The sequence below is a fragment of the Protopterus annectens genome, chromosome 11.part0, assembly GCF_019279795.1.
Source record: "Protopterus annectens isolate FY-2018-M chromosome 11.part0, PAN1.0, whole genome shotgun sequence".
NCBI classification, from domain to species: Eukaryota; Metazoa; Chordata; order Ceratodontiformes; family Protopteridae; genus Protopterus; species Protopterus annectens.
In genome coordinates this window covers 969884908-969956996 of record NC_056745.1, presented here as the reverse complement: position 1 = coordinate 969956996, position 72089 = coordinate 969884908, and positions in this window count along the sequence as shown.

The window sequence follows — 72089 nt, the reverse complement described above, 5'->3', positions numbered from 1 at the left end:
CAGAGATCTCCATTGACTTTTAAAAGTGCAATCATATGGTGTCGCCCATATGACATTCAAACTTTTAAAAGTTCGACAACATGATATAGACCCGGAATAACACAGGGGGACAGTGAATACACAAGTGCCTATATGTCTGACAAGATTACTTTTAACTGAAACTTTGCTGATATGTTCACCCACAACTAATGTGTAGTCAACAACTGTGTCATATAAGTCTATTAAGTTAAAAATTAGAGACATTAAACCCCCTCTCCCATGAAGTATTAGTCACATTTATATATTTTACTATACTAGCAAATCTAGAACTAATAACATAAACTTCTCTGGAAACTCCTCCTGGGACACAGTTGTCTTCCCAGACACATCAGCACTGACATCAAGCACATGTTGGTGTGCAGTTGCCAGTGAGCTGTCTGGATCTCTGACAGTAGACAGGAATTCTCCATTTGGTGTCAGTGGAGGCTCAGTAGAAGGCCCCCCCCGATAGTCAGCTGTTCACTGGCAACTGCAGCTGCTCTCCTCTGAGCTGATGAAATTATATCAGTGGTCTGATGACTCACCTGATCATAAGTCCTAGTACAACCCCATACTACACTGACATTGTTCACCAACTGGTTCCAAATCTGCATTCTGCCAGCCATACCCACACATTCTGTCTCCAGTAGAATGCTTCCTGAACATCTGAACACCTGCAATATCGCATCATTTCTGAGTCACTGAAAGGAGATTTACGTGGATTTGTATGCTTGGGTACCAAAATCCTATATAACACAAAACAGAGGAGGATACAACACATAAATATCACCTAACTAAAGACTTGCTTACATACACATTTATCAGCATTAAGCACCAGACACATACCTTTCAGTTATTAAAACTGAAGGTTATGTGGTTGTCCCACCTCACCCTCCCAGACAAACCAATGTCCGTCCAAACCAAGGAATATAACTTTAGTAATGTATTATGTTTCCCACTGAAATATCAGCATGCCTACATATTTTCAAGAGAAAAGCACTTGAAACACACTTTTGAGTACTTACGTATTATCGCAACCACGTTTCAAATATCTTATGGATTGCACATGCAGTGCTCAGACACCGCAATGAGCAGGTCGCAGATCCTGTAACTACCCAAATTGGTAGTAATGTCTTATATATAAGTACCGTTGTTTGTTTTCTAATACTTGGAGACATCATCAACAAATGGTAGTGTGGGAAAAGGAAAGCAGTGCAACTGGTCTGTAGGTCCTTACTGAAATTCAGTAAAATAATGGATAGCTGCATACCCCTCAACCTCTTAGCACAAAAATACCTGAACAAAGTATGACAGAATGGGGAAAAGTCCCTAAAATAGGGACAGATAATAAATATTGCCCTGAAACAATAGTACTCACATATAAGAACTCACTTCACTTTTACTGTCTTTATTACTAGCAATTTGGGTAGTTACGTTATCTGCGACCTGTTCATTGTAGTTTCTCAGCACTGCATATACATCCGTGGGATGTTTGTAACATGTTTGGGCCTCTTTAATTCAAAAACTTTATCTGTTATACATATACCCAGTGATTTGTTTTAACTAAAATGAGGAGAGTATAAATTCAGTACTTGATGAGTATTTCAGATCATCCGAGCTTGGTGGGACTGTCATAAAGATAGTCAAAGCCTCTTTTATGAAATCTACAACCCATCTGTAAAGTTTACAAATAATCAAGAACTCACGCGCTTCCAAACAGAAATGTTATGCCAAAGAAATCTTTTTGTAATAGGTTCCCAAAAAGTTAGAGCTCGTGTACAGATTTTGCTGCTCCTCCCTCAACCTTGATCCCTATCTGTTAATGTTATGAACAGAGCTGTTTGATAAACCTGGAGTTTACATCCTGTCTCATAAAAAGTTAAAATGTTAAGACCAGGATAATATCTTCTTTTATGAAGCTGCCCAAAATTAGTGTCAGGCAGCTATCTAGAATTAAGTGAAAGGCATAGTCATGATTTTCACGACTGGGTTGCCACGTGAAGGGCATATCAATATATCAAGAGTGGGTTGTTCCCAAAGTGGTTGTGATAATACATAAGTACCCACTTTTGTTTTGGCAACACACAAACGGTAGGTCCCTCCCCTACCCCCAAAACAACAAACAAATGAAGGTTTGTACAAACCAAGGAATTCCACATAATTAAATTGATATATATATATATATATATATATATATATATATATATATATATATATATATATATATATATATATATATATATATATATATATATATATATATATATATATATATATATATATATATATATATATATATATATATATATGCCGGCTACACATTTACAACAGAAAACTCAATTTATGATTGCCAATCACCTCTCATTGTACCTACTACTGCACTGGAGGTGTGTGTCTGGGCCATCACAGCAGCATAACACCTGCATTAGTGACATGTACATTTCATTTCTCTGCAGTAACATAGAAGATTGTAAAATAACAACTTTAAAAGTAACACTTGTGATGAACATTAATTACCTATCTGTAAAATGTAAATATCTGCCAAAATGCCTATGCCAACAGTGAACTATAAGAAGTGCATACAGATAAAATTTCCATTTTGTACTGTATATATACATTGGTTTGTAACGTTACAAAATCTAGAAAGTACTTGAAAAATACAAGCACACCTTAGCAAAATTAGAAGGCTTCTCTGCAGATAAACCAAAATGAATTGCATTATTCTGTGTTCTCTCAAAACACAAGTCTCTTCACCTTCAAGTTCCCTAGCTACATGATTGCTTTCTTATGATGTAGATTCAGGCATCTGAGCATAGTGAATATGCAAATGAGTTTGATCTCAGATTTGTTTAACAGAAATCTTTTAACTTCATGTAGCAGAGTAAACATATTGTAGGTTCTAGAACACTATTAGTTGCTAATGGATTGCAACTGTGAATGATTAGTGGCAGAGTAAAGAAAGAAACAACAGCAATTCAGACTACCTTCCCTGCAATGGGTGTGTCACTTGTGATATGCTTACAAAGTGCAGAAGTAACTTTAACAAGCTTTTAAATGGAACTAAACAGCAAACATTTATCATTTATGTCCACTAGTAGACAAACTTTCCTGTCTGTGCTGATAAATGTTTTTTTATAGTCATATACTTTTATCATAAAGTTAAATGAGAATGATAGAAAAAAGAATGGTTGTGTGATCATTTATTACCCTGAATATGTAAGCAAAACATGTACAACCAATTAAGCATGTACAAATGTATGTCCTGTTTATACTCTAGAAGAAATAGGAATTGCTTGTATGCAGATGATTTGCTTTCCTGCTTTAAAGCTGTCTGTGGCAAGGACAGATAATACACTCCCACCATGTCTTTTTAGTTTCATTAGCATGACAGTTCAAATTCATAGCTGTGTAAAACTGTAGCATGTTAATTTTTTTAAAAAATTAATTTTTAGTTGCACTAAGCTTAGAGCACACATGGTGAAACGTGCCAGTATTTAAAATTTAATCTCAGTTTGGATGATATGAACAGCATAAATTACAGCAGTGACTCATTTATGCATGTAGCACACCTTGTAAAGTCATTGAGGCACAAAAGACATAAGATAGTTAGGCAATGGTTCAAGTCCCGCATTATTTTTTTGGTCATAAATGATATTAAGAATTTTTTAAAAAGTAAATGTATTTTCACCTTTGACTGTCTCATTTGCACATGGCTTACCTGTGCCCAAATGGATCTACTTCACTTCATCTAAAACTCATTTGACTGACTTTCATTTGACCAAGACCAAACCACCTAAAGTTCAAATTGCCGACAACTCATTTGACTGACTCTCATTTCAGCGACAGCTTACAATGCTGAATTTCAACATACTAGATTTTACACCATAGACATGCACACTTACAGCATCAATGACTAACTCTATCCAGAACTTAAAAACTACTTACTTACCATCTTAACAAAATCCAGACGATATAAAACCAAACCAGGTGGGGGCCTATGCCCCCCGCACCCTATATATATATATATATATATATATATATATATATATATATATATATATATATACTAACTCCAGGATCGCACTACAATGGGGAAAAGGGAATATACCTTTTACTTGCCTTACAGTACTCTACACACTGCCAGTACTGCTGGGAATGCACAAACCATTCACCATATTACTTTAGATATTTCCCATTAAAATGTAAAGAAACATACCCACAATTAGAAACACTATAACACTATGTTCCACATGACAATCGGTATTCTGACAGCACTGTAAGTTACAGTAATTATTTTTATCACAAGCAAGTTACAGTTGCAGGGAAACTAACATCATGTCTATAACTTAAAAGTCGGTGAAATGAGAGTCAGTCAAATGAGATGTCTATAATTTGAATTTTAGGTGATTTGGTCTCGATCAAATGAAAGTCAATGAAATGAGTTTTAGATGAAGTGAAGTAGACCCGTGCAAACAAATCTTATGATCGCAGAGAAAAAGATACATTGTAACTTGCAAAAAAGATACATTGTTACTTCTTTCACCTTTCTTCATGCAAACATGCTAAGTGGCATTGTGTGGCTGTCAGCACTCATACACAAAACCTACAGTTCCATAACACCTGCAGACAAAAAGATATATTGTTACAAACCACAAACTTGGGAAGTTAAACAAAATAAAACAATGTTACAGTGCAGGTGAAAAGACCAAAAACGTCTCAAATCAATTATAACTTTCAATATTTAATAAGCACTTTTGTCCAAAGAATATTTTAACTTATTTATTTATTTTATTTATTTTACATTTGTTAACCGGGATGGTCCGACTGGATACATGTCCTTTTTCAGCAGAGGCCCGAGGAGAAAAGCTCCAACAGAGTTACATTGATAGTTAGGTACAGTAAATGAGCTGAAAGAACTTAACAAAAACATAGGCTATTTACATACAAGTACAAGACTGCCATTACTATTTCTGAGATTACTACAAATGTAACATTAATAACATATTAGCAAGGACGGTAGGCAGTATAATGACATAGAGTTAGACAGGATACATATTTCTTTATCACAGTATACAAAGTACTTATCATCTTAGCTAGTTGTTTATGTTTTAGTTAATGGCACAGAGCTAGTCTGGGTTTGAGCAAGGACATAGCCAGTGTGACTTGAAGTGGAGTTTTAGACTATTTTTGAATTGACTTAGAGAAGTTGCAAGCATGATGTTATTTGGGAGAGAGTTCCATATTTTACCAGTGGTGTTGGCAAATAGTGCGTCACCACCTAGGTTGAGAGATTTAGTTGTTTGGACAAGGAGTCTGTTTGCTGAGCGAAGGCAGCTTAGATTGGAGTAGAGAGTCATTAAGTTTTTTAGTGCTGGGGTATTCTCAGGTTGTTTAAGGATTTTGAAGGCCTCTATGAGTTGGGACTGGTGAAGAAGGTGTGGGAATTCTATCCATCCAAGCTTTTTCCGGTTAGTACAGTGGTGTGTTCTATAGGGTAGGCCTGTAACGAACCTGGCAATGTGATTATAGCAGGATGAGAGCTTGGCCAGATCAGATTTGTTAAGGTGAGTGAGGACAGGAGAGGCATATAGTAGGGTAGAGAGAAGGTGTGAATGGGCTGTGGCTGCCCTGGCATTCGGGGTAAGGAAGGCTTTAATTCTATATAGGGTCCCAAGTTTCTTGTTGACTGACTTAATGGCTTGGTTGATATGTATATCAAATCTGAGTTTATTGTCAATGTTTACTCCTAATAGCTTTGTATAGGTGTCTGGGGAGATGATGGTCCCATTATTGGATTTTATAGTGAAGTTTTCAGTCAGAGATCTATTGGTTGGGTAGAAGAGAAGTAACTTGGTTTTGTTTGGATTTAAGATCAGGAGATGGTTGGCAAACCAGTTTTCGACTTTGGTGAAGCTATGTTGGGTGGTAGTTAGTAGATTTGCAAGAGAGGCATTGGAACATATTATAGTCGAGTCATCTGCATATTGAATGCAGGTGGCTTCAGGGATGACTGTTTGGATGTCGTTTATGAAGACTGAAAAGAGGAGCGGTCCTAATATGGAACCTTGAGGAACTCCTATGGTATTTGGTAGTAGGCAGGAGAGCTTGTTTTGCCACATTACTGCTTGTTGTCTCCCAGTGAGGTAAGCTTGAAACCAGTCAAGGGCTGGAGTATCTAGATACAGGGGTTTTAAAGTATATAGAAGTAACTGATGGTTTACCATATCGAAGGCTTTCGATAGGTCCAGGAAGAGAGCGGAGGATATTGTTTTATTATTCCGGTTAAGATTAATGTTTTCAGTAAAAGAGAGGAGGGCAGTGGTTGTACTATGATGGGGTCTGAATCCATGTTGTGAGTCTGTGAGTAGTTTATTTTGGGTTAGATAGAGCATTAGTTGGTTGTGCATGCACTTTTCCATAATTTTGGCAAGTGGTGATAGTATGGCTATAGGTCTATAGTTGGATAGTTCTGTGGATGAACCTCCTTTGTGGAGTGAAATAACATAGGATATTTTCCAAATTGAGGGGATTGAGGCCTCGGTTATGGTTCTGTTAATTAGGATTGAGATAGGGTAGGCTACGACATCTGCAGCAATTTGCAGGTATTCAGCCGGCAGAAGATCGGCTGAAAGGGTGGTTAGCTTCAGTTTTTTCAAAAGGGATCTGATAAAGGATGTGGACACTGGCTGGAAGTTAAAAGAGAGTGGTGAGTCGGGTATAGTGTTTATAGAAGTGTGGGGAGGAGAAAGTTGGTTAGCTAATGACTGGATGGTTTCTGTGAAGAAAGTATTGAATGAATTGGCTATATCTTCTTGACTCTTGTCAGATAATGTTCCTGGGGTCGGAGTAGTGGATTTGCCTGGTTGGAGAAGTTTATTTATGCCTGCCCAGTACTTTTGAGGGTTATTCTGATGTTTATGTTGCAGATTGTAGAAGTAATTTTTCTTATCTAGTATGATGGCTTTTTTAGTCTCATTTCTAAGTTGTTGGAATTTGATACGATCTAGGGGTAGTTTGGTAGTGCGCCATTTATCTCACGCTTTGTCTCTAGTTGTTATTTTGGTTTTGGTGTCTGCTGTTAGCCAGGGTGCTAGTTGAGTTTTAATTCTTATTGAGCGTTTAGGGGCATGCGAGTCAAGTATAGTAAGGAATGAATTGTTAAATGATGACACTGCCTCATCAAGGGGAAGGAACTTTAGTTTTGTCCAGTTACATGATTTGAGTTGTATGTGAGCAGGTGATCACTAAGATCATTAGGGAGAGTTCCAGACATATAGTTCTGGGGATGACTGTTGGTGAGTATCCAGTCTAGTATACTCTCTTTTTGGTTACTGTTACCTGTACGTGTGGTAGATGATATTATCTGAGAGAATCCATGTAGGTTAACAGGGATGGGGTTGGACTGTGCTGTGCATTGGTTCCAGTCAATATTAACATCGCCCAGGACAATGGTTTCTTGAGGGTAGTTGTTGGCTATCCAATGTAGAATGACCTCTAGTTTTTCTACATTGTTCCCAGGGGGAATATAGGTGACAATTAGGTTAATGCCCTTATGATTATTTAGTAGAATTTTTAGAGCTAGTATTTCAGTGTTAGAGACCTGGGGTGGTTGTATAGGGTTAGTTATGATGTTAAGTGTGCTATTATATAAGACGGCTATTCCACCTCCTCTTTTCTTTACTCTATCTGCCCTAAGTATATTGTAACCAGGAGGCAGGATCTCATTGTCTTTGGTTGATGGCGGAGCCATGTTTCAGATAGACACATTATGTTGGGGAGGTATGTGGCTAGTACAGCATGCAGGCTATGTATCTTATTGTTTAGGCTTCTAATGTTTAAGTGGCATATTAGGAGGGAGTTGACCAGTCGGTGGGAGAGTGGTGGGCTGGTAGGATTTTGAGTTAAGGTTGGGCCTGGATTAGGATGGATGTCCCCATCTTTGGTTATGTTTTTTCTTAGGTACGCTAGTAGTCTAATAACTTTGAATAGTAGTTTTACTTCATATTTGGATTTTGGTGTTGATTGTAGTGGTTTTTTTAGAAGCAAGTGGTTGGAATTTATAATTTTTGGGGTAGTGTAGTAGTGGGCAAGTTCCGCAGTCAGTGGAGGTAGGGGGTCTTGGTTTGGCATTTTGGATAAGAGAAACCTACGAATGTGAGATTTTCATAGCTAGTAAGAAAGTATGGCAGAATTAAGAGTGGTAAGATAAGAGGAAGGAGTTTATAATTATTTATAGACATGTTATATGTCATCAGTGGGTGGGGTCAATGTGCTTCAGAGGAATAGTAGTGATTAAACAGTAAAGTGGTGGGGGGGAGGAAATTGGAGAGGAAGTTGTGTAGGTTGGAGAGGAAGTAGGGGTGTGGCCTAGTGGCTATAAATGTAGACACAGTGGGGGGGTGGGATAAGGGGCAGGGAGGGCGGAGCGAGCCGAGCGAGGGCTAGCGGAGCGGGCTAACCCAGTCCCAGTTTTGGTCCTATGAGTGGGGTAAATAGTCTGATAGTGTAAGTAAGCAGATTGGAGTACAGGCTTGAAATTCAACATAAACATATACAGTTGTAAAATGTCTAATACAATTCAACATAAATAGGCATTTACAGTTGTAAAACACTTACTGGAGAGACACTGAGCCTTCATGGGGCCTGTAGCAGAGTGGATTGTAGTTTTACAAATGGTGCCTGCCACAGGTAATATTTATTAACTCTGGGATTGTCTTAAGGTAATAAACAGGGAAGGGGAGGGGAGAACAAGGGTGTGAGCAGGCAGTTCTTTGTACTGCTGCTAATGAGCCAAAGCAAGACAAGTATGTGTTAAGAACAATCACAATTGACCAAGGACTGCTCTGAAACTGTAAGTCTTGTCTTAATTTCTCAGGTGGAAAACCAGGATAACCTTGTATCAGTAGGCTACCGTGGTATAGTTTAAATAAACAAACACACAGTATTGATCAGTTATTGATACTATTTGCTAACAGAAGGGAATAAGAGAAAGTGGAAGATGTGTGTGTGTGTGTGGTGGTGGTGGTGGGGCTGCTTACAGCCAAAGCACAGTGCTCTCCAGGGGAAAATGAAGATTGGCTCAAACAGTTAGACACATACTCAAAGTTAGCTGTAGCTGTTTGCAGACAGTTCAGACCCGGACTGCACTTTTCTTATAGGAATGTTAAAGGTGGTACCGGAGTTGAATACTTAAGAGTGGTGTTAGGTTCAAAGTTAGCTGTAGCTGTTTGCAGACAGTTCAGACCCGGACTGCACTTTTCTTATAGGAATGTTAAAGGTGGTACTGGAGTTGAATACTTAAGAGTGGTGTTAGGTTCAAAGTTAGCTGTAGCTGTTTGCAGACAGTTCAGACCCGGACTGCACTTTTCTTATAGGAATGTTAAAGGTGGTACGGAGTTGAATACTTAAGAGTGGTGTTAGGTTCAAAGTTAGCTGTAGCTGTTTGCAGACAGTTCAGACCCGGACTGCACTTTTCTTATAGGAATGTTAAAGGTGGTACCAGAGTTGAATACTTAAGAGTGGTGTTAGGTTCAAAGTTAGCTGTAGCTGTTTGCAGACAGTTCAGACCCGGACTGCACTTTTCTTATAGGAATGTTAAAGGTGGTACCGAGTTGAATACTTAAGAGTGGTGTTAGGTTCAAAGTTAGCTGTAGCTGTTTGCAGACAGTTCAGACCCGGACTGCACTTTTCTTATAGGAATGTTAAAGGTGGTACCGGAGTTGAATACTTAAGAGTGGTGTTAGGTTGGAGAGACACTGTTTTTATTTGAGAAATGATTGGTTGTTTTGGTGATTTCATTTAAAAGTGGTCATATGGAACTTTTAGGTGGGATATTTAAATTTATTCTCTCTAATTTTTGGTTTTGAAGTTCATGCTATTTATTTGGAAGAATGCACTTATTAAATATTGAAAATTAAAAAAAAATTGGTCTGAGGTGTTTTTTTGTCCTTTCACCTGCACCGTAATGCTGTTTTATTTTGTTTATTCAAAAGGTACTTTGTAACTTGCAAAAAAGTTTCATTGTTATGTATTCTGCCTTCCTGCATGCAAAACATGGTAAGTGATGTTGCAATGTGGTCAGCACTCTGGACAGTAATGAGTGTAAAAAATACACTCGCTCCCTAGCTTCCCCTGTAGCAACAGATGTAAGTCCAGGGCCATAGTACAGATGAACCAGGGCTTTTATCAAGCACACTTCAAATTTTATTAATGCTGTGCCAATTAATTTTACATAAAAATTAGCAATATAAAGATAATTATGCATAACAATAGCTATGTAGTGCAGTTAATTTATGAATTATATGTGTGACTGGGAATATCCTGACAATTATGTTTCTGTAAGTTTCTTTTCTGCCCTGGGATGGACTTCATACTTTACTGGAAGTCATCTTCATAACTCACATAACACAAGTATAGCTGAAAAACAGAATGTATTGTGTGGTCTGACCCAGAACTCAGAAATCCTTCCTGAAAGAAATACAAGTATATGCATTTCCAGTATACTGTAACGCATTACTCCTGCATCACACATGAGAATGCATAAACCAGGACTGAAGTACAGCACCACTCATTATTTAATGTGTCTAAATAATTAATGAGCATGTCTGACAAGCACGTCTTCTGTGGCAATGAGGAAAAATCACCTATGTGGAAGAATATGTATTCTCTATTTCACATAGGTTTGACATCCACATTGTACACATTAGTTTTATCAGTGTGCAAGGCCCTACAAAATATGTTTCAAGTCCTAAAATTTATAACCACAATTCATGTTTTAAAAGTAAAACGTCATTTAGCAGGTGTAGCAGCAGACAAGACATAAGTTAATGCCAACTGTTACGTTATCTTCCTATTTCATCAACTACCTTCCTCTCTGTTTGGTAGTGTTGCTTTCTGCTTAACATCATGCAAACGCAGTTGGAATGGTTGTATGGGTTTACACACTGGCTGTAAAATGCAATTTTACAAATTATCATGAAAACAAACTGTTGTTGGATGACCTGTGAAGACATGACAGGATCTGGCATGAATGGTGCCCATTTCAGGGCTTAAAGATGGGTTGTAGAGGAGTTGAATATTCACTGCACTCCTTGTAAAGCACTACAGCCGTAGGCTGCTGCTGGGGGACTATACTGGGTCTCAATATAAATCAGAGGCTTGGAACAGTCTAGCCAAGGCCATCTCCAGTATGACAGGCATTTCACGCACTCAGGAGAAATGCAGACATCATTGCAATTATGTGAAAAGGCACAAGCAGGACCAACTCAACCAGTGGCTGGATGAGTTTGTGAATGCTGACATTCCACAGTTGTGTAAGCATACAGATAAAGATACTTTAACTGATATAGAAAGCTGGAGATACCCAAGATTGGTCATAATGTTTCTCTTTTTTTCTCTCCTTACTTGTTTTTTAGCTGCTGAGGTTTCATCAAACAGGGAGGCCCATACTGAATGCTTAGAAAGACTCATAGAAGCAAGGACTATATATGCAGCACAAATTAGCAATATTTTATTAAAATTGTTAATCTTCCATCCATTACTAGCAAATTAATCATGCAGATCTTAATTAATGGCAAACATGCATGCTTTATTCTGTAGCTCAAGATAATTGTAGGAGTCACGTCTAATACTGTATTCAGATGTTGTGGATTCAAATCCCACAAGTAACAAATGCATAATAAAAAAAAATAATATTAATTTCAACAAAATAGGTATAAATGCTGTGTTGTTAACTTAATCTGTATTATTTTAAAAATGTGTTAAATATTTGCACATTGCAAGGATTATTTGGAACAATTCTCAGTCCTATTTTGGATTTTTAGAAAGTATAGTTATAAAAGTAAAAATATATTTTTACTGTGCAAATTTATTGTATGTCACATATAATGGTTCTAATTATATATATATTTTTTTCTCTTACCCCACCTCTTATCTATCTTTATTATTTTTATATGTGTGATCATACCATTTGATGCCATAATTTTCTGACAACCAACAACATAACTTTCAGTACAGGGAGGTAGGCCAACCACTTTGGCTCCACCCCTCAAACAGCCGGTACACCAACTCCCAGCATATTTGCGATGCAACCTGGCAGTACTGCCTCTGCAGCCCTTGCACTTACCTGGGGCCTCAACATTAGGTAACATTACCTTGGCAGCTGGTGCAGTGATACCATCTGGGAATGTTGATGGAGGTGAGGATTTTGTCGCCCATCAGGAACTGCCAGGCATGGTGCATGAGGTCTTAGATTGTAGCACTGTTGCACACCTCAACATATGCAGAAGTTGCTTGTGGGAATGCAGAGATGCAGAGAAAACCCAAACATCATGCAATCTAACAGGATGCTGAGGAAGGGGAGAGTGATGAGAATTCTGAGGTTGAGGACTAGATTCTCACTGTCCTCATGCTTGATTGGCATGTGCCTCTGATACCCCTACCTATCCACAATGATTGTGTCCCCCAAACTTTTATGTCCATCACCATCCCTGTCTCTGTCTATTTTGTGCTTTTTGTCTGCACCTGCTTCCTCACCTACTCTACTTACCTGAACTTTTATATTCCTACCTCCCTTTCCCAACATTCCTCTCTTTTTAAAACAAAATAAAAAAATGGGCACCTATCCCACAAAAAAGTACCATACACAGCTCTCCACTCTGCATGTGTCTTCTCAACACAATTGGTTCAGTCCTGTCCAAATTCATCCAATTTTCTCTCCATGTTCATATTACCCTATTGAAGAAATGGATAGCTATGGTTCTTTCCTAATTTCCCCATGCATATTCATATATTACTTCCCCTTTGTTCTTCTACCTGCTTACACCCCCATTTTACCACTTTCCTGTCTAATCCATTTTCACACCTTTAAGCTGGTCAAAAAATAGAATCTCACACCACACACATGGAATAAATGCCCTGTAATAAAATCCTTTACTTTTTCTGCTCTGCATTTGCATGTAGTATGGTATCCTGCACCAATGCTTAGTGACAGCGAATGGCTCTTCATGCACTATATCACTGGCTGCACTAGTCTGGTTACCTCCGTGCTGCTTAAACTCTCTGCACTAATGGAACAGAGAGATGAAGCAGAGTAAAGGCAGTACTTTTGACTGCTGAATGTACAAAATACAAATCCATATGTGTACCATTGATATAAATCTCTTGTTTGCTGTTTATTTTTATACATAACTTCATTGTAGTCATTGCTTCTCACATTTGCAGGAATTATCACATTTACTTATGTAATGCCATCCTGACACCATGTGTAAAAAAGTTAGATTGACCTACATTCAAACCCTGTGTCATCTATGCTGTAAACATGAGTTCATTGTTCTTAGACCTGCTGCCACAGAGAAAGTTAGGCACCAGATTTATTTTTTATACTCAGTGCTGCCCACACTGCTGACAGCCAAGCTTCACCACTTAGCGTGTTTGCACAAAGGAAGGTCAACCAATAGAAATATTACTATTCTACCATTTAAGCAGAGGCTCACATTTGCTTGTCACTTAACTCCCCACAAATGGGGAAGACAATAGCAACATGACATGACACACCATTTCCAATATAAACTACACTATGAACACCATAGTATATATCAGGTATTTCTACCATACTGAATATGCATAACTACATCTCAAGTTCAAGTTGTGTTCATTACATATGAATTCTGCATGGGCAAAAATACTTTGCTATCGTTTGCACAAATCAGTTACTTGGCGGTAAGCTATGTAAAGAGGTGTTTGTTATGTATTATTATGTTGATTGGATAGTTATTCTTCATCCGTTTAAAATCCATGTAAAAAGCATAGCCAAAGGGAAGTGACTCGTTAGTGACTGAACACATATTTACTCTGACTCATGTGTGCACTGCACCCATGCACTTGAAAATGGATATGTCAGTAATAGGTCAAATGTCAACTACACTATAAATATAAATAGCACAACTGCATCGGTACATTATTTAAAGCTTTATACTGGCAAAAGACATTGAGATTATTCTACACATGTTTTACTGTAGACATCGATTCACCACAATATGAACACACATACATCAACACATACATCCATGCTGATCACAAAATGTATGCGTGTGTGTGTGTGTGTGTGTGTGTGTGTGTGTGTGTGTGTGTGTGTGTGAGACTGTACATGACTGGAAGTGTGTAATGTACACAACATATTGAAAAAAAGGTACATTAATGTCTTAGTTCTGCAACATTCATTTCCAACATCTTATTGCACAAAGTTTAGGAAGCTGTCTTTTAAAGTATATCTGCACATTGGAATCAAAACAGAAACTCCAAAGTATGTACTTTGCATATCACTCTCATAACAGGATATGTTGCCTGCATCATAAAATGATGATGTCATCATCTATAAAGACCACTTTGACAAAATCTGACTTCAGTGATGGCGCAAATATTAACTGATGTGTTCTGCAGATGGGAACAAAATAGTTAGATAGGGGTTCAGTTAACACACCAGCCACATTGTGTGTGCATCTGTATGTGTAAGTGTGTGTATATTCAAGTAAAAATAAACCACATCGAATCAAAGGTACACACTATGCAGAAGCTTTAATTAAGCGCTGTTCGTCCTATTCACTAGTAGGACTTCTTCAGATAAAATCAGAGCACAATAACCTCCAGGTTAAGTATACTACAATAAATAAAAAGAATCACATGATTTACAAATAACAATTTATCAATTAAATACATCAATGTAAGTAGGTAAAGCTCTAGGCTTATATAAAACTCAACAACACAACCCTATTGCTTCTACCCTTTTGTATTTGTGTATTATTTAACATAATATACAGTGTAAATGTAAATAACAAGTACTTCATACAACACATAGGCATAGCTATAGGGTCCCGATGTGGGGCGAGCTATGCCAATCTTGTCATGGCTTTCTGGGAACGTGAATTTATATTCAATAAACCAGATATTAGTGGGCACATTTATTTTTACACCCACTTTCTGGATGACATTTTCATTATTTTTGATGGTTTCAGGAGGAAGACTGAAGACCTGGTGTCATATTTGAACAGCACCACAGAATTTCTGTCATTCACATATACTTTTGACACACACACACACACACACACACACACACACACACACACACACACACACACACACACACACACACACACACAGGGTGGCCTACTTGGATATAGACCTTAGCAAGGATTTGACCAATAAATGTTATTTGGTCAAAAGTTTCAGAAAAGAAACTTATTCAAACTCTTTCTTGCATTTCAGTAGCAGTCACCCTTGACACCAAAAGAAATCCGTAGTAAAAGGGCAACTTGTCAGGGCGGCCTGTATGGTTTCACAGGATGCCGACTTTTCAAGTGAATGTAACACCTTAAAGGAAATGTTCTTAAAGAGGGTTTACCCGAATTCTCTTATTGATTCTATACTAGAAGAAGTCCAGTATAAAAGAGAACAAGGTTTCTACAAACCAATCTTAGGTGCTACATGTAACAGGAATGACGAACCATGCCCTACAGTCAGCCATGATAAAAGTTACAAGGTTAGTTTGATTACCCTTTTTAGCAGTGATGCTAGTGAGATTTTATTTATCTTAAGGAAGAATTGGGAAATAATCAGGAGAGATCCTGATCTTGTTGGTAGATTCCAAAATTTCCCACATATCACATACATGAGGGGTGCAAACTTGAAAAACATTTTAGAAGTTAAAAAGGTGGTACCAAATTCAAGGAGTGGTATGTTAAAATGTTACATGTGTAACTACATCCAACATATGGACACAGGTAGTGACTTCACCATTAGGAGCATTACTTATAAAGCCAAACTTAAATTCAATTGTCAGTCTAAATCAGTTGTCTATACGTCACAGTGTCAAAAGTGCCATGCCTTCTACATCGGCAAAACTAACCGTAGACTGAGAGAATGTGTTTATGAACACTTATATCATATGAGAAATCATAACACAGACAACGCTTTAGCTAGACATATACTTTCAAACCCAGATCATAGCTTTAAGTTCAGAGTTATCGACTCAGTAGTACAAGACAGCCATGGGGGACCGGATTCACTACTGTTGGAGCACCTTGAACCATGCTGGCAACTCCGTACAGGAGCTTGTTTCTTTCCAGGCCTCAATGAGGTATATTCCCTATCTTGTATCCTTAAGTTAAAAAGTTTGAAGAGATGAATGCGATCATCCGTACTACTAGTTGAGTAGTTAGGGATATATGTGGTAAACAATACATAAATGCAAAAATGTATATATACTAATATTTAACATTTTTGATATTTATATCCATCAAAGCATGGATATTATGTTATTCCATTAACTGTTTGCAGAGATTTATGTATTGACACCATGAGTTAGTTACAGGTATATACAAATACATGCATATTTACTTATGTACATTTATTATGGTTCATTTTAATTTTGTTTTGGTAACTGTTAGGTAGTGGAGGATGGTTGTGTTGGATGACCAACAGATTGTGTAAACACAATATACAGTGTAAATGGTTTGTGTGCATGCATTTAAACATCCACATACATTTGATTTTATTTTGCACTGATGAATTTTAATTTGTATAGATGAATTATCAATAACATCACAAGAGTAAAATTAAATCAAGTATTTACTGGCACTAGAGTCACCCTGTGACCGTAGTCACAGGGTAGAAGTGATAGGGTTGTGTTGTTGAGTTTTATATAAGCTTAGTGCTTTGCTTGCTTACTTTGATTTGTTTAATTGATTAATTGCTATTTGTGAATCATGTGATTATTTTTAATTATTGTAGTATACTTAACCTGGAGGGTATTGTGGTCTGATTTTAACTGAAGAAGTCCTACCAGTGAGTAGGATGAAAAGTGCTTAATTAAACCTTCTACATAGTGTGTACCTTTGATTCAATGTGGTTTATTTTTACTTGGTCTTGCCATTTCTCCAGTTTTATGTGTGTGTACATTGTCAAAAGAGTATGAGTTTATATCCAACTGTCAGCAACCTCAAGGATTGCAAACATTTTTACAGTCATGAATGCCTACAGAGCCATTTCATACCAACCTCCCAACATTCTTCCAAACATACACTGATGATGTAATTTTCTATAAAATGTTCTTCAACAGTGTAAAAGTCAGCCTTGAGCTCTGGGTCTTGCATTAAGTACTGTAATCACACAGCAGTCAACTTCTGTGTGTGTAAGTGTGTGTGCGTAGTCAGAAGAGCATGATTCTGTACACTACTGTCAGCAATCAAGTCACATGAAGAACAAAAATGTTTACACTTGTACATGCCAGCACAACCGTTTCATACAGGCCTCCAAACATCTTCCCCCAAAACATACGCAGATGATGTCTTCTCCTATAAAGTATTCTGCAACAGTTTAAAAGGCAGAGTTATACTGTGGAACTTGCATGAATTGCTGTATTATATAGACAGCAGTAAGTGAGGGTTCTAATCTCACTGTAGTCAACTGATGTGTGTGTGTGTTCAATTAGTTCACATTCTGGAGACCATTGTAGAACAGCATGTGTGACAGTTCTACTAACATCTTCTTCTCAGCAGACACTGATAGTGTCATTTGCTATAATGCATTGTCTGACAGTATAAAAGTCAAACTTGTGCTGTGGTACTGTGTGAAGTACTGTGTTCTGTAGATAGCCAGATAGGGTTCTAGTCTCACTGCAGTTAACTGGGGTGTGTATGTTCAGTTAGCTCACATTCTAGAGGCCATTGAAGAACAGCATGTGAGACACTCCTACTTCAAGCTTCTTCTCACCACATACTAATGAAGCCATCTGCTAGAAACTGTTGCCTGACACTATGAAAGTTAGACTTGTGCTGTGGTGCTTGCATTAAGTACTGTGTTCTGTCAACAGCTAGGTAGGGATGTTAATCTCACTGCAGTCAACTTTAGTGTGTCTTCATCTTTGCAGGCAATTTTACACCAAGGTGTGACTGCACATCTATGTCAGACACTCCTCTAAACAACTACAATGATGCATCCGTTTCTATAAAGTGCACAGTCACACTGATAAAGTCATATAAATCCATCCAGCTTCTATACCTGCAGAGCTTTTTTGTTTAAATCTGACCTCAGTCAACTGCTGTGCATGTGCTTGGTGGTGTATTATGATCATTGCACGATCTTTGAAATCTCTTTTCATTTGACTCCAACTACTATGAACCTTTAACATAACTCTAAAAATCCAACATCCCCTTTTTCACTCTGTCTGAATAACATCCCTTATGCAGAAGTCTGGAGACTGTCCTCCTCATCTCAAAGATGCCTACGCATATCATGAAGCAAAGTTCTTCCATGATCCTCTGTAACCTAGATCCAGACCACTGGATGTGTGATTGCTAATTCTTTCATGAGGTGGTGCAAAAGTCACATATAGACAGAGTCAGTATGTAATACAATCAAACACATACACACATATGCAAATACCCTTACTTCCATCATATAGATATCAAAATTGGTATTTAAATAAGATTATAAAGCCAGAATTTTCTGTGATGTTGGTGGTTAGCCAAGTAATGACCTATGACCTTATGAAGATTGCACATGTTAATATTGCTGTCATCTTCATGTGCTATGTTGAGGTATGGATATACGATAACCCTACAACAGTGTATTTCAATCTGTGACTTGAGGTAATGTACTGATGGCCAATGCTGCCATTTGATTACATATTCCTTACATAATAGCTATAGTAATATGCCTCCTGAGAACTGTTGAGATAGGATTATGCTATGTATATTGTTTCCTTACTAAGGTATGTGTTTTTTTACTGGAGTATACTAACATTCTACCCAGTTGTCATCCAACCATCACAGTAACACTTGCAGTATGGCACAGGTGTGCATGTGTATAACTACCATTATTAAATGGTCTGTGAGATACATCAATATAATGTCATATTGATTACACGGGTACAGATGTCTTGTTTCATCCACATATTATAATGCTGTTATATGCACAAAAATATAAGTAGTTCTGATTCAGTTGCAATCCTAGTTTAATTGTATGCAAAATTGTGTTCATGAGGATTATTGAGGAGGTCCCAGCATGATTATGTGAGTGTTAGCATTTGTGTCAGTAACTGTTCTGCATGAACCACATCTAACTCATTTGTAATGTGCTCACATATGGGTATCAGGGCACTTGCACAGCTATACAGTGAAAAACATATATGCACATGATGTGCAATTGATGTAATTATGTGACCTAAGTAGAGTTGTATGACTGTGTGAAGACATCCACTGTGTGCAATGTGATATATACCCAAAGTTGTATTTGGAGGTGTTGTCATAAATCATTTTTTAAATAAGTAAAAAATGAGATGAGGAATACACAACTAAAAATGGAGCTGTTTTTGGATTACATTGTTCATATTCCTCCACAGGAAAAAGGCAATCTACTATCTGACAGATTTGGATCAAACTTCACACCCCTGTCCACAAAGGAAATCACACAAAGTATACATACAAACATTACTCAGCTTATTTCCTCAAGACAGCAGCTTATCTGTGTGACATTTAAGGCTAAAAACATCACATCAATGGGTCTTGGCAACATCCCAGGTTGCCTTTTCAATACCTTGCAACTTGACCTAGCAGACACAGTTGGATCCCTACTTAACCACAACCTCCAGATAGCCTATGTTCAAGGGTATACAGCAACAGTCATCCATCTGAACAATGGGGGACCATCATCTGACCCAGGGAATTATAGAGCCATAAGCCTGGCTTACCTTATCTGTAAAGCAATCATAGGAATCATCATGGACCTTATCAATAGTGTTCGTAGATTCTAATGACTTCTCATCTTCTCTTTGTCGATGACTTAAAACTGTATGGGTCATCGGATGAGGAATTGAAAGCACAGCTGCAGGTTTTCAAAACTTTTTCAGATGATATTAGAATGTCATTTGGTCTTGATAAATGTGCAAAAAGCAACCTTTAAAGCAGGAAAACTGCAGCACCAAGAAAAGATCTGTTTGGGACAAGAATGTGATATAAAAGAACTTGAGCAAGAGGATGTGTATAAATACTTGTGAAATGATGAAGAATCAGCAATAAAAGATGAACAAATGTGAACAAAACTCAGTAAGGAATACTTTAGAACCCATAAATTAATCCTGAGAACAGCATTGACATCTAGGAACAAGATCCAAGCTATAATTCAATTTGCTCTTCCTGTCCTAATGTACAGTTTTGGAGTGATTGACTGGCCCCAAAAAGTGTTGGATAGGTTAGATATTAAAACAAGAATGATGCTTCATGCTCACCAAATGATTTATAAAAATCAGTGTGTACCAAGATTATGTATATATTCCCCATTATTCCCCAATTACAATATATTATATATTCCTCATTCTGAAGGAGGGATGGGCCTCCTTGAAATTGATTACATGTATAGATCTGCAATCTTGGGACTCCACACATAACTACTGACCTCACAAGATCCAAACATAGTGAAAGTTTTGAAACGTGAGGAGAATAAATCTAAGATGACTTCTCTGCTTAATTTAGCAGAAGCAATCGACATCAGGCAGGAATAGAAATCAAACCAGAAGTAGATAAAAACCAGGCAGCAACTGAATGTGCCAAAAAACAAAAAAGAATGTAAGGTGAAAAACCAGATGAGAAGGCAAGAAATGTGGAAAAAAACATAAATATTGTTTCAAGCATAGAAAACTTCTGGAAGAGCCACATGTTGGTCAGGAACGAATGCAGGAATGGTTAAGAAGAGGCGAATTCAAACCAAGAAATGAAAGGCTAATATTGGCAGCCCAAGATAGTAGGCTACGTGCGCACTGGTTTACAAAGTCCATTGAACATGTGGGAGAAACAAAGAAATGTAGATTTTGTAAAACTGAATTGGAAACAGTCATACACTTTTTGCTGGTTGCGACACAATAATGTATGAATGACTGTATACTGAAAGGCATAATAATGTGGTGAGACTATTGCAATGGGGATTGTGCAAACATTACGGTATCAAAGTGGCTGGAAAACACTGGAAACATGAGCCACAAAGCATCATAGAAAATGACGAAGTTTATATCACATGGGTTACCCATTACCCACTGTTCAAAAGACAGATGCTAGAAAAGACGAAGGTAGCGTTCATCATTAAAATCGACACACCCAGTGACTATAGTATCTTGCATACAGAGAGACACAAAGTCATAAAATACCAGTATCTGCAGGCAGAAATGAGAGCAATGTGGAAGATACCCAGACAGTTCCAATAGTAGTAGAGCAACGGTCTAATAAAAAAGAATTTACAATCATATTTAGATATGTTACCAATCAATGTAACCCCATACAAATTGATGAAGGAGTCAATACTGGGCACACTGCAGGTGCTGCGAAGAGCACTTTTGATTGACATCAAAGATTGAAGCAATACTAATTTCATGAACTTTAATCATACTTTGACTTAGGAATGGGGTCCATTCCCATCATGGTATTAGAAACTCAAAAGATTTGGAGAAATTAGAAAAGGGACCTTATCAAAAAGGACACAAGTAATCTCCTGACTGTGTACATAACCCATTTTTTATTTGTTAAGGATCATACCTCTCAATTGTCTCGATTTTTGCAGAATGTCCAGATTTTTGCCTCATATTTTTGGGCTGTTCCTCATAAAATTGACAGTTTTTTAACAAATCACCAAAGATTGAAGTCAATAAATAACAAAAAAAATTCAAGTCTAAGATTTCATATCTTTCAGAAAATGTATGCTAAGGCAAACCTTGTTATTCTAGAAACTTTCTAAGTTTAAAAGACCACTATTTAAAATCTGTCCCAATTTTTTGGGCTTTTGTCCCCCCCCCCATTATTTTAAGCCTTTTCCAGATTTATTGTTATAAGAAGCTGAGAGGTGTGTTAAGGATACGTCATGACTGTTAAATCTGTTTGACTTCTTCAAGAAGGTTGCCAAGGACATGGATGAAGGAAAGACTGTACGTTCCACCTAACTAGACCTGGCGAAGGCATTTGACACAAATCCACACTCAGGTATTACAGATAAACTGTCTTAACTGGCCACAAACACAAACATCACCAGGGGGGTAGCAAAATGGATCACCTACAGGGCAAGTAGTGTTGAAGTGTGTGAATTCACCACTAGCAAGAGGCCAGTGACTAGGGACGTACCACAGGGTTCTGTTCTACACCCTTTCCTGTTCAGTATTTATTTCCCAACAGTCAAGGCAAAAATTAGACAACCACTGTCTTACCAACTTTGTGGATGACTGAAAAAAATGAACAATCATTGAATCCACGCACACTATTGATATACTGCAGAAACTATTAATGCACAAAAATGTGCCAGAGCCATGAAAACATACTAACTGAATACAAAAGCATAATTATTCCCTTTTGAAAAGCAAATACCAAAACTGATGACAATATAGACAACATACACCTATGAGTATACCCAGTAGTATGTGATCTGGGCACTCAGTTACATAGTAATCAGAACATCAACCACCATGTGTCCGCAGTGGTGACACATCCCTTGTATGTGGCATAACTCATAAGTATGGACAGACCATTCACAGCAAAGGAAATTATAATGCCATTGTTTTCAGCCCTCATCATGCTAACAATTGAGTGCTATGCACTTTTTGCATGTACCTCAACACACATCTGCAACAGCTGGACCAACACTAGAGTTTTTGCACAATGAAGATGCAAGAAGCCATATGTAGAAAGACTTAAAGCCCTGTCACTGTGTTATATCTACAACAAACTACTAAGCGTCAATCTGTGTCTGGCCTGTAGGGTACCCTACAATATGTCCTTGATGGCAAAGTTACACATTAAAGCAAACTGCACAAGGGTCACCCATTCCAAGGATGTTAACCTTGTCTCTGATATAATAAATCATGTTGGAGAGACAAATACATCTCTCAGAAACTACCCCTTATGTGGAGCATGCTTGCCATTCAAGTAAAGCATAGGCCTTTTCTCACCATCTTCAAGTACAACATAGACAATGGATGGTTAATCATGATTCTACTCCTGGTGTGGTGCCAATGTCCCTCATGGATAGAGGTGGTTGGTATTAGATAACATTAGCACCGGCACATCCCTGTGTGAACATTGTTCACATAGCTACTGAAAACTGTGTAAGTCATGTTAAATATGGCTAGGCTTTTATGAGATCTTGGGACTTTAGTGCTTTTCTATGCACCTATAAACTTATAAAGTTCAATTGTATCCTAGGTATATATATAATGTGACCGTGTCATGGACATGCCAGAACATCACATCAGTTTTACCAAATGATAGTTTGCATGAACACATATGCATGCATGGCAGGATTTCATGGTAGTATAACATTCTCCATGACAATGTCAGAGCAACAGTGCTTATGTGACACATGTTTTGGATTTGACATGTTGACAGAAAGTGTGCTCTGTGTATTGTTTATCTGTGAACAATATCACAGTGACAGCTTCCTTGATCATTGAAGTTAGGCATTGGATTTCCAGAGTTCTGTGCACATAAGCATAACTGCTGCATTGCCATGCGTTTGACATAGTAATGTATTATTAAAGGCAAAAACAACAAGCTGCTACTAAGCTAACACAGTTCCTAATTCTAAGCAGCAGAATTAAACACCTCCAATAAGCACAGTCAGAGAGGTGAAACTCATCAAATATAAACTCAGCCAGATAGCCAAACTCACTGAAGCAGGTCTTTTTAAATTCCAAAGAGATAAACAAACAAGACGTCAATAAACGAACAACTTCAGTATTATTAAGCACCACAATACTGCTTTTCGTCGGCGCCCTGCACCAACTTCTTCAGACTTTGAAAAATAACAACTCACACTTAAGTGCTGCTACATTTAAAGCCATTGCAAGCAAAGTCTATTACAAAACACACCCTCCAATTACCTTAAAGGAACAGGCACAAGTAGCTTCAATCTAACTAAAATGTTCCTCTCCCATAAACACACAATATAAAAAGTTGTATATAATATAAAATATACAACTGTAAAACTAATACTGTTCCTTACATAGCACTTAAATAATGCAATCTACAGTTAATAATATTATAAAAGCACACTTACTTTGAACCAAATATGCATAATAAGACTGACACATTAAAATAAATAAAAAAGGCATGCCATAATATTTCAAATATTGATAAAAAGATGTTCCATCTACCAGACACGGTATAAAATATATATATCAAGATCACTCAGCCGGTCCTATGCCCAAATCACACCCGATGATATACCCTCCATGCATCATCTTTCCAAACTCCTCAGCTTAAGAACACAGCTGATAGATAACATACTATTGAGGCTGGGGTGATGGTAGGCTTCAAGTCTCAACTGCCACATAAGCTCCTTCATTTCTAATTTCAGGGATTCAGTCCCCCCCAATTCACATAGTTCAACTGGTCAATGATCATAAATGTAAAATCATGGCCAGGGTGGTTGTAAACATTGCTAGGGCATTCTCCAGTTTAATCTTCTTCATGGCATATAAATGTCCGTATATGCATTCATTCAATCTCCTGTCCGTCTTGCCCACATAAAAAGCTGGGCATGACGAACAAGAAGCGAGATACACCACGTGTGTCGATGCACAATTGTATCTCCCTTTGATAAGGTACTTGGTGTCCCTAATCAAGAAATATGTGCCCAACCTCACATATCTACAATGTTTGCAAATATTGCACTTATACATGCCAGCTCTTGGAGTCATGTTACCACCTTTCCTTTCTAACATATTCTTGATATCCAGACCCCTCCTGAATGTAATCTTTTGGGCTGACCCTAAATTACTGGGTCCTGTTAGTTCAGTTGGCAACAAACCACAATTTTTCTGGATGATGGACACTATAGCTCTAGCATCCATGCTAAAGGTAGTAATGAAACTGCAATGGTATACACCTCTAAGTTGGCTGTCACTCCTGGGGTAGCTATTCTCTGAGACAGAGTGACCCAAAATGGGTTGAAAATAGCCCATTTCCCTTTTGGATCTAACCTCTAGACACAAATCCACTACCAACTTCTCAGCGTAGCCCCTACATAAAAACAAATTTGATATGAATCGGCACTCTTCCTGGAAGTCACCATCTCTCGAGACCATTCTGGCCACCCTCACAAATTGGCCTTTTACTATTGATCTCTTCTGGAAGGCCGGATGTTCACTATTGAAGTGCAAATAAGAATTGGAAAAAGTGGGCTTGCGATGAATTGCGATATATCCAACCCTCCTATCACCAGTCTCTTCCTCTGGTACTGAGCTACTCGGCAAAGATCCAAGATTCATGGAAGTATTAGGGCCATTCGAAGGGGCAGGAACTCCCATGCGCCAGTTGGTGAGTGCTAGAGGGAGTGTAACATACGCAGCAGCCAAAGTTGTGGATCACATTCTAAAAAAATATGTGGCTAGTGAATCATATATTTCTAAAGATTCCTGGTCCTTTTTGGGGAAGGTGAAAAACATTTCATACAGTCCTGATTACCACTTTCTGATGGTAGATGTTGTTGACCTGTACTCATCCATTCCACATGATGTAGCGGTGGAATGGATTGAGTTGGAAATTACCACAAAGCAGGCACCAGCGAGTGAAACTTCAATGGTAAAAGACCTATTGGACATCATTTTAACATGTAACTACTTCTCCTTCAATGATAGATGGTTCCATCAGTTAGTTGGAGTCCCCATGGGCTCACCATGTGGGGCAAGTGTGGCCAACTTGGCCATGGCCCATTGGGAGAAGAAATTTGTGTTCACTAACTCTATCTTCCTAGAACGAGTATCCTTATATACCCGTTTCTTGGACGACATTTGTATCATTCTCAAGGGCGACTCTTTGGTGGCCAATGACCTGGTGGAGATGATCAACAAGTCCACGGATTTCTTAAAGTTTACCTCTACTTTTGACACAGACAGAATAGCATACTTAGATGTGGAATTATTCAAGGACAGCAACCAGAACCAGTTTTAGGCAAAATTCATCGCGAGCCCACTTTTTCCAATTCTTATTTGCACTTTGATAGTGAACATCTGGCCTTCCAGAAGAGATCAATAGTAAAAGGCCAATTTGTGAGGGCGGCCAGAATGGTCTCAAGAGATGGTGACTTCCAGGAAGAGTGCCGGTTCATATCGAATTTGTTTTTATGTAGGGGCTACCCTGAGGAGTTGGTTGTGGATTTGTGTCTAGAGGTTAGATCCAAAAGGGAAATGGGCTATTTTCGACCCATTTTGGGTCACTCTGTCTCAGAGAATAGCTACCCCAGGAGTGACAGCCAACTTAGAGGTGTATACCATTGCAGTTTCATTACTACCTTTAGCATGGATGCTAGAGCTATAGTGTCCATCATCCAGAAAAATTGGGGTTTGTCACCAACTGAACTAACAGGACCCAGTAATTTAGGGTCGGCCCGGAAGATCACATTCAGGAGGGGTCTGAATATCAAGAACATGTTAGAAAGGAAAGGTGGCAACATGACTCCAAGAGCTGGCATGTATAAGTGCAATATGTGCAAACATTGTAGATATGTGAGGTCGGGCATATATTTCATGATTAGGGACACCAAGTACCTTATCAAAGGGAGATACAATTGTACATCGACACATGTGGTGCATCTCGCTTCTTGTTCGCCATGCCCAGCTTTTTATGCGGGCAAGACGGACAGGAGATTGAATGAATGCATGTACGAACATTTATATGCCATGTTCATAGGTTCATACGTTCGTACTAGGCTATCTGCCCTAGGGCATTTATAAGCCTAGCCAGAGTGTGTGTGGCTTTCACCACCCCTTAAGATGAGAATACTATGCCCATTTAGGGTTTAGTTTACTGTGCCTCTGTCTAGTAGTGACACAGAGATGACCCCCGGGGTAAACCTATGATCTCCCATCCACTTGTCAAGATTTCTCTTGAATAGAGTTAGTGAGGGGCTCTGCCTAACATGGATTGGGATTCTGTTCCAGAGTGTAGGGAGCCTCTGGATTATGAATCTGTCCCTCCAGCACATCCTATTTATTTCTGTGTTGAGGTTTAAGTCTCTTGCTCTCATGGCTCTGATGGATTTGGATTTTCTGAGGTGGAGCATGTCCATTAATTCTGGATTGGACATCGCCTTGTACGTCAGGCACAGATCACCTCTGAGCAGGCGGTATGCGACTCAATAGAGCTGGAGTTTTTTCAGTCGGGCAGCATATGACATATGTTTAAGACCCTTTATCCTCTTGGTGAGGAACTTTTGGGGTCTTTCCAACTGCTGCAGGTGTCGGGTAAGATACATCCCAAATGGGGCATTGTACTCAATCATTGGCCTGATAAGAGAAGAGTATAGGGGCACAATGACCTCTCTTGATCTAGATGTGAAACCCTTCATGATAAGGTGGGCAATATAGAAGGTCTTCCTAACCACTTTGGCAATGTGAGTGTCAAATGAGAGGTTACTGTCAACCTGGGTCACTAGGTCCCTGATTACCTCTTCCGTACTTAATGGATTACCACCTATGTGGTAATTTGTAGGTACCTTGTTTTTCCCAAAGGGTATGACTATACATTTTTTGGTGTTCAGCTTAAGGCCATGGCTCTGGCACCAATTATCCATTTCTATGAGGCCTCTCTGAAGGATGTTTGTGTCCACTGGAGTATCAATTATGGTGCCCAGTTTGCAGTCATCTGCGAACTTTGTCAGCCACAATCCTCCTATGTTTGCCTGTACCTCGGAAAAATAAATGCCGAACAAGAGGGGTCCCAGGACTGAGCCCTGTGGGACACTGCTTGTGACTGGCTTAGAGTCTGACATAGCTCCAGCAACTCTGACCCTGTGGGTTCTGTCCTTGAGCCAGTTTGCAACCCATCTTGTGACATATGGGTTTACATTTAGGCTAGTGAGTTTGTCTATGATGCCCGAGTGGGGTATTGTGTCAAAGACTTTTGCAAGGTCAAGGTAGGCTGTGTGAACTGCCTTACCCTCATCAATGGCCTTAGTGACTGTTTCAAAAAAGTCGACTAAGTTCAAAAGGCAGGATCTGCCCTTGACAAAGCCAAATTGTGTAGGATCCAATGTCTGTAGGTCCCCAATGTCTTTGTTTATGAGTTCCATAATGATCCTCTCCATAGCTTTGCAGACCAGGCTCGTCAAGCTTATGGGGCGGTAATTTCCAGGGTCCGTAGAAGCACCGCCTTTGTGAAGTGGGACCACTGTTGCCGTACGCCACTCTTTGGTTACGTATCCTGTAGTAAGGCTAAGATTAAACAGCAGCCTTATGTGTGGGTTTAGTTCCTCTTGGAGTTCATGTAGCACACAGTCCGGGACACTGTCCGGTCCCATTGATGCTGTGTTTTTAGCTTTAGAGAGGGCGGCTCTCACCTGGGCATCTGAGATGTTTGGGAGGCTGCACTGTGCTGGGATAGTTATTTCTCCTTTTGGGGGGGAGGGGGAGGAGAAATTTGCACTGAACTTGTCTGTCAGAATGTTGGCAATGTCAGTGGGTTCAGTGTATTTTGTGTCATTTTGGACTAACTCTGAGCATATCTGGGAGTTTCCACCCAGGTTTCTAACATAGCTAAAGAAGGCCTTGTGATTGTCTTTTGTATCTTTTGTGATTTTTCTCTCAAAGTTGGCTTTGGATAATTTTATGAGTGATCATAGTTTTTTGCTAGTACTGATTAGAGATGCCTTCCCTTTTAGGGATTTTGCTCTGTCATGTAGTAGCTTCCTCCTCCTGTTGTAAAGTTTGTTTATGGCTGGGGTCCACCAGACCGGGTGCCTGCCTTTGGGGGAATGGGTCTTGGTTTTATTTGGGATTGCATGATCCATGCATTCTTGAAGGTGCCCATAGAAGGCATTTATAAAGGATTCAGCAGTGTGGGTTGTGGTTTCCACTGGCCCAGGGGCCTTGAAGGATACCACTTCAGTCTTAAGATGTGTGAAGTTGGCTTTTGAGAAGTTCTTCACTGTGGTCTTTTGTGCAGGGGGTGGGGGCGGGATGTGGATTTCCAGTGAGATTAATTTATGGTCTGATCTTACCAATGAGGGATATACTTCCGGTATGGAGCATTTTGTCCCCATGTTTGTGATGATCAGGTCTAGTATATTGTCTCCTCTTGTGGGAATGGTGACTAGTTGTTCCATCGCATTTGAGTTTATGAATTCTAGGAACCTTTGTGCTAGGGTGTTGGGGCTTGAGTAATGTTCCCAGTCTATGTTTGGGTAGTTGAAGTCTCCCAATATGATGGTATTTGGAGAGACATTCATACTCTCCAGTGTCTTCAGGAAGGCTGTGTGGGGTTCCTGAGTTTGAGAGGGTGGTCTGTAGCATGCTACAAACTGTAAGGCACTTTTGCCTATGGTTAATTGCACCTGGATGGTCTCCGATGCTTCATGCGTTGCCACTAACTTGGAGGTGTGGGTATCTTTGATGAATATAGATACTCCCCCTCCTTTTGTGGTTCGGTCCAAGTTTCGGGGCCGGAAAGCATGATATGATGTAAAACCTGATAGTGCTGGGGTGCTCTCAGGAGCCTTGAACCAGGTTTCAGTCACTGCACAGACATCGATGTTCTCCATACTGAGGAGGGCTTCGAGAGCGTGCATCTTGAGGTTTAGACTTCTGGCATTGAGCAGCATTACCCTTAGTTTTTTCCACTTGTGTTTTCTAGGGAGGTAGGTTTGTCATTTGAGCCTTGCCTAAAAAAGGCACTATGGGGGTGGCAATAGCCTTGGCCAATATCCGAAAGCCCAGGGGTGACAGGTGCAAGCCATCCCTTGTGAAGCAGTGTGGCTTGTCGAGCATGTCATCCCAAGCAGACAGACATTGGATCCCCTTAGAATGACACCAGTAATTAAGCCAATTGTTAAAACTGATCATTTTGTCTTTGTACTGTGGCATCATTCTTGGTGAGGGTAAGATGCTGCACAGGGTCAGGGTCATACCGGCCTGGGCTACATAATCAGAGAGCTCCTCTATGTCTCTTTTCATGTAGTCCAGGGAGGTACGTCTCAGGTCGTTCACACCGGCATGTACAATGACTGAGTCATATTTGCACTTGCTCTGGAGTGACCTGAGTGCTTGTGTTATGTGGCGGATTCTAGCTCCCGACAGGCAGCTTACTGTGACCCTGTCCTTGTTCAGTCTGGTGAGCGGGACGTCAGTGTGTCTGACTATGGAGTCACCTATTACAAGTGTGTCTGACGTTGTTTGGCCTTAAGGGCTGTGACTGTTTAGCACACTGACTTTGTGAACTATATGTTGCATGTGCTATGTCTTGAGGTGGCGGTTGCTTGGGTGTCTGCTTTGGAGGCCTCTGTTGTTTTGGTAGATTTTTAATCAGTGCCTCCGAGTATGTTTTTGTGTGTTTATGTGTTTGGTTTGCAGTTGTGATAGTTCTATGTGAGACTGGGTTTGTGGTGTGCGTGGTTACCTTCTCCTCCTGACTGGTCTTGCCAATACTGAGTTGAGAGAGCTCAGCCTCCAGTTTGGCTATATAGTTGCATCTCTCGCATATATTTGTATTTGCTGGGAGGAGGAGAGGGTTGTCTGTGTACATGAGGCAATTGTAACATTGCCTCAAGATTCCCAGATTCACCAGCTGAACAGGAGAGGACGCCAGCAACTGACCCTTCGACATGCTAGAATAGTGAAAAGATTGCTGTGTAACTGAGTCTGAAAGGACCTATAGGGAAATGGGTACTCAAGGGAATTTAGGTGAATGAAGTACTTTCTTTTGTTTAAGAGTGCTTTACCTGTATAAAAAATGCTTTAGGAGCAAGTGCTGAGCTTTTCGGATAGAGTATAGGCTGTTTATATTGCAAGTAGAGCAGTTCTAAGGGAAAAATTGAAGAGCAGACTTTATGGAGCCAGAAATAGTTTAAACTTGATTAACCTGCTGCTCTATGAGCAATTTCGCGCTAATTCACACAAAAGCGTGCTAAAATGCGCAAAAACGGGCTTTATAGCAGGGGGTTGAAAAGAGCCAGGAATTGACCCAAAATGGCCAATAAACTGCAAGTTGCTGGGATGGAACCAATCCTTTAGGGACAAACAGTTTGCTCAGTGCTCCACACTCCCACTGGTAAACAAAGAAGCTTCCTCTTATCCAAATAAGGGTATGGATAGCACAGGAACTAAGACAAATCCCAGAGATCAGCAAAAATGAAGACTGGACTATTATAGTTCAGAAAAGCGGGAAAAGAAGGATATTTTTTTTGTTTTGTTTTTTTCTTTTTTATAGAGACAGAAGAAAAAGATACAGTAGCAAACAGTAAATGCTATAAAACGGCTAGCACACTTGAGTGTGTTAGCCTAACAGTTAAATTAAACAAAAATAACTTTTTAAAGTGCCAACAGTTTAGAATCTACACAGGTACAGTAAAAACAATATGCAGAGCTGTTTTTTTAGGTGAAATGCAGTCGAGATGCAGTAATTAAAGCGAAAGCCAGAAAAAATACTTAAGAATCAAGGAAAGTCACTCTTTCACTCTCTGCTGCTTGTAAAACTCTGCAGGACACGACGAGGAGCTGTGCTGAGTCTTTTACAAGTGAAAAAGCGTGCAAAAACTGGCTTTATAGCAGGGGGTTGAAAAGAGCCAGGAATTGACCCAAAATGGCCAATAAACTACAAGTTGCTGGTCTGGAACCACTCCTCTAGGGACAAATAGGCTGTTCAGTGCTCCCCACTCCCACTGGTGAACAAAGAAGCTTCCTCTTATCCAAATAAGGATATGGATAGCACAGGAACTAAGACAAAGCCCAGAGATCAGCAAAAACTGAAGACTGGACTATTCTAGTTCAGAAAAGCGGGAAAACAAGGATTTTTTTTTTGTTTTTCTTTTTTTTTCTTTTTTTATAGAGACAGAAAAAAAAGATACAGTAGCAAACAGTAAATGCTATAAAACAGCTAGCGCACTTGAGTGTCTTAGCCTAACAGTTAAATTAAACAAAAATAACTTTTTAAAGTGCTAACAGTTTAGAATCTACACAGGTACAGTAAAAACAATATGCAGAGCTGTTTTTTAGGCGAAATGCAGTCGAGATGCAGTAATTAAAGCGAAAGCTAGAAAAAATACTTAAAAATCAAGGAAAGTCACTCTTTCACTCTCTGCTGCATGCAGAACTCTGCAGGACACCACGAGGAGCTGTGCTGAGTCTTTTACAAGTGAAAAAGCGCAAAAACGGGCTTTATAGCAGGGGGTTGAAAAAAGCCAGGAAGTGACCCAAAATGGCCAATAAACTACAAGTTGCTGGGCTGGAACCACTCCTCTAGGGACAAATAGGTTGCTCAGTGCTCCCCACTCCCACTGGTGAACAAAGAAGCTTCCTCTTATCCAAATAAGGATATGGATAGCACAGGAACTAAGACAAAGCCCAGAGATCAGCAAAAACTGAAGACTGGACTATTCTAGTTCAGAAAAGCGGGAAAACAAGGATATTTTTTTTTGTTTTGTTTTTTTTTTTTCTTTTTTTATAGAGACAGAAGAAAGTGAAAGAGTGACTTTCCTTGATTTTTAAGTATTTTTTCTGGCTTTCGCTTTAATTACTACATTTCGACTGCATTCCGCCTAAAAAGATTAAACTGGAGAATGCCCTAGCAAGTCATGTCTACAATCACCCTGGCCATGATTTTACATTTATGATCATTGACCAGTTGAACTATGTGAATTAGGGGGGGGGGCAGAATCCCTGAAATTAGAAATGAAGGAGCTTATGTGGCAGTTGAGACTTGAAGCCTACCATCACCCTGGCCTCAATAGTATGTTATCTATCAGCTGTGTCCTTAAGTTGAGGAGTTTGGAAAGATGATGCATGGGGGGGTATAACATCGGGTATGATTTGGACATAGGACCAGCTGAGCGATCTTGATATATATTTTATACCATGTTTGGAAGATGGAATGTCTTTTTATCAATATTTGAAATATTATGGCATGCCTTTTTCATTTATTTTAACGTGTCAGTCTTATTATGCATATTTGGTTCAAAGTAAGTGTGCTTTTATAATATTATTAACCGTCGATTGCGTTATTTAAGTGCTATGTAAGGAACAGTATTAGTTTTACAGTTGCATATTTTATATTATATACAACTTTTTATATTGTGTGTTTATGTGAGAGGAACATTTAGTTAGATTGAAGCTATTTGTGCCTGTTCCTTTAAGGTAATTGGAGGGTGTGTTTTGTAATAGACTTTGCTTGCAATGGCTTTAAATGTAGCACTTAAGTGTGAGTTGTTATTTTTCAAAGTCTGAAGAAGATGGTGCAGGGCGCGGACGAAAAGCAGTATCATGGGGTTTAATAAAACTGAAGTAGTTTGTTTATTGGCGTCTTGTTTGCTTATCCCTTTGGAATTTAAATAGACCTACTTCAGTGAGTTTGGCTATCTGGCTGAGTTTATCTTTGATGAGTTTCATCTCTCTGACTGTGCTTATTGGAGGTGTTTAGTTCTGCTGCTTGGAACTAGGAACTGTGTTGGCTTAGTAGCAGCTTGCTGTTTTTGCCTTTGACTTCCAGAACAAGCATACGTGTGTTTGGGAGGCATTTAGTCCTGCTGTTTGGCATCAGTTGAGCTGTGCTTGTTTAGTAGCAGTTTGTTTTTTCTTGCCTTTGATCTTCAATAGTAATGTATTATACAATATAATGGATCACTTCTAAATTTACACATTGAATGAAGACGCTGCAGACAATATCCATTGCTATTACATGTGGCAGATGCATGCAATGCATACCTGTGTGTAGGGAATCCACTCATACTGGTGGTTTGTTTTAAGTGTTGTTATGCAATAACACTTAAAACTGCAGTGCAGTGGTGCAGAAGTTAATATTGTTGTCTCACATCAAGATGTGCTCCGGCTCGATTTTTGGCTGGTGTGCCTTCAGTACGGAGTCTGCTTATCCTCCTTGCATTCACATGGGTTTCCTCTGAGTATTCCAGTTTCCTTCCACATTCCAAAGATATGCATGTGGAGTGTTTCTCCCTGTGCCTCTGCTGAAAATAGGCTCTGTCCTAGTCAGACTTTCCCAGTTAACAAATGTTAAATAAATATGTAAAATAAATAAATATGGCTGATACTTATGTCATCCAGGGATGCTTTTTTCAAGTGTATCACTTGTGTCTCAGTCATTCTCCACACATCATCATCCATACATATGTTTTCTTTGTGATGCATAACCATTAGGAGCTGAATGTGCAAACTTCTTTTCAAGGTGGTCTACAAGATGCATGTGTGATACATCTTTCTGTGATGTACCCAGTAAATACACAGCTCATTGAGAAGACTGATGTCATGGGTTACATTCTTAAAAGTATGGAGTGTGGCTTATGTGTCATGCAGTCCTCTCAGCTCATGAGGATTGCACTAAGTTAAACTACAAGTGTAACACTGTGCCTATTATCACCTCCAAAATGTGGTTATTTTTGAGGAAAGTGTATTGAATTCCCCTTATAAATTAAAGATAAATCATTACATTTTCTCCTTCCAAACACGTACAGTAACTTACAATCACATATTTTATTTCAATGTCACAGGTTAATGGTGGCATTATTTAAAAATTGTCCATTATTGTGCCTTCGTCAGTCTAATTTTGGCCATGAGCCTGTTGCTATGTGCCCCTGATTGGTTGAACGCTATGCTGACATTTCAGTTATATTCAAGCAACTCATTTTGCAAACCTTCACAATATGCACATACCCTTATTTTATATACCATCCTTGCTAAATGCCCTCTCTAGTGATCATGTCAGGATGTTTATGTCACAACCAATAATCCTCATTGCTATTTAACCTTGTGTGACAGTCACATAGTATAGTATAGTATAGTATAGTATAGTATAGTATAGTATAGTATAGTATAGTATAATATCTGATTAGATAAATATATTCACACAGGAGGTGTAACCAGCATTACATACTGTGCTATGCACATATGTGATTAATGTTATACTACTGACTTGTCTTTGAAGTGCATGTACATCGACATGCCCTTTTCTGGTGTACATTACCATGTTTGGCATGTCCTCTTCCTCTCTCTTCATTCCTAACATTCATGTCTGTGGTCCTTTTCAATACATACACATATTTATACTGCATTCAATGTACTCTTGATGATCACTACAAATTCTTTACTTCAGTATGGCAAAACATGTTGTAGTGTACATTGCACTGAGTACACTTTTCTGTAATATGTTACTATTGCATTCATTGCATTCATTTTAATGCTGGTGATCATTGTGGCTGTCTGCACAATTCCACAGAACATGGTTGCCCACAGGTAAACTTGCCTGCATGTTCTATATGTACTCATGCTGCTTTACATGGTTTTCTGCTGGCCACAAAACCTCACTTGTATTCTTGTATGTCCAATGTGCAGCATGCATATGCAATTATCACTGCTGCTCATCCCTCAAACGTGTAAATTCCATGTAGGCTTCTTGCTAAGCATACACAGAGTTTATTGAATCCCCAGGAATAACTGCAACATGTTCAGCTTATTGATGCATTAAATGAGTATCCACAAAACAAAAAAAAAAACTCAGTCCATGCTGATGTATTGTGAGAATGAATTCCATCCATATAATGCTTGCATATGAACAAGGAAGAAACACTCTTGTAGTTTTCTTTCAAACAACAATCCAAGTTATACCACAAAGCATCTGCATGACCTAAACTAATACTGTTACATTAACAATGCCAGCAGGTGTGACAAGCTCTTAACACAGTGTCCCCCATGTCTAGAATGGGCTCCACTTACACATCAAGCAGAGTTCTTCAATAACAGTCCTTAAAACCAATCTGAATGGGGTAAGTATATTATTCCTACATTTCACCAAGGATATGTAGGGATAATATACTTAATGGAGGACACTAATAATCTGCCATAAATAGTGGGTGATATAGCAGAGCTTCTCAATGAAATCCTTGGCTTATTTTCATGTTGGCTAGCCATTTTACCCTTGGATATGGCAGATAATTTCAATGGTTCTGATAATGTTAAAAAATAAAATTTATGGAAGATTTAAATAACTTGTTTAATTGCGCCATTATCTGTTCCATATCTTCTCAAAATCCTTAGTATAATCTGCACAGACTACTGTAATAAATTTAGTGGAATCATGTTGCTAGATTGAGCACTCTTTTACTGAGTGTTAATCTAATGAGTCAGCCGCGGTGGTGCAGCAGTAGCATTGTTGCCTCACAGCAAGAGGTTCTCCTGTTCAATTCTCGGCTGGAGTGCATGGAGTGCCTTCTGTGTGGAGTCTGCATGTCCTCCCCGTGGTTGAGTGGTGTTCGAAAGATATGCGCAAATGCACGTGCCTTCGTTGAAGGTTGGACATCGAGCTGGCACCTCAGCATTCGTGAAAATCTACTGCCAATCATTAGCGGACCACAGTTCTGCTGTGGTGACCCCTAACCGGGAAAAGCCGAATGACAAACAATCTAATGAATCAAACATGCTGAAAAACACTTTCAATGAACAGTAAACTAAGTGTATTTTGTGGGAAGGCAGGTCCCACAGTACCTGTCACTGTGGGCCACACCCCTGTACCACTGGACTTGCATATACCTTTGGCATGGTCACACATCAGTGGGGTAAGAAGCACACTGTAGTAATACTAAATAATGGCTTTCAGCATGTTCATAAGATTGCTCAATTTGCTGATGCTCCACACTTAGTGAATCCCACAAGCAACATTTAGTAAATTGCTTAACTAACGTTAATCAATGTTCCTTATTACTCTAAGTGTATGGAGATTTTACCAGTTACTAATTTCATATATCCTCTTTGATATGTATATGTATATGTATGTTTATAAGCATATGTGCATGTATATGTACATGCATATCTGTATCTATATCTGTATCACATATCTAGATATATATATATATATATATATATATATATAGAGAGAGAGAGAGAGAGAGAGAGAAATAGAAAATGAGAGAGAAATATTTATCCCAACAATAGCCAAAGTACATCTTTTTTATCCCCACTCTGCCTGTTGCTTCAACTACCCACTAACACACATATGAAACATTTGGTCCTCCCTGTTTCAAAAATATGAAACCTCAGAGGAACTAGAAAAATGCATTAAGAACCATATATTAACTATACAGAAACTCTAACCTCAAAAAAGAAAGAACTAGGAAACCCGATTAGCATCCAAGATGAGGAGCTCATAAATAAATAAAAACACATGCCCCACTGTCAATAAATAAATAAATAGAATAAAATATATTAAGATATTTTGCAGTGCAACTCTAACCCATCCCTTCTCTTCATTAAACAAAAGCATCACCAGATCAGAAGGCATTACAAAAAATGAAGAACAAATAATGATGATAATAATAATAATAATAATAATAATAATAATAATAATATATGAATATACTTTGAAATATCAAAGTAATACAAAGCCAATCCAAAAGGACTGAAACTGTAGCTCCCCTGCACCCTCACATCACCTGTTAATTATATATACAAATGCAAAGTTCATACAACAGCAGGGAAATGTGAAAATGCCACTCCTTGCTGTTTAATGACCTCACACAAAGTAAAGCAGTCATATGGTTATCCAATCACTTCAGCTGGCATTACAAGACATTCGATATTATGAACATTTCAATATATCAATATATGGACGGTAGAAAAATTCTCAGAAAATCATATCACTCTATCTAGCTGTCTATCTACTATATCAAGCCATCTCACTCACTAACACTCTCTCTCTCTATATACGTATATATATATATATATATATATATATATATATATATATATATGTATATATATATATAGAGAGAGAGAGAGAACAAGGAGAAAATTACAGTCAGCTGCCTGTCGGGTGCCAGGATCCGCCACATAATGCATGCACTCAAGTCACTCCACAACAAGTACAAATATGACTCTGTCATTCTCCATGCTGGAGTGAATGACTTGAGACGTACCTCCCTGGACTACATGAAAAGAGACGTGGAAGAGCTCTTGGATCATGTGACCCAGGCAGGTATGACCCTAGCCCTTAGTAGCATCCTGCCTTCGCCCAAAATGATACCACAGTATAAGGACAAAATGATTGACTTCAACAATTGGCTAAGCTTCTGGTGTCATTCAAAGGGGATCCAGTATTTGCCTGCCTGGGAAGACATGATCGACAAACCACGATGCTTTGCCAGAAATGGTCTGCACCTATCACCGCTGGGATTCAGGTTACTGGCTAAAGCTCTTGCCACCCCTATAGTGCCTTTTTTAGGCAAGGTTCAAAGGATAAAACCACCACCATAACAGATACAAGCATGCAAAATCTGAAGGTAATGCTACTTAATTGTAGAAGTCTAAACCTCAAAATGCACTCTCTCGAGGCACTCCTAAAAATGGAGAACATCAATATCTGTGCAGTAACTGAGACCTGGTTCAAGGCTCCAGAGAGCACCCCTGCAATACCAGGCTACAATTCTTACCACACTTTTCAGCCACAAAACCAAGACCGAAACACTAAAGGTGGAGGAGTGTCCATGTTCACCAAGGATATTCACACCTCCAGGCTAGTTGCCCACACAATGCATCTGAAATTCTCCAGCTGCAACTAACACTAGGTAAGACTGCAATCCAAATTGTAGCTTGCTACATATCCCCCACCATGCTCCAAGATTCTCACTACACATTTCTAAACATACTGGAAAATATTAAGATACAATCAAACACCCTAATACTGGGTGATTTCAACTAACCTGCCATTAACTGGGAAAACTACTTGGGTACCAACTCCTTTTCCTAATGGTTCTTGTAATTCATAAATTCCAACGCCCTGGATCAACTAATCCATTGTCCCACCAGGGGCTCCAATATCCTAGACCTGGTCATTACCAACATGGGAGATAAATGCTCCATACCAGTCATCACCCTCTCATTGGACAGGTCTGACCATAAGCAAATCACCCTTGACATCCACATCCCACCCCCAACCCCGCAGTAAGGAAACCTCCTTAATAAACTTCTCCAAAGCCAACTTCATGCTATTGAAGTCAGAAGTGACAAACGTCATGACACCCACGCAGATGGGATCTGGAAGTTCAATTGCAGGATCCTACACTAAGGCACTGTACGAGCACATCCACTCATGCATGAATCGTGCCATCCCAAATAGAACCAAGATGCTCTTCTCCAAAAATAAAAAGAAGCCAATCTGGTGGTCCCCTGCTATAAACAAACTATAGTTGGGAGGGTGGCCTAAAGGTTAAGGTGTTTGCCTTGTAAGCACAAGGTGCAGTGTTTGAGTCTCACAAGGGATAATTGGCTAGGCTTAAAATGGCTCGCAAGGGCAGTTAGCTTAGTACTAATCTATGAACCTATGAACCTATACAACAGAAGGAAGAAACTGTTGCAGAAAAGAGGAAAATCCTAGGATGCAAAAAAGTCCCTCACCAGCCTCGGTAAAAAGCTGAGATCCCTCATAAAATCCTCAAAATCTAGTTACAAAAATAAAAATGCCAAACATTCCAAAGACAACCACAAGGCATTCTATAGTTATATCAAGAATCTAAATGGCAATGCTCAGATGTGCTCTGAGCTTCAACAGAATGGCATTAAATATACTGATCCCAAGGATATTGCCAATATCCTGGCAGATCGATTTAGTGCCAACTTCACCCCCTCTCACCCCCTAAAGGGCCCATCTCAATACCAAAAGATTGCCAAATTCTGATAATCACGGCCACACAGGTAGAAACTGCACTCTCCCAAGCTAAGAATACTTCCATGGGACCAGATGACATCCCAGGCTGTGTACTACATGAACTACAAAATGAACTGGCACCTCACCTAAGTGTCATGTTTAATCATAGCCTCACCTCAGGCTTCGTGTCCACTGAGTGGCGCACAGCTACAGTTATCCTGCTCCACAAGGGAGGATCTGCCTTGGATCCCGGGAACTACCATCCCATCAGTCTGACAAGCCTGATCTGCAAGGGCATGAAACGCATTATCATTGAACTTATAAACAAAGACATTGGCAACCTTCAAACACTGGACCCCACCCACTTTGGGTTTGTGAAGGGCCGATCTTGTCCCCTGAATCTGATTGACTTCTTCAAATCAGTCTCCAGAGCTGTGGACGAGAGTAAGGCAGTCCACAGAGCCTATCTGGACCTTGCCAAGGCTTTCAACACCATCCCCCACTTTGGAATCATAGACAAACTTACTAAACTGGGCATAACTCCCTATGTCACTCGATGGGTTGCCAGCTGGCTTAATGACAGAACCCAGACTGTAACAGTAGCTGACTCCAAATCCAGCTGCAGACAAGTGACAAGTGGAGTACCTCAGGGTTCAGTCCTGGGACCACCCTTGTTTGGCATCTACTTCTCTGAAGTACAGGCCAACACTAAGGGACTCTGGCTAACAAAGTTCGCAGATGACTGCAAACTGGGAGCCATTACTGAATCCCCAAATGATGTGGATATTCCACAAAAGGGCCTTACAGAAACAGATGCCTGGTGCCAGAGCCATGGGCTCAAGCTTAATGCAAAGAAATGTATAGTTACCCCCTTTGGAAAAAAACATGAACCCATGAATTACCACATAGGTGGCAGGACACTAAACATCGAAAGTGTGATGAGAGACTTAGGGACACAGGTGGACAGTGGTCTCACCTTCGATAACCACATCGCCACAATAGTCAGGAAATCCTTCTATGTGGCACACCTCATCACTAAGGGCTTTTCATCCAGAAAAAAGGAGGTCATTGTCCCACTGTACTCATCCTATATTAGACCCATTATAGAGTATAATGCCCCGTTTGGTATGTACCTCACAAGACATCTGCAACAGCTGGAAAGGCCACAGAAATACCTCACTAAAAGTATCACAGGCCTAAAGCAGATGCCATATGCTAACTGTCAAAAAAACTCCAGCTATACTCTGTGGCATATCATCTACTCAGAGGCGATCTCTGCTTAACATACAAGACCATGTCAAACCCTGAGCTGTTGGGCATGCTCCACTTAAAGAAATCCCAATCCCTCAGAGCCACACGCTCCAGGGATCTAAACCATGTCATCACAATGAACAAAACATGCTGGGGGGATAGGTTCTTGACCCAGAGACTCCCCATACTCTGGAACAGACTGCCCATACATGTCAAGCAGAGTGCCTCATTGGCCATCTTCAAAAAGAACCTTGATGATTGGATGGGAGATAGGAAATTCACCCTGGGGATCATGTCAGTTGCCCTGGTAGACAGGGGTCCAGAGAAGTAAATATTGTGGGAAGAAATATCCAGGGAATTTTTATGGCTAGGCTTGCATAGGCCCTAGGGCCAATAGCCTAGTACCAACCTATGAACCTATATACATCTATATATATATATATATATATATATATATATATATATATATATATATATATATATATATATATATATATATATATATATATATATATATATATATATATATATATATATATATATATATATATCTATATTTATATATATATATATATATATATATATATATATATATATATATATATTTGTGTGTGTGTGTGTGTTTGTGTGTGTATATAAAATAGTAACACAGGAAATAAGATTACAAAATCCCTCTAAAGAATGGAAGTTTGATTCAGTGTGTAGATAGTTAAAAGAAAGCTGGTGTCAGTTTGACTGTAGCTGTGAAATTAGATTTTTAAGGAACAAGCAAACACACATGTATGCGTACACAATGTGTGTCATAGTATTCAATGTTAATTAGATTTTTTTTTTTTTTTTTTTTTTTTTTTGCGTTGTGCAATATATGTTGATCATTTCCACTAAATGAGTTATAAATCTATTGGAATGACATATTGTGAACTCGGATCACATTGATTATAGATATTACTAATCATGTGGCTAAGCTGCTCGAGGGCTGGCTGGTTGTTACTATTTTGCCCTTCCATTAAAAAGAATCTTTTCAAAAGAAGCTATATTTCAGTGGTTATTTCTTCTCATAATGTTGAGAAAGTTAACTAGCTCTGATTGTGAACCCTCGCCTTTTAAGAAAAAATGAAAATGCTGTGAATATTATTGCAATTAGTATTAAAATATATATTTTAAAGTGAATAGTTCTCAGTAAGAGAAATATATCTATTTCAAGGTATTTATGTTTTGTATAACTTTTGCAGAGATTTTTCTAGTTAACTTTGGTAATTTGAAGAAACTGTTTAAACGAAACCCATTAATGCTTTATTTCTTTAATAAAAAAATATATATCCAATTGACTTCTTCACTGTATCCTGTATGATTTCCTTACTGTACCATGATCTTCACAGATTATTATCAGAATGACAGGCCTTATCTGGGTATTTTAAGGTTTAGCCATAGTAAGCAGATAATCAGCATAAACAATTTTGATAATACCTGTGTTATGTAGAGTAATCCTATTTAAGCTTGCATGGTCAAGGTCACTCAGCGAGGGATTTAATGCCAGTATAAATAAACATGTAACTAGAACATCTTTATCTTGCAGCAGCTAATAAATTCAGCTCTCTGCCTTCAACTCAATTTATTCATAGAAGAAAAAAAGGTATGCTGCCAGGTTTATATTGTACAGGAGATTTTGTTTTAAATGAGAGTGTTCCTGCTAGGAAAATCTTACTGCTAAGAGAACTTTCACAGCAATACAGAGAAATAGGTTCAGTTAAAACATAGGTCAGGCTATAACCAAGAATCAAACGAAACTGCAAAGGTATACATTAAGCTGCAAATACTTTTTATATCATTTTTAGATGTCTCTAGCTTTTACTGTACTGCTAAAACTGCTGGAGAGTAACTCAGCTGTCAAATATATGCCTCAGCACTCCACAAATCTATGTGGCTTCATCCAACTCATCCCCACTCCTATCAGACATAACAGAAATTATACCAAGGCAGCTATTTCAGTCTGGTTACTAACATCTGATCACACTAAAATTACATCTGCTGGAACACGTCTCAACACCATTAGTTATTCATAGATTCGTAGACTGTTACTAGGTACGACCCAGGGGCCTTTCTAAGCCTAGAAGCCTAGCCAAGTTTTCCTGAAAGAATAATGATGTTCTCCATCCAAATAGGACATTGAGGGCCAGGAATTTATGAGCTACCTCTGTCCATAAGGGATATGGGTGCCACGCCTGGTGTAAATTTCCTATTATCTATCCACTTGTCTAGGTTGCGGTTAAATTGGGTAATAGATGAACTCAGCTTCACATGGATAGGAAGCCTGTGCCATAGGAGGTGCAGTCTTGGGGACACATATCTGCCTCTCCAGCAAGTTCTGTTTAAGTCACAGACAAAATTCAAGTCCCTAGACCTTGTATTTCTAGTACTTTTTGACTTACAAGTATGTAGGGAATTCATAAGTGTAGGGTTTGCGGATGCCTTGCCAGCCAGAAATAGATCACCCTTCAGCAATCTATAGGAGACTGCGTAGAGGGAAAGAGGAAAAGGGCTTTAAGGTGCGCTGCCTAAGGCAGGTTTGTTATGCCTTGTATTCTCTTTGTAAGGAAACTTTGAGGTCCCTCTAGTTACTGCACATGCCTGGTCAGGTACATACCAAAGGGAGAATTGTACCCTATGGTTTGTCTGATAAGGTTGGAGTACAGTGAGATAATGACCTCTTTGGACCTAGATGCCATGCCCTTATTTATAAAAGGATTTTCTCACCACTTTGGCCACATGTTGGTTGAAGGTAATGCCACTCTCTATGTGTGTACCCAGATCACTGACCACTGGCTTGATGCTTGGGCGTATATTATCGACATGGTAATTAGTTGGGATGGTTAATTTCCCAAAGGGTACAATTATGCATTTCTTAGCATTGAGTGTAAGACCATGGCTTTGGCTCCATTTATTAGTCAGAGATAGACCTTTTTGAAGAATGCTTGTGTCTGCAGGGGAGTTGATGATAACCTTCAGCTTGCAATCATCTGTAAACGTAGTCAGCCATATACCTTCAGCATTTGCTTCCATTTCAGAGTAATACATGTCAAAAAGGAGTAGGCCCAATACCAAACCCTGGGGGATTCTACTAGTGATTGGCCTCTTGGTGAAGGTGGCCTCGCCTATTTTGTCCTCCTGGGTCCTAACAGTTAGCCAGTTGCCTATCCAGAGGGTGATAAAAGGGTTTATACCTTAATTAGTTACCTCATCTATAATGCCTGAATGGGGTACTGTATCAAAAGCCTTGGCCATGATGAGGTAAGCTGTGTGGACAGTCTTACCTTCATCCAATGCTTTGATGACCTTCTCAAAACAAAATCACCAGATTTAATAGGCATAACCTTCCTTTAACAAAGCCAAACTGTGATAGGTTCAGCATTTTCAGGTTACCTGTGTCCTCATTTATCATGTCCATGATGATTCTTTCCATGGCCTTACATATGAGGCTGGTAAGACTTATGGGCCTATAGTTTCCCAGATCAGCAGTTGGACCTCCTTTGTACAGAGGAATGACTGTAGCCATCTTCAGTTCCTTGGGCACAAAACTTGACTGAAGGCTCCAATTGAAAAGTGATTCAAGTAGAGCAGATAGGTCATGTTTAATTTTATTTATTAAACATCCTGGGATGTTATCAGGGACCACCGATGCAGTGTTTTTGCCCTTGGAAAGTGCATTAATGACCTGATTTCTAGTAACAGTTGGGAGGATTGTGTTATGTGGTATTTTCTTTGGACTATTGGGGGGAATAGAGAGAGAGAGAAATCTGAGCTGAATCTGTCAGCCAAATGGCTGGCAATGGCTTCTGGTTCAGTGTGGGTGATGCAATTTACAATTATGTGCACTGTTGTGTATTTCCTCTGAGGTTACAGACATAACTGTAGAAAGCTTTGTGGTTATTCTTTGCCCTGAGAAGCTATTATTCTTCAAATTTAGCCTTTGAAGTATTAATTAATTAACCCGCTAAGCTGCCTGCTTAGATTGTTTGGGGGGGGGGGGTTAGTATGTATGATTTTGTTCCTCATATGCTTGTTCAAGATTTTTTTCTTTTGCTGTATAACCAATTGATAGTGTGATTCCACCAGGGTGGATTGTCTTTTGAGTTTGTCTTATTCTTAATATGAGTGGGCACAGCTCAGTCTAGACAGCTATCAATATGGCTATGCAGAGATTTTGTAAATAGCTCAGTGTATTCTATGGTCTTTACTGGGTTTGGGGATGCATGGAATTTAGCCAAGCGGTTGATTAGAAAATAGAGATTAGCCTTGGAAAAGTTCCTAAAGGCTTTTGGTTTTACTGGATCTCGAGATTTAATTTTATTTCAAGTAATACTGCTTTATGGTCAGATCTGAGTGGTCACTCCCAACCTACGCCAACAGGCACTTCCCATCTTTTCCAAAACAATGTCAGTTTAACAATGTATGGCACATACCACAATTCAATAACATACTCTTGTAGCAAGCATAAAACCATGTATCTGGAATAAACTTCAACTGTAAAGCAACACTATAATTTAACCAAACATTTCTTAACATTCTAAATAAAATGGCTCTTGTAAAAAGAAAATATGTGAAAGTAAACCTTGCTCCATGGTGTAAGCATTCAACTAAGGAACTAATGAGAAATAGAGATTAAGCTTGGTCAACATTTTGAGAACATAATACATAGCAAAACCATTAAACCTTGAAACATCTTCAAAATGTTACCAAAAAGAAAATAACTGAAGACAAGAGAAAAGTGCTTCCTTATACTACAGTTGGAAAACCCAAACAATCCCAACTTCTTCTGGAAATTGACGTAAAAAATGTTTCACCGAGGTAGGGACAAACAGCCAACTTCCTCTCCTAGCCTTGCTGGTTAAATCATCACCACCTCCCTCAGTATTGCCTTTATCCAAACCTCCACCAACCTTGTTAATAATAACAACAGCACCTATCTGACCAATTTCCTGTACCCTACTCATACCATTGCAAGTTTCACCCTAAAACCAATCCCCATAGACAACCTCTAATCATGTCATGTTGGTACAATATGCAGACAACCTGATGCTTCACTATACAGCAGAAAATCTTAACTCATTGCAAACAAAATCTTAAGGATCATATTTCTCTTCTGTTTCTAGCTTAATAACTCCCCACTCCTACTAAATTCCAGAATGACTAAATTGCTTCTATTCACTTCCAAATCACACAATGACAGTAATCCAGATATAACCATAACTTCCCAGAACAACACATATATTCAGTGTGTTACTCACACCAAACATCACAGGGTTACATACAAGAAGTAGTAAAAAAGATGCATAGGAAACCAAGGACCACATAACCAGAAATTCCTCACTGAAGACAGCAGAAAATTTGTAGCTTCTGTCTATGTACTTCCATCACTCCTCTGTGCTTCACCTAAACTCACTACCATGCACTCTAATGTGTATACTAAACTACAACAATGTTACAGTAAAATTGTAAAACTCACATGCAAGCATTTTTACAAGTCTTATCATTGTGTAGCTCTCTAAAAACACAGATGGAGGGAACTACCACAGTAGCTCAGCCGCTCTCAGTTACTTATGACACACACTCTAGTCTAGGAACTGAACAAATGTCCCAGTCTAAAACCATGCTTATACCATACATATCAACAAGAAGTCTGCAATTTCCATAGAAATCCTTACTAAGCATACACAAACCTAACAACTCATCAGGTAAAACCCTATACAGTAAACAAATCCTAAGACTATGTTACTCGTTTCCTGTAAACCTAAGGATCAATGACAGAATTTCTTTTTTTCCTCAAATATTTTTTTTTTTATTTTCAATTAAAATAACATTTACATAATATTTTTAAATATCATTTTAAACAACTATATACAATATTTACAATAGTCTGACTTTCAATTATACACATTGTATGTTATTAAATATAGAATTAACAGATCAGTTATCAAGGATACAATATTGATTTTTGCAGTGTCCAACAAAGATATAACTTTCTTCCAAGGATTATTTACCAATGGCCTGGGATAGATTCGTAGTTCTTTGATTTCTATTTCCATTAATGCAGTTGTCTTCAGTAAAGTGTAGATCGGGGGTGTATTTGAATTCCACCTTCTGGTTACGCATTTCCTAGATATAGCAAGTATTGTCCATAACAAATGCATATTTGTCTTATTCAGGTAGAGACCTTGATTTACATTTAGTATTATCAATACTTTAGTTAAGGTAAAGGATTCATTAAATAAAGCTTATAAAAAATGATTGATTCCATTCCAATATGATTTAATTTTATTACATTCATAAAAAATATGAATCCAGTCTGCTTTATTTGACTTTTCACACCTCCAGCAAAAAACATTTGCAGTAGTACTGATCTTTTTAATTCTATCTGGTGTTAAAAATGCTTTATGTAAGTATTTTCAGTTAAATATTTTGCAGTACTGTGTGTTAGAGGTGTAATTAACTGATAGTAAGATGTTACTTTTAATTTCTTCTGTTAACTGCAATGACTGACCTTTTGTTAAGAACTGCCAGTATGATGGTTTGGGAATTGTTTTATATGTTATTAACTCTTTATATAGATTTGAAATTGAATTTTTCTTTTCACAATTATTGTATATAAATTCATACTGAAAACTTATTAGATTTGAAATATCTTTAAATGAGGAATTATTAATTAATCTGCATAAATCTTGAATGTACATTAGAATGCTTTGTGAGGTTAACCAGTCCTATGTTGGAATATTGTAAGCAGTTTTTATCATATGAATATCTAAAACATTTAATTTATTTACACATTGAAACCAGCATAAGAACCCATTTTGTTCTCAGGAGGTTATTGTTTCCCTATATATTTTGTGAGGAAAGTTCTTAGTGATGGTAAATGGGGTTAAAAGGTCAAACCAAAGTTTTAGATCTATGTTTGCACTGATAAGTTTCCTAAAGGAATTGCTGTAATGATTAATCAGTGTTGTTTTAGAAGGTATTTTATATTATATTGTATACTTATGCATAGTATCTATATCCGCGGTGGTGCAGCAGTAGCGTTGTTGCCTCACAGCAAGAGGTTCTCCCGTTCGATTCTCGGCTGGAGTGCAGGGAGTGCCTTCTGTGTGGAGTCTGCATGTCCTCCCCACGGTTGGGTGGGCATTCAAAAGACATGCGTAAATGAGCGTGCCTTCATTGAAGGTTGAACGTCGAGCTGGCACCTCGGTGTTCATCAAAATCTACTGCCAATCATTAGTGGACCAGAGTTCCGCTGTGGCGACCCCTAACTGGGAAAAGCTGAAAGACAACAACAACTTATACATAGTATGTGCCAGGGTTTGTTTGATTTGTCTACTATTAAAATTTTTTAACAGATTAAATTCATTTGTTAATACAGCCATTGTTAATTCTTTCCAGTTGGCAAAGTAATTTGGGTTTATCCTGTCTATTGTGGTTTTAAGCACAGATGCTTTTATATATGTTTTTATTTCTGGGAAGTTCAATCCTCCTTGTTTCCAGGGTCTAATGTGATGAGTTTGATCTACTCTATTCTTTTTGGGATACCATAAAAATCTTATTAAACATGAGTTTATTTCTTTAAGAATGCATCTTTCAGGACTTAACTGTATTGCTAATGCTACATATAGTATTTTTGGCAATAAGACCATTTTTATTAATTGCAATCTGTCTTCAAAAGTTAATATAATTTTGTTCCACTTTTCTATATATATTTTTATTGTTTCAATAATGTTTTTATAATTTATTAATATTGTTTTGTTTATATTTTTGCATAACACTATTCCTAAATAATTTAACGTAAGTTTGTGTTTTCCTATGATGGATTTATCTGTAACTTGTAATTCTTTTTTCTTATTTAAAAATAGAAATTTTGATTTTGATCTATTAAAGTGTAGACCTGACATCTTATAAAATTTCTCCATTACTTCTTCTACCTCTCCTAATGACTCTCTGGAGTTAGATAGGGTTAATAAAATATCATCAGCAAAAAGTATTATTTTAGATATGTACTGGTTATAGACTTCTATTCCTTATATTCTTGGATTATTGTGTATTATTTCTGCAAGTCTTTCTATAGCCAAAGCAAATAAAATAGGAGAAAGGGGGCATTCTTGTTTAGTACCTTTCATTATATGGATAGATTCTGAGGTGAAAGGACCTAATTTAATGTAGGCTAAGTTATTAAGATATATGTTTTTTAGTGATAAGATGAAGGGAGGAGGAAATTCAAATAATGCTAAAGTTTTAAATATATATTCCCAGTTGAGGGAATCAAAGGCTTTTTCTATGTCTAATCCAATTACAAATGTTTCTCTATCTTCTTCATTCACATGATCTAAAAGAGTAAGTATCCTTTTAATATTATCATGTGTGTGCCTGTTATATAAAAATCCAGTTTGATCATTATTAATTGTCTTTGAAAGTGGGATTTTCATTCTGTTAGCTAGGATTGACATGAATATTTTGTAATCATTATTCAGTAATGATATAGTTCTGTATGAGGTGCAAAGGCCTGATGGTTTATTATCTTTTAATATTGGTATTATGAGAGAATATTTCCATGAGGGTGGTATTTTTGCTTCTGACTGGACTTCTAGCAGAGTTTTATGAAAAATGGAGATTACTGTTGAAGGGAAAAGTTTGTAAATTTCCATAATTATACCATCTATCCCTGGAGCTTTATTAGATTTACTTTATTTTATTTTGTCAACAATTTATTTGTAGGATATAGGTTTCTGTAGGTCTAGTTTTAAGTTTTCGGGAATTTTTTTTTTTATATTGATAAGGTTTGTATATAGGTTTATTTGGTTGGTATCTAAATCTTCTTTTTTGAAGTGTTCCATATAATGGAACTGAAATGCTTCAAGGATGTCTCCTATATCTGATACTTTCTTCCCTTTCTTTTCATGATATATACTGCTAATGTTATTTGCTTTAGATTGTGTTTTAATTCTTGTAGATAAGTTATGTAGATATCTGGGGGAGGTGGCTAATGAGTTTATTTTTAATTTTTCCAATGCTAGACAAGTTTTGTGTGTTAGAATTTCATTATATTTTTTATTTAATTCCTCTATTTCTTTTTTGACTTCTGGACAATTCTGATTTTTTTTAGATTTTGCTGTCAAGAGTCTGGTTTGCAAGTCTAATGATTCAGATTCCCACTCTCTAACTTTGTTTTTGTACCAGCTAAGGGTCTTACCAAATAAATATACTTTTAATGAGTCCCAAACCATGACTCTACTGATTTCTGTTGTATTATTAATTTCAAGACATAATTGTAGTTCTGACAACATCCAGGGTCTGAATTCTTTAATTTTTGTGATATATGATGGAATTCTAGTTGAGAGGATTAAAGGTTTAAACTCTATTTAGAGCTTCATTATCAGAGAGTCATGATCTGAGAAGGGGCATGGAACTATTGAGAAGTTGAGGATTTTTGTTTGTAAATCTTGAACTATGAATAATTTGTCTATTGTGGTTTGTGTTCCAAATCTATGGTCTTTATGGGAAAATAATAAGGATTTATCATCTTTTACTTTAAAAGTGTTTATTAAATGAAATGAATCAATCCATTTTTTAAGGATTTTGAAATAGCTGCTATGCGAACAGACTTCCTGGTGGTTTCAGAAGCTTCTAAGATATAAATAAAGTCTCCTCCCAGTATAAGATTTCCTTTATAATTGTTGGAAATAAAATCTAGGTGCTTTTTTACCATTCCTGCTCCAATTCCTGGGAACCAATATAGATTAGCTAAGATCCATATTTTGTTATTAAATTTAATTATAACAAATGCTAGTAGACCTTCTTTGTCTTCATATTTATAAATAACTTTTGGAGTGATTATGTTTTTCTTCCAGAGAACTGATACTCCTTTTGTCGTTGTTCTATAGGAGGATTGAGCTAAGACTGTATAGTCCTTAGGGTTCCAAATAAAGCTATCAATCTTAAAATGCATTTCCTGGAGAAATACTACTTGTGCCTTATTTAAATTTAAATATTTTAGTAAGTTTGATCTTTTATTTGTATTATTTAAGCCATTAGTATTTAATGATAAGAATGTTAAATCCATTTCAAGTTATTGTTGGAAGAAACGTTTTGTGTCTTCTTTTTTTTATTTTGATTATAATAGTTATACCATATTCTCTGATAACATTGGATGTTATTTTTATGTGTGTAAACTTGGGACTGTAATTTAATGTTCTTTCTTCTTTAAATGTAAGTAGGGTAAAATTCTGGTCAGGCTTTAAAAAAGTACTTCTATAAACCATTAATTCTAAAGTATCAAATACAAGTAAATATGAATTTCCCATTAAACAGGGAATGAAAATCATTCATAATCCAATAGCTTAAGATAGATCTATTGGATTACCACTCATACCTTTAACCAACAATATCAACTGAGTTCCATATGTTAAATTATTATATGGAGAATTTTCTTAAAAGATATATGAAATTCCATATTATTCTATTATTGTTCTATCATATTTTATATATCAGGATGGAATGTTAGTAGTGTAAACAATTATTATGTTGACTTAGAAAATATCCAATATTTAGTTAACCTTAAGAGATCCCAAACATGTCAGATATGTAAATTTGGATAAATTAAATGCAACAGAGGAGCATACACTAAATAAGCCAACAACAAATAGATTATTACTAAAATAATTTGACTAAAAGGACTCTACAGGAGATAATGAGTGATTACCAATAAAATATGAATTTACGGTAGGTGTACCGTCTTCCTTTACTTTCCCACTCTTCAGCTCACCAACTTCAGCTTACTCTTATGAAAAGACATAGCTTATCAGTGATATCCTGACTCTGAGTAGAGACACCTTACATTCCAGTGTGCAGTGCTTTTACATATGTATAGATTTACAAACCAGAGTCTAAGAATGAACTATGATCACCCTGACAATTCCCATCCTGCATAGGGCACCTCCTGCTTACAGAATGAGTAATCACATCAGGTCTAGAATGAATGTGAAGGTACCTACATGGTAATCAAGACTTACCTTAGGTAAGTATTAATCAGATAATATTTAGAGCATCTTAGAGAGTTCTCGGGGTAGTTAGAATACTCTTAAGCCTCTCCTCCCTTGACCAAAAACAAAGATTTCCCTTCCCTTTCTATCCCTTGTTTTAAATCAGTACTAATAAAAGAAATTCAGCAAACATAGGTAAACAGAAATAACATTCAGTAGTCTGCCTTGTACATGACTCGCAATCCATTAAACAAGTCAGTAACTAACATAATTTTAGTAAACATTATAAAGACAAATTAGAAATAATTTCCTAGTTCTTAACATATTCTGATAAAGCAAAAAGTTAACAATAAGCAATTTTAACTAAAAGTATAAAGCATTTTGATTTGTCCTTGTATGTATACATTTCTACTTATATTGTAGTGTCAATAGCTGTCTTTGAAATCTGTACAATACTTCAATTCTTCAAATCATTCCTTTTTCAATTCAGGTTTTGTTTTGTCAAAACAGCAACAATATTTCAAGGGCACAATTAATATTTAGACCGATGTTTCAAATAAATAACTTGTCAGTTGCCAATTGAGTTAGTTTAGAATGTGCAAATATAGCATGTTGCAAAAATAATATGTATTTTTTGTGTGCTCTAGAGACTGTCATATGCAAGTGACATATATAATGTAGCATATGTAGAGCAGATAGCTTATGGATTCAGGTTGTTAAAGTAAATTATGCTTATTAATCAGGTAGTTTCATTTAAATTCACAAGTAATTTGGGGACATTTCAGTTGAGTTTCCAGGAATGTGTAGTCCAATGTGAGTAACTGAGTCCTCTTTTCCTCATAAACATATGTCACAATTCATTAAACTAAGCAGAGTCTAACATCTGTCTAATAATTATTATAAAGACAAGAATAGTAATTTCCTAGCTCTTCAAACTTTCTGATATTGCAAAATGTTGACAGTAAGCTATTTTAACTGGAAGACTAAAACATTTCAATACTTCCTTGTGAATATATATTTTTACTTTTACGGTGGTGGTGCTGTGGTAGAGTTGTCGCCTCACAATAAGATGCTGTCCTGTTCGATTCTCAGCTAGAGCGTCTTCTGTGTGGAGACATGCGTGAATGGGCGTACCTTCGTTGAAGGTTGTGCATCAGAGCTGGCAACTCAGCACGTAAAAATCTACTGCCAATCATTAGCGGACCGGAGTTCCGCTGTGGCGACCCCTAACCGGGAAAAGCCAAAAGACACAACAACAACTGTAGTGTCAAGAACTGTCTTTGAAATCTATACATTACTTTACTTCTTTCAAGTCATTCATTTCACAGTTCAGATTAAATTTTGTCAAAATTTCAATAGCATTTCAAGGGCACATTTAAAATTTAAACTGATATCTTAAATTAATAGCTATCAGTTACCAAGTGAGTTTGTACAGAGTGTGAGGTAACTGCAAAGATAACATGTTGCAAAAAGTAATATGTATCTTTTCATATGCTCTAGAGACTGACAATTTCAAGTAACATATAAAATGTAACTTTTACAGTGCAGACAGCTTGTGAAATCAGCATGGTAAAGTGAGTAATACTTTTAATCAAGCAGCTACATTTCAGTGCACATGTAGTTTGGGAACATTTCAGTTGTGTTTCCAGGAATATGTAATCCTATGAGGATAAATCATAAAATATTTACAAATAATCCTATTATGTATTTATTTCACCTTGTTTAGGTTGTTTTTCATTTTAATAACTAAACAACATTACTTTTCTTATTATTTGTTATCTGTGAGGCAAAATGCACTTCTCAGATTCACAGTGTCCTTAGAAACTGCAGCAATTGTTTACTGTTGCTATGGCAATGCAAATAGAATGTGAAGAAAGCTTCACTTCTCTTAACCAACAGTACATTTTTCCCTCCTTTTTTTATGTATTTGTTAATACTAAAAGGAAATAATTCAAAGGACATATGTACATGAATGGAACATTTCAGAGTTAATCACGAACATGTCCCCAATCCCAATAAGCCTAATAGTGACTATCATTAATCTAATAAATATTGTAATAACAATTAAGTTCACTACTCCAATTAGTCTACCTTAAAACTAGATTATTTTAGACTATTATTTATCTATGTATAGATAGTGAGTTATTAAATATATACAGACTATATTAGTATAGTAAATAGGAGATAATTTAGAAAGGGAGACAAGATGCAGTTAAAATAAATAATGAGAAAAGAGAGAAGAGAGAAAGAAAAGAGAAAATTAAGAGAAAATACACATATACTATGTATGTTGATTTACAGTATAAATATTTTATGTGCTATATAACCCTCCTTCTGTGAAAGAAAAGTACCCTGTTTTACATACCTGAGGTAATGTGAAAACTCTCATGTGTCATCTATTTTCAAAAAATATAGATAAAGATTCAAGTAGTTAGTTAACTTTGTTTTAAAATTCCAAGCAGTAAAATTAGTCCTTTAAAGTAATGTTAAAACAATTCATATCATAGTAGATGCTTTGAGAGATTTAGCTGTAACAGTATTTTGCTTCTTCTTTTTGACATCTGTCCAGGCATTTGTTTCTTTTGTTCTCTTGAGAGAAGGAGACATCCAATCCATATCTTCTGGTAAAGTAACATTATTAATTTTAATAAATGAAGAGGCTTCCTCTAAGTCAATAAAAGTCCTCATCTCGTTGGCATACAGTATTCTTATCTTAGCTGGATATGCAAGTTGTGCCTTGATGTTATTTTGTTTCAGAAACTTTATCATTGGCCACACTTTTTTCCTTTGTTCCATTATTCTAGATGAATAGTCATTATCAAATCTTATCAGGCTCTGTTTATATTTTAGAGGTGCCTTCCTCCAAGCAGATCTTAAAATCAGTTCCTTGTCCAAGTATGAAAGAAATTTGATAATTATTGACCTAGGAGGAGAGTTTGAGTTAGTGGCAGGTTTCCCAAGAGCTCTGTGTGCCCTTTCAATGCCAAAGAAAAGCCCTTCTTTTAAATTTAAAAAAGTCAGGGATCCAGCTTGATAAAAAGGAAATAATATCCTCACCTTCTGTGTTTTCAGGTTATCCAAAAATCCTGATGTTATTTCTTCTCTCCCTATTTTCCAGGTCATTTACTTTATTAACCAACCAAGTGTTTTGTTTAAGAAGCAGTTCTTTCTGTGTGTTCCTCTTCCCCAAGTCTGATTTCTAAGTAATTTAGAAAAAAATATATTCTATGTTAGCCTTGTCTGGTGTTGTTGTAACATTTCCTTGAAGGTGTCAACCTGTTTTTGACTGCTTGTTTTAAGATTTTCCAGGTTCTCTTTACAATCATCCATCTTCAAAGACAACTCCTGCAGGGTAGATGCCATCTGTTGTAGTTCCTTCTTTAAGGCAGCATCCTGGTGAGAATTCTTTGAGGTGCTCACTTTAACAAATGAATATATATCCAATCTTTTTGACAGGAAATTATTTGTAAAACTTCACCAAAGTTTCTAATTATGTAAATTAGTCATTTATCTATAAGACTTTATACTTTGAAGAAAAAAATAATATTTTCCTGTCTTATTTAACTAGTTATATGGAGCTCTAAAATACTGCTGCTTTCAGTCAGCCATTCAGGCTCTGCCCCCCCCCCCCAATGACAGACTTTCCATATTTAAAACACAACTGAAAATCCACCTAATAGACTCATGACTATGTTCTCGTAACACACTAAGAGGATTCAAATGTTCCCCTCTCTTTACTTTCCCTCACTGACATTGTCACATATCCTGGCAATAAGCAAGTTTTCTGGAATAATCAAAAAAAATCCTGTGTAAATAAATTGTACATATTAAAATCTTTTCTAAATAATTCTATCCAATAATAACAATTCCTTTAATTAGTAAGTCTAATTCAACTAAACTAACTAAATGCACTTTAAATGCACTTTCTAACACTCATTATGTTACTAGCATTCTTTAGAAACTGTTTTTATTTTTATAGACTACTGTTCCACTTCTTTCTTCTTTTTCTTTTACCCCTTCATATGGTAACTACAATAAAAATGTCCAGGTTACCATCAATGAGTGCCACAGATTTATGAATCTGGTTTATGATTCTGTGTCATGTATTATTTTATATATCTGTGTTTATGTCTCTGTTTCATGGATTATGGCCTGCTATCCCACCTCCATCCTGCTCATTCCATATTTGCTCACCTTGTTTTGTGCCCACAGCTTGCTTCCCCTTTTCATCCCTGTCCAATATTCACATTTTCAAAATATAAGATGTTCATAACATAGATTCCACACGCATGCTCACAAAGGGCTTATAAAAAGTCATCTTTGTGAACAAGTCAAATATTCCCTTCAAATGTATATTTTCTGAACCCTTGCACTTTAAGAAATTATGTGGCATCACTTGAAAATACATGGGTCTATAAGATACCAATTAGAGTGGCAGAGGCTAAAGTCCATTGGGACCTACTTTGTATCAGTCTATTAAACTAGCCATCTCCGGCACTAATAACTTACCTTGACAATATGAGGAATGGTAAACAGAATATGTGCATGTGACAGCTTCCATGGTTCCATGTACTCATGTTGTAATGTTTATATTGTCAATACACTGGCAGGCAGAAGGATTTTATTCCCTGGTAAGTTCATAGGTTCATGGGTGTTTACTAGGCTAATGACCTCAAGGGCCTTTTTAAGCCTAGCCATGCATCCCAAATCTCTGATAACTTCTGGTACCCTGATAAGTGTAAGCAGGGGCTTGGGAGATGAAACATTTACAAGCAGAGGTCTAGGAGATGAACCATTTACAGGCTGCCTGTGACCATTAGAGACATAGGTGTCAAACCAGGGATGAATTTCCTGTTCCCTGTCCAATTGTCCAAGGTACACTTGCTTTGGGTTAGGCAAGAACTCTGTTTCACATGGATGTGGAGCTTGTTCCAGAGAAGTAGTAGTCTCTGGGATGCATACATGTCTCTCCAGCAGGTCCTATTCGTTTGAGAGGCAAGGTTTAAGTCTTTAGACCAGGTAATTTTTGGTGCTGTTTGTGGATGTGCAGGATATCCATCAGAGTGGAGTCTGACAATGCCTTGTATGCCAGGCATAGATCTCTCATCAACAGTGGGGTCTATATCACTTCGGTAAAGTGGCTAAACTTTGAATTCCTATTCGTCAAACTTAATCCATCGGAAGCTAAATCTGTTGAACATTCATTTGCAAGACTTTTTTTCCTAGGGGGAAAAACCTAGTTGGCCAGCCTAGCGAACATCATAAAAAACACACCATTTAAAACTCACCCAGGTGGGGGGGACTGTACTCCCCACACTCCCCCAACTAACTATACCAACTCCAAGATTACACTACAGTGGGGAAAAGGGGAAATTCCTGATAATGGCCAACAAGTTTTTTTCCCTGGGAAAAAAATTTGTATTAATGAACATTCAACAGATTTAGTTTTTAATGGATTAAGTTTGATGAATAGGAATTCAACTGTTAGTCACTTTGACAAAGTGATATGGATCTCAACAATCTGTAGGAAACAGAATACAGGAATAGGGACTTGAGGCATTCTGCATTGGACATGTTACTTATGCCCTCTAGTCTTTTAGTAAAGAACCTCTGTGGATATTCCAGTTGTTGAATATGCCTAGTTAGGTTCATACCAAATGGGGCATATTACTCAATGATAGGTCTGCTGAATGCCGAATACAGTGGAATAATGACTTTGTTGGACATAACTGCCATCCCTTTGTTTATAAGTTACACAGCATAGAATGATCTCCTCACTACTGTAGACACGTGATGGTCAATGTCTAGATTACTGTCTATGTGTAACCAAGTCCCTGAAGGATACTATTATGCATTTTTTAGTATTTAGTTTTTGTTCATGGATCTGATACCAGTCATTTGATTTTGTCAGCACTTCCTGGTGAACATTTGTGTCAGTGGGGTATTCAATGACAGCTTCTAATTTGCAATCATCTGCAAATTTAGTCTGCCAGAGGCCATTGACATTGGCCTTGACTTCAGAGATGTAAATGCCAGAAAGGACCGGTCCTAAGACTGATCACTGAGGGACTCCACTTGTGACTGTCCTCTTTGTAGAGGTGGATTCCCCAGTTTTAACTTCCTGGGTCCTATCTGTGAGCCAGCTGGCCATCTACCAGATGAATAAGGGTTTGTATCTAAGCTCTTGAGTTTGTCAATAATGCCCAAGTAGGGTATTGTGTCAAATGCCTTGTTTAGGTCAAGCCATGCAGTGTATCATTTTGTCATCATCCACTGCTTTGGTGACCCTCTCAAAGAAGTCGATCATGTTGCATTGGCATGACCTACTCTTGGTAAAATCAGATTGGGTTGGGTCCTGTATCTGGATATTTCCTATGTCGTTATTGATCATTTCCATAATTGTTTCCATGGGTTTGCATATGAGACTAGTGAGATTTATGGGTCTGTAGTTTTCATGGTCTGTAGATGGCCCACCTTTGTGCAGAGAAATGACTGTTGCTGTTCTCCATTCATGATGCATGAAGCCTGTTTTGCCACTGCAGTTAAATAGCAATTCCAGAGGTCCTGATAGGTCATATTTCATGCAATTTAGAAGGCATCCTGAGATATTGTCTGGGCCCATTGATGCAGTGTTCTTGGTCTTAGAGAGAAGATTAAGGACCTATTCCATAATGATAGCAGGGTGAGTTATATTTGATGGTATTTCCTGAGGGAAGGTTGAGGGGGAGAGAAGTGTAAAGATCCAGCAGAATTTGTCCACTAGTAGGTTTGCTATATATTCTGCCTCAGTATAGGAGACTCCATTAACAATGAGATGATTGGTATGTTGCTTTCCCATGTTCAATTTTCTGTCTTCAACATTGTTCAAACATTGTGCTGAACTTTGTTTTCTATCCCCTTCGCTATAGTTTATTTTCCCCTTTGAATTTACTTGTTAATACACTGCTCACAAGAATATCAGTAATAAAGGCAGAGGTTCAAACTTATTTAGGTGCATTTTTATTGGCTTAGTATAATGCATCATATGAAGGATTGTGTAATGTGGCAGGCTAGTACCCCTGGTCAGAAAATATCAATGACAGAGGCATGAGTTTAATGACATTCTCCTTTGTTGCTATCACTGAATTCCTTTCACCTGATTTTTTTGTTCTGCAAAGCTTTCCTAGGTGTACTTGTGTGGCATGGCATGCCAATATATTGTTCTAGAAGGGCATATTAGTGATGAAGTCATGGTCTCACGTACCTCTGCCTGCTTTCCCTTTTTATCTGCATACTATACTCCAATTGTTAACATATATATTGCAGTCAAAACATAGATAGATGCTACATACATGCCCTCAAAGGGCTTACAAATGAAAATCAGTTCTGTGGTCATACATTGTGTGACAGCTGGCAGGGATCAATATCAATGGCCATATACAACCATTGCGAAATGTCACTCAATATCTTATGATACGACTGATGAGAAATCCTTGGCATGTTCTTGCTGGTTGCACAAATGAAATTATTTACAATGGCTGTCATTATTCAAACTGATTTGAAGGCTTAGTGTACTCACGCAGTTTTTTTTACTGTGTTAATGCACTGGTTGCAGATCACAAATTCCCTGCTGTTTGCATGTTGTTTTACAACTGTTTGGTTTCTAATACACTGCTACTAAAACATTCAATAGTAAGTCAAGGGTTCAAATCTCTTCAGGCCTTTTATCTTGACATTAGTCTGCAGATATCTGAACTTTCCTTGATACATGTGTTTTATAACCTTTTATACTGACAACTGGAGTGGCATGCTTGCTAATACACTGCTACAAAAACATTCAATAGCAAGTCAGGGGTTTAACTCTCTTCAGGTCTATATTTTTTTCTTGAGATTAGTCTGCAGACATCTGAACTTTAACTAATATGTGTGTTTTATAACCTTTTATCTGATTGCTGCAGTGGCTCTCCTTGCCAGTAAACTGATGATATACTTTGACTGAACTGCTGCACTGACACCCCTCAGGATGCCATATATTCCTTTTATAATAACATTAGCAGTATAGTACAGGACCACTCTCACAGTCTGATGTTGACACTACTGGTGCACATTTGTAACACACACACACACACACACTTCACTTGTCAAGGTTTCACATTACATTCTTCTCTGTTCATATTTTGTTATAACACATTTGTTGCTCTGCTTTTCCAACAATTACTTCATTCCATGCCTTCCTTTGCACTTTTTCTTGTCTACCTCTGTGGATTCTGCTGCTGTAGTATAACCTATACTCCACCCTCAGCCTTCTGTGTTACTGTCTTTTCCACTACACATCTCTCTATCTCTGTCTGTATATTATATATTTATTTTACATTTGTTGATCAGGATAATCCGACTGGATATATGTCCCTTTTCAGAGGATGCCCGGGGAGAAAAGCTCCACATACCAAAAAAGAGACAGTACATACATGAGTGATAAACTCAGGCAGACATGTTTAGAAAAATATAGACAAAGAATACAGGCAGATATCAATATACACAATGTGCAGACTTACATCTGATTGGCAAAGACGTATCAGAAAATTTGAACATAGAATACAACCAGATCTCATAATTCACAATGCTTAGACATTCAAATGCTATGAGGCATAGATTCTTGGCTAAACAGCAGATTGGGTAGCAAGACATCTATTAGTGAAGTTGTTAGTTAGGTTTAGAAAAAGAGCACAGCCAATGAGATGTGAGGTATTTTTTTGAGTTCTCTTTAAATAGGGGTAGTGAGGTTTCCTTGGTAATGGTAGTAGGGAGTAGGTTTCAGATTTTACCAGTTGAGTTGGCAAATATAGCATCGCCTGCAAAGTTGTTGGATTTTTCAGTCAGTATCATTAGTTTATCAGCTGTGCGTAATGGCCTGGGGGCACTATGAGGGGTGAGAATATTTTTGACGGCAGGGGTGTTATCAGGTTGATGGAGTATTTTATGCGCTACTATAAGCCGGTTGAAATGTAGAAGGGTAGGATACTCTAGCAATCCCAGTGCTTTGAGGTTTTGGCAATGGTGGGTCCTAAAAACCATGCCTGTAGCGAATCTGGCTATATGATTGTAACATCCTGATAATTTGTTGAGATCGGTTGTGGATAGGTTGGCGAGTCCACGGAAGGCATACATAAGGGTAGAGAGGAGGTGTGATCTTGCAATAGATACCCTAGCTAGGGGGATGAGGAAAGGTTTTGCTCTGTACAAGGAGCCAAGTTTTTTGTTGAAGGACTTAATAGTGTGATTGACATGTTTATCAAATTTAAGGTTTCTGTCTATTATTACACCTAGAAGCCTTGTATGGTCATCAGGGAAGATAATGGTGTCATTGCTAGATTTGATGTTGAAGGAAGGAGGAGGAGGAGGAATATATATATATATATATATATATATATATATATGTATATATATATATATATGTGTGTGTGTGTGTGTGTGTGTGTGTCTTTTTGTACATACACAGTGTTGTATATTGCATCAGCATTCTAAACCTGTGCACATATACTCACACCAACTGCTAGGGGTACTCATGCACTGTCAGTGTTAACTGCAGCTTCTTGTACTTCAATGTGGCTGTGAAGTGGTTTACCACAATCTAGCCTTGAGTCTGTTCTTTGGCCATGACTAGAAGTTCCTCATCATGCTCACTGGTCTGGTCACACGTGTAGGTAATAAGGCTCAGTGGTCATCACACGTGCCATGTGAACAGTGTTGGCTTGACCACAATTGCAGGCACAGCATTTATGAATCCCCATGACAGTCTGTCTAGGCTTTTAAGACAAGCTGCTAGAGCATGCAGACAGTTCTATGCAATGACAAGGCAATTCAGCTTGTCACAGAAACAGTGAGCATTGCAAAAGCAAACAGTTTCATATTATTAAAAAATGTATAATTTTTACACTTTTAAGTACAATGTTACTTACATTTTTAAATCCTGAATAAAAAGTATAACATCTGATACCAATAGCACTCAAGCTGTGAATCACTCTAGTGCATGCTGGATATCACGGTTATTTGATGCAAAAGGACAAAATGCAGCCCATTTGGTATCACGGTTGTGCTGTTTTATTTAGTGCCCATGAAAAGTATAAACAACAGCAGCAGAGACAATACTTCATCTTGCTGAAGACTTATGACTACCATGAATATATCTTATTTAATGCTTTGAATGCCGACACAGTTGTTATTACTCCAGTGCAGGCATGAAATGGCACAGCAGTGACCCTTCTGCAGCTGCACATCCTGCAAGATATTTCATGGAATATGGTCAAATGACTTCTCCAAGTCTGCAAAACAAATCTAGACAGTTATATTAAGCTCCCATGGCCTCTCTTATATCTTGGCACGCATGTAGAGCTGATCCATTTTTCCATAGCAAGGGCAAAAATCTATGGCTCTCCATCAAAATGTTGGCACTCAAAATGCCCAGTGCCAACAGACCAAAAAAAAAGACCAAAAAACAAGTGGAGTGAATCTCAAAAATCACTCTTTTCCTTTAAACTTCTTTTTTTTGTGGGGAGCATCCCACCAAAATAATATATACCAACTATGAGTTCATCATACCAGAGAAATGGGAATATTCTGTGAAATGGCACCTCAGACATTGTATATGTTAGTCCGTTCTTTCAGCCATTTAGTCTCTGTGTTTCAGGACTTGATCCACTGGGTTTTGACATTTCAAATGTTTATCACATCCACACAGTTTCTTCCCAGTCAGAGGTTTGGACTGTGTTAAAGTTTCCTTTCCAACGCAGTATCGTATACATTTCCATTATGGCCGAGGAATGTTGGAATACACCTCTCTGTTCTCTTTTTGAAAATGAAGGATACTACTCTTATACTGTCCAGTAGTACCTTTCCTTTCTTTTCCTTTCCTTTCCTTGCCTTTCCTTTCCTTTCCTTTCTTTTCCTTTCCTTCCCTTTCCTTTCCTTTCCATTCTTTTCCTTTCCTTCCCTTTCCTTTCCATTCTTTTCCTTTCCTTCCCTTCCCTTTCCTTTCCTTTCCTTCCATTTCCTTTCCCTTCCTTCTACTCAGCATTGAAAATGCATGTTAACATTAACACTCCCACCAATCTCCTGTGCCTTCAATATTTTCAGATGGATCTCAGCAATTGAACAAAAAACTTGCCATGGAAGTGTTGCTTACATTATCTACTAAAATGAATCCAGTGCCTTCATATATTTCCATTACAGATCCTCTTATCACAGCATGTCCAACAAGTTCAGACATTTCTATAATTGTTCTATGTGTACCTTATAATGTCACCATGCAAAGTCAGGATATCTCTAGCCTTGAGGAGAATAGCTTGGCCATATCCTTCTTCCCCTTGTATGCCACTGGATGCTTTGCCAGAACCTATCTGAAGCTGTCCACAACTCATTCCGTATGGCCTCACCAAGCTTGCCCCCTACCTGGACCTTCATTTCAATGAATAACACAGATGTTTAGTTCTAAATTTATTGGAATCTATCAAATATGTGCCCCCCGGACTAGTACTGTATAGAAAGCATCTTTCTTTAACCTAGAAGCTTTCCTCACCAATAATGTCAATTGTCAGGTCACAGGGTTATTACCATGACAAAAGACATCCACCTTTTGAGTACTGCTCCGTGTTACTATACAAAACACTGAGATATCATTGTGGTATATTCAAAGGTCATATAACCGACATTCCCAGGTATATGGGCAAAATTCTTCAACAGCTGTAAGTTGAAACCATCCACAAAGAAGCATTTGCTGGTCATTCTTGAGACACCCTCATTACCTTTTCTGGAATTCCTACATTTTTTCATCCAACACCGCATTCATTTGGTCATCCCAAAATTCAGCTTAGTTGCTGCCCATATCTTTTTATCTCTAAACCTCTCTTAACAGTTGAGTACTTACCCATACTTCCAAATGGAAGAACCATGAAACCATTAATACACTATTCTCTCCATAAGTCCCTTTCCCTGTATTAAGGTAGTGGACTAAGCATACTCCTGTGGGCCGTATTCATCCACTACACTTTGTAGATATCCTGTCTGTATTCAGAGTAACCTAGCACATAATGTTGTCTTCCTATACATATTTCTAATGTCTCCTCTCCCTCTCTCTCTCTCTCTCTCTCTGTCATCCCTGAATTTTGGGATGACCAAATGAATGCGGTGTTGGATGGAATAATATTTTTTGGAGTACCAGAAGTAACCTGTCATCTCAGGTTACCTTTTAAGTCTTAGGAGCATTTACTGCAACCAACCTCAGTCACACAATCTTTAACTCATAAACCTGAAGCAATGAGTTAAAAAAAATCCATAAAGAAGGTGTAAACTGAATTAACCACTTAATTTCAGCCCAATACATACAAGTTATAAATTATTTTCTTTTCTTTAAACAATTTTAAATGTAATTTCTAACTTATATACACAGGAGACAAGTCTGGTATTCATAATATAGTATTTTGACAGTCTTATTATCTCTTCTTCTTCTAATCATAATGGAGATAACAAGATCAAATTTCCTGGTAAGTAGAATGGAAGATTAAGATTGTTAACTGTTAATGAGCTGGTTTCTGTAAACAAAAGTGCAGATCTGATTTTTTTTAACCAACATTTACTTACTGTGTTACTGAGTACGATTTTGTCAGATAGGTCTCTTTTATCACCTCTGAAAACCCTTGTGGGCTTAGAAAATAAAATCACTAGTCACTTATTAATTGTATGCAAGTTGTCACAATTGCGCTACTGTACCACATTTCAAACACCTATATGTGATAGTATGATAAAACTACAATAAAATTAACCTGTAAAAAAATTAATCAACGTTTATTTACCAGGAAAGTCTGACTTAGAATATGCCAATTTTCAGTGGAGACCTGGGTAGAAATCCTCCAGATACATGTCTTTAAAATATGAATGGAAATCGGAGCACCAACAAGAAACCCACATGAACACAGAGAGCATGGCCGGTGCTAGCATTTTGGAGGCCCCAGCAAGTTTCAAACTGGGGGCACTACCCAGAAGAATGTAAAGTGTGAACACATTGTCATCATGGCCTCTTCCCTGTCAAGTTCACCCAGCCCCATTTAACGATTACTGTATAGTGCTACTGTATTCAGACCATTACAAAGACTTGTAGTGCCAAGGTACACACACTGACTGCCATTTAGTACCAACGTTACATTATGACAAGCCCTTGTACCACAGCAAAGTAGCAAATCAAAGAGGTACACACACGCACTGACTGGTATTTAGTAGCAATTTTGTTACATTATGACAAGCCTCTGTACAGCATCAAGGTAGCCAGTCCCACAGGGGGACACAAAGACACCCAAGTATATGTTTTTCATGACTTAGTAAAGAGAAGATTTTTGAAGCCACTAATTTTTTTAGTTATGAATCTCTGATATCACTCAAATTTAGTGATATGTTTACACAAATGCATATCAAAAGGTACTTTATATTCAATAATTGGTCTGATGAGATATGAGTAAAAGTGAATTAAGACTTTTTTGGATCTAGAGGAGATGGTTTTAAAAATTAGATGAGTCAGATGGAAGAATTTAACTAATGTTGAAACATGATGGTCGATCGATAAAGAGTTATCAACAAGAGTGTCTAAATCCTTTACAGCAGATTGGAGGAATATCAGCTACATGGTATGTGAAAATGTTTTGCTTAGAAAATGAACTATACTACATTTTATTTTATTTTTTGCATTTAACTTGTGACCATTGTTATTGCACAACCTGTTATCATGGAGTAACCCATGTTGGCTCAATTATTTGTCAATATAAGATCAAATAACAGCACCAAATTTACAGATCTAGAAATGTAGACAAGTCATAGACTAGGAGTGTTGGTTTGAAGGTCTGACAAACAGATGTCAAGGAGGACAGGGCCCAGCATTAAGCCCCTTGGTATATCACTGGTAACTTTTTACACTCATAAATGGCAACCGTAACTGTGATCACATGCATACTGTCAGACAGCCAGTTTGCCATCCACTACACAACACATGGATTTATATTCATACTTACAATCCTGTGAATAAGTTTGTATGGGGAACTGTGTCAAAGGCCATAACCAGGTCTAGATATGCAGTATGCACTACATAACTGCTATCCACTGTCTCAGTGCCTTTAAAAAAAAATAATGAGGTTAAACAGACAAGCCTTTTGTTTGAGAAAGCTAAAATGATAAGGGTCCAGGGTTGACAGATATTCAATGTCTAGATTAAAGAAGTCTCATATAATACATCCCATAACTTTACATAAGAAACAGAGATTACTGGGTCTGTACTTATCGGGGTCTATGGTCGGGCCACTATTATCAAAGAGCATTACAGTGGTTGTTTTCCAGGCATCAAGATTACATTAAACAAATTAAATAGGAGTTAAAATAAGCCACATTTGGCAATGAAAATCAATAGTCTGGTATATTATCACGGTCCTTGTATAAAGTTTTCCTATATTATCAGAGTCCTTGGATAAAGTTCTCCTAGCTTTAAGGAGGGTTAAATGAACTTATTCCATAGTAATTAAAGGAATTACCTAGGATTGTGAAATCTCTGGAATAGCTATAACTTTGGTTGTAGTAAATTATGAACTAAATTTGTCTGCTAGGATATTAGAATATTAGCTATTTCCTTTCAGTGAGAGTGTGCAGTATTAGTGTGGACCAATCCTGAATATTATTGCTTGTTAATGTATATCTTCCTGACATAGTTAAGAAAGATGTCTAGTTATTTTTGATTTTAATGGCCATTTTAAGTTCATATAAAACCTTGAGCTTCCTAATGCTCCCATTATACTCTTTATTAATTTGCTTAAGTGTGCTATTAAAGTAGGTAGAAAAAGAACTCTTATTAGCATTAAGCAGTTTATTTCTGTGTTATCCAATTCAATTATAAAGGTGTTTCACCAGAGGGATTAGTTTTTAAAATGCTTATTATATTTGGTGTGAATTACATCTGCATTACTATTTAACTATTTAAGTGAGAATGGAAGTCAATGGCATAGGGAATGGCTTCAGAAATAGGATCTTTTGGAGGAGTATTACAACAGAATTTGCTTAGGTCATCAATAAAATGAAGAGGATATGTGTTTGACAAGGGCCTAAATACCTTGTGATACCAGGTTGGCTAGAGAAGGGACAAAAAGATGATTGAGATTCCATGAATTAATTAGTTGGTTTCTATTACAGTTTTCTGTTTTCTTGCATGCTTCAAGTGATATTCATCACAAAAAAAAAAAAATAAACATACACACAACTTACTTCCCTGTCTGCTGCATCCAATCAGGTCCCTTGCTTCATGAAAAAACAATTGTGTTGCTTGAATCATGCAGTGATGTCATATGGTAGTACAAACATCCAGGAGGTGCCGGGCAAGGGGCAAAGGAGAAACCTGCAGTTGCTTAATGTGTGGGCCCTTGTAAGCAGAGAGATAATCAGGTTCAAAAGCTGAGCATGGACTGACCAGAATATATTGACATCGCAAACACAAAAAATAAACAATATAAGCAATTATTTGGATACTTCAACAATAGTTTGGATAATTCCTGGATCATTCTCGACTTTGGACTAGTTGGTTTCTGTAGTGGACTTAAACAGAAATTTGGCTCATTGTGGGCTTTGGATCTTTCTTAACCTGTAGTGAGTCTATTTTGTTCATTGTGTGAATTCTGAATGGACTATTTGCATTCCACTTAATTTTGATGGTCAGTTTCCTTTGGTACTGCCACATATCTCTCAGATTTTTTAAGTGGATTTTAACTAGCACTTTAGACTTTTTATTTCAAACTAATAAAAAATATTTGATCCTATCTGTTTCAAGTGCCCTCTGCAGTTATTAGCTTTTATTTTAATATTCTATGTGGTTTGCCAATATTATACACTGGATTTTGTATTAGTTTTTTTTTTATCTATTGGTATTATTTGAATTATGCATTATTGAGTAGTGGCGAATGCATAATTAATATATATGATACAATTTAATATTGATTCACTAAATATTTATATACTGGTTTGTGAAGAATATGATGCAACATGTGACTGTGAACTAAGCAACAACTGGATGACATCCACTGGCTTAAAAAAGGGACAACTGATTTTTTTATGTTCTGAAGAAGTGTCCACTGAGACGAAAACATTAAACACATTATTAATAATAACATTTATTTGTTTATTTTTATACTGTAGCTTTTTGGGCATACTCTTCATTGTGCTTGGACTGTGTTTTATGAAGTACATTTTTGTTTACTGGTTTTGTTTTTAGCTGTGTTTTTGACCACAGTTCGATCTCTTGGTTTTTAATGTTTCCAATAAGCTTTAAGTCAAATTTGCCATTCATTTGTTTTCTCTTGGTTTGCATTTAGATTGCCTTTTAATGGGTAAAGATAGACAGATAGATAGATTAGATAGATAGATAGACAGATAGATAGATAGATAGATAGATAGATAGATAGATAGATAGATAGATAGATAGATAGATATGTGGGCCCATACACATAGCCAGCTTTATAGTATAGCTGAATTTAAACAAGGATCGCGGTCAACATATAAACACGTAATCGATTCATACTCTTTGACCTCAACTATATTATCATTATCACCACCAGTTATATTTTTATAAACAGTTTCCAGTACTCTAAACATAAAATCGTGATCAACTCCACAATCCATTATATGTTTGGCAAGGGCATTTGTACTGACATTAATATGTATGTCAGAATGCTTTTCAATAATTCTGTCTTTTAACTTATTTGAATTGAGTATTGGATCCTGGTTTAAATTCAGCTGTCAGCTTAAATCTTATTTTAAACAGAAAACAAATATATTTAAAGTAACATTTTCTATTATTTGATTTTATATGAGTTAATTTATGTACTATAAAATGGCTTTAATCTCTTACTGGATTTTATATAATCTATTATTTTAATTAACTGATGTTGCTTTGTAATGGGTTGCTGTGTCAGTTAATCAAGTTGTTTTATTTTACATGGTTTCTCAATGAAGAAGAGTATCATCTGAAAGCTTTGTGGTTTAATAAACGTATTTATTGGTGCTGAGTGTTTCTTGTTTACATGATTAGTTCACCATTGTATTGATCAAATTTGCTGTGTTTTTGTTCTGTACTTTTTGGGCAGTTTTGAGGCTTACACCAAAGCAATTTTGCCAATTAGCCAATAATATTTAAATGCCTCCGAGTTACACTTTTTATTTTGTATTCTGGACAAATGCTATACTATGAGGTTTATACTAAAATGAGAAAATATAAATATGCACACTCACAAAAGCCCATGAAGTACATCCTGTATTGCCTGGGCAGGTCATTGATCCCTGAAGAAATGGGGCTGGGTTAGGCAATGTTGTGACCCCTATAGCCACTACTGTGTAATCTAGAAGTGAGATGTGGGTTGTACAGTCTATATACAATCAGCCATCATGTCGTCCACTCTGCAAAGACTACATAGACATGATATTCCTTGATGGTCCCTTACATGGTAGCATTGTGAACTGTCTGTCTGCCTTAGTACCCTTTGAAGAATCTCAAATGACATATGTACTGCACTGTCATTTTTGTTCTTCGAGATTATGGGGGGGGTCATAGCTTCTGGGAGCACTGATTACTGCAGGACACCCAGACAATGCACAAAAGAATCCAGAATCCTTCTTTATTTCCTGCAGAGAGAACACTGGGAACCCCTGCTGGGGACATATTATGGGAGTTTACAGTAGAAATTTGATGTCTGGCATTGCTTTGCCAAGGTAGCATGTGATACCATGGCCATCACTTGCACTGGTGAACATCATCAGCATTACTGCAGAGACCTGAAGCAGCGCCACCTTTACCTTTTTGTCCACTGGGAAAGGGAGGTTAGAGAAAGAGTTCCAGATTTCTACAGTAATAAATCACGACAGGTGAATTATACTGTAAATTAGTGTTAAATGCTCAGCCATATGAAGGGCATTTGATTCATGGACATTTTCCCTTTCCTCTATGTTTCCCTGGTCATGCCTAAAAACAGCATACTATTGTTGCGTACTACTACATGCCCCTACATTTCTAGTTAGGAAGAAAATGCATATCCAAATGAGCATCTCGTACAGATACACCCATAGCAAAAAATATTTCTCCTCTGACACCTTCAATTTACTACTACAAAACTGCAATTGGTCCCCATTAAAAAACCTGCAACTAGACCTAGCTGTAGAATACTTCAATAACAAATTCCTTGAAATATTATATAATCTTGCTCCCCCCTCAGAAAAATTTGCCAAAAAACCACAGCTACCATGGCTTTCTAAAGAAACCAAACAACTAATGAAACAAAGAGATAAGGTCTAGTCACTATATCATATGACCAAAAATAACAACAATCTTACCCTTTACAAACAACTTAGAAACCATGCTAAGAAAAACATCATGAAGGATAAGAGAATCTATTTCCTTACCTGTCAACAAAAAATGCCAGCACAATCCACAAAAATTCTGGCAGAATATCAACCACCTCCATAACCCAACTAAAACCCCTACACCTGCCCCCCCTCACTACTAACTCTTGTCTTAAGTCATCCATGAAGGTGACCAGAAGGCCCTACAATTTCCTGTTGGGTCTCGAGCTGTGTCCAGCCTTGCTTCTTTGCAGTGTGACCTAAGTCATCTATGAAGGTAACCAGAAGAGTTATGTGGTGGTCCACTGATTAAGGGGTATGTAGCTTTCCCTTTGGGATATAAGTCATTGGTCCTAGTGTGTAACCTGGCAGGAGTTGAAGGATATGGTGAGAGTAATGGTAGACTGTTGGAGTGATGCCCACCTTGGCTGCCTGAATTATGACCTTCTGTAACTAGTAGATTCGCATGACTGCCTAGCTGTGCCTAGTGGTCTTCTAGTAGCTAGAAAAGCCAGGAAGGCAGTCAAAGAGGTGACTGTTTTCTGGCTGGGTGCAGAACTGGGCAGTGGTACTGTAACCTGTCATCCTACCCTATTTTTAATCATGGTGTTCCCCTTCCTTGTGTTGAATTTCCCTATGCGGTATGTGACCCAGTCCCACCAACACCAATTACTTTCCCTCTCCCTACCTGTGTTTCACCTTCATGTCCCAGCTAATTTGTGTCAGCACCTCCCCCATTGTTTATTTTCTCTGTTTTTTTTTTGTTTGTTTGTTTGTTCCTTCTCCCTTCTTTCCTGCCCACACTGTTTGCATGCTACCTTCCCACTTTACCCTTCTTTTCAAAAAGGAAAATGGAGATCTGTTTAATTTCCTTCCCATTTATAATAACACATTTGCTGTTGACTTAACTGGGAAGCTTTTATTAGGCTCACAGCTGTTCGTGTAGTGGAGCATCATTGCATTTTGAATGTGCCTCATCATGAGCATGCTAGTTACATATTACTGGGCTCCTTAAGTTACATAACTACTGTGATGTAATGTCGGTCTTTACATTACCTGTTGGGTTTTTGCCAGGACCTCCCCTAATTAGCTCATCTATGTCCTGCAAACTGCCTCCCTTTTCCATTGGTTATCAGCTTCAGGACACATTGTATCACTTCAGTTCTGCTGTTTTGCTATTACACAAACACTCGAATGATGTCTCTGAATCTCAGCCTACATCATCGCACATAGTTGCAGTGATGTGAAAATCATTGGCTGCACCTTCTTTATAGTCTGACTGCCCTCTCTAGTACAACTTACAGTAAACTTTCAGTTAACCAACACCCATGGGGATTGGGAGATGCTGGATAACTGTAGTTTCTGATTGCTTGAGAGTTACTTTAAAAAATAGGCCTGACTAATACAGTACCCTATACTATTTGTTTGGTTTGACTTGTTCTTAGGCTGGGGAGAGAGGGAATTTATTCCTATCTTCCTTTTTAAAACTCTAAAGCTCTAAAAATGTAAGGTATGTTTCTGCGAGGGGGGGACAGAAAGTGCAACACATAAAAATTGTACTGTGTTTCTTCGATTGTTTTTCTAGTTGCTTGACAGTTCTGGTTTATTGAGAGTTTACTACATTTACTTGCATATACTTCTAAGGTCTTGTCCCAATGTATTGTGATAGTACTGAAATCAGCTGTTTTTTTTTGTTTTAAGTAGGAATCCTTAGTTGATCCTTTTGGAAGAGAAGTTGTGCAATTTTTGC